This window comes from Zea mays, chromosome 8 (genome assembly GCF_902167145.1).
Source record: "Zea mays cultivar B73 chromosome 8, Zm-B73-REFERENCE-NAM-5.0, whole genome shotgun sequence".
NCBI lineage: Eukaryota > Viridiplantae > Streptophyta > Magnoliopsida > Poales > Poaceae > Zea > Zea mays.
This window is the reverse complement of record NC_050103.1, coordinates 175,605,208-175,676,756: the sequence shown is the minus strand read 5'-3', so window position 1 is coordinate 175,676,756 and position 71,549 is coordinate 175,605,208. Positions and strand designations below refer to the sequence as shown.

Here is a 71,549-nt window from a genome sequence, read left to right as displayed (position 1 = left end):
AAGGCCTAAGACTTGTCACATAAAATCTGGTCTGCCAGAACCGGGGCCCCACCCCAATTTCTTCTGACTTGTCCCTGAGCTCTGCAGCCGGCTGGAACTAGACAGGCACCGGGCAGTGTAGCAGGACTGTGGGAGTCGCCTGCATGGTCTTGGCTGCAACAACCCTCCGCAAGCTTCAGTTGAGGCCAAGATGCAGTAACTACTTCTAGGTCCTCCCTTTCTTAATTGGGCTCCCTCTCCCTTCCTGAAAGTTGAACTCATTAGTTGCCCTGTTTTCATTCCAATATACCCTCAACCCTAAGGTGACCGGTCATGTCAATGCGTACATCAAAACGTGCGGTGCCTGCAAGTGTCCAACGCATATCCACGGGTAAACAAAATGGACGCTGCTCCTTTGTTGCCGATGTCTGTGGTTGGGATCAGGTGAACTGCGAGTTCTTCATCTACATTCATCACAGAGCCACATTCTTCTGCTTGCTCGGTTGCATTGCATGGTGTCAAGAGCCTACTATGCCGCCCTTCTCTTCAGAGTTTTAGACATTTGCTAACGTCTTCAGAAAAATGTGTGCAGGTCGGAGCTCATGGGTCACCGAGGCCAACAGGAAGAGCGATTTGTCGCTGACAACGTCAAGACGTCCGTTGTATCCCCACGACGATGAGAAGATCAACCAGAGATTCCCAACTCACTTGTCCAGATGTGCAGACTGAAGCTTTTTATTATGAATCAATACGATACAAAACAGATCAAACATAGAGAAGATATATATTTAACGTGGAAAACCCCTACAAAGTGAAGGGAGAAAAAACACGGGCGCGGATTAGCAACGATATCATTTATTTTTCGGTTGGTTACAGATCGCAAGAGATTTATAATAAGGTGATTATCTCCTGCGGATTACAAGTGTATTTATAGAGACGAAATTCTAAGATGAGTAGGGAAAGATCTGTACCGCCGGAGGCGGAGCTCCCCACACTCGAGGCGTCCCTGGGCTATGGGCCGAAGGCCATTTCCCCATGGCCGGCTAGAGGAGGAATTTACCCAGGGTTGACGCCAACGACGGGTCAAGTAAAAATGGAGGTTCTGTGCGGTATGGTAGGCGAGGAAGATAAAGAGGAAGTCATAGTTCACCAAGTGTACGTCTTGGGGAGACCCCATCGTCGGGGACTTGGGGCTACGAACCAGGGGCACAACCTCCTCAGCGTTGCTGCCCGCCATGGATGCGATGGGGCGAGCAGGCAAATTTGAGGGAGGTGTAGCTTGTCACCATAGATGTGGCATCCGACGGTGTTTAGAAAAAAGACGCGACGTGGATGGCCTGGTTGGGCGTGTAGCTGCAGCGCTTTAATTAATAATATAAAATAAAACTGCTTTTTCGAAAAAGACAGATCTAAAACTGTTTTTTGGTAGCCAGAGCCTTACCAAACGTCCCCTTATTATATATCCGTGCGTGCCTGCGTGCGTGTACTTCCTAAGAAAAGAGCGTTTTTTTTCCGTTGAAAAGAGGCATTTGTTCCATTCGTTTAGAATAAGTTATCTTCCAAGCAATTAGTTCAGTCACATCGCAGAATGTCTGCTGTACAAAGCAATCTTGCCGGGTTTTGACGCGTTGCGCACAACGCATCGACCAAAGGTTCGTGCTTAATTACATAGGCAACACGGAGTTGTCATGATATGATTAGAACCTGCAGAGAGAGGCGGTCAAAATTCAGCCGACCCAGAATTGCTGCGAGAACAGAAGCTTTGTGCTTCGGTTCCAAAAGCTTGCAGAGACGACGCGGCAAAGAACACCTCGAGCTCTGAGACCTTTACAGTCTCTGACTCTCTGTATGCATGGCGCAAAAAGAATTGGACATTTGGACTCCCACACAAGGTGTCTGGGCACTGGCATCTGTCAGGCCTGGAACGGGTGCATACATACAGGTAAAAGCACCTTGCAGCTTGTCTGGGCACTGTGCAGCATAACATAACAACCTGTCTACCGGTCTACCCTAAGCAGCTAAGCTAATCGTTTTTAGGCTTTGCACTGTCACGCGCAACGGATCATCACGTATAATCATGTCAGTGCAGCGTGTCCCTCCCGAGTGCTCAAAAGGTTTGCAGACTCGCAGTGGCAAAGGATGGCTATTTTTCAAGTTTGGTACACTGTATTACGTTGGTCTTAAAAAAAACAGTGCTTGCAATTTAATTCGTACTACCTTCAGGCCTGCAATTCAGCGGGGCTGTAAAAGCTCGGAACGGCGAGTAGAGGTAGAGGCACCTAACCTATCTAGCTGACATCCCTTTTTCTAATTCAAATTAGCTTTCACCTGGGAAAAAAACCGATTCTAATAATGCACGGACTGCATAAGTTTAAACAATAATATAGAAACCCCGCCAAACAAGTCCAGTCACAAACTGCATAAATTTAAACAGATTGTATAATGCACGGAGGCCTCGATGCGAGCAGATGCGCGCATGCGCGCAGTTGCCAGCAATAATAGTTGCGACACCAAACTCCAATGGGACGAAGCTGAGGCTATCCGCACTCATACTACTCTAAATTTCTACTCTAAAAGGAATATTCTATCCTCGTCAGCAAGATTATCTACTCTATACCACAATCCTCCGCAGTCATATATACTCCATATCTCAACCATATATCAACTACAAAATATTATATCATTTTTTTAATTTTTTCCATACACACGCTGCTGCATGTGTATGCAGTTGCTCACGGACACAGACACACAGTGTATGCAGTTGCTTTCGTATGACCCTAGTTGTGACGTTCGTCCACCCATGCGCCAAAATAGAGTACCCCATACAGCAGATGGCTGCAGCACGCTGAGTAACTCTACGCCGGATAGGGTAGGGTATCGAGTCCGTCACTGCGGCTAGCCTGACACTTGGGGTCCAGGCGCCTCCTAATCCCTAGCTCCCTCCTTGATGTCATGTCACCCGCACACTTCCAAAAGGTCAAATCGCACCTTGCTCCATGTTTTGAGGGCACGCGTTCTCCCTCTTTTGGATTTAAAACAGAGCACTCGTACGTAGACGTAACAAGGTCAATCACCCCCCAAAAAAATTATTTATTTTACCTTTACAAGAGACTTATCCTATTTCATGCATGGTGAGGTTGTCTTAATTATGTGCAGTGCAGTCCGGCAGGGTGTGTGTTCTAGTGTCTTTTAGCAAGTAGTAAGGCCTTCAAAATTTCACCCCAATCTAATTCTAACATCGGCCAACCCCAACAATTTTGAAAACAAACTTGAACACTTTTGCTTCAGTCAAAGAACACGAAGCGCGCATGTCGTCCAGTTAACATGCAATGCAATGCAGACCAAGTGTGGTGGTGTGCAGGCCCCAGCCCCACACATATCAGCAGACATCTCGTAAGTAATTTATCGGTGAAAGTGATCGCCTCGTAAGCGGCCTTGCTCTTAATGGTGGCCTTGTAAATGTAACCCTACGCGTCCAAACAAAACCAGTAGTAGTAGCTTCCGTCATGAAAAGAGGAGAAGCATGCATGCCAAGGAAGGAACAGGTAATACAGAATAACCCACTGCAGCCATACAGATTAGAAAAAGAAAGAAACAGTCACTAATTCACAACACGGTGCTGCACTGCATTACATGTAGCCGCGACAGAAAGAGGATTTTAGATGCAAACGAAAGGCACACGCACATCATAGGGGCAGACACAGATAGGTCAGGTCATGGTCATCCTCTCTAGCTACAGGAATTCTGCTTTAAAGCATGCCAAAACTTCCTCCACTCCCTTCCAAGAACACAACACAACAACCACCACCTCTATCTGCCAAGACCAACCCAGACCAGAAAACACAGATCCAGCAAGGAAGCAAGAACAATGGCAAAACATATAGGCCCCCAAACCCATGCTGGCGGCCAACCACTCCAACAAGATGACTACATAGACATGGATCTGAGTCTGAGCTCACCACCAGCGGCCACCACCACCGCGAGCCTGTTCTGCTACAGCAGTGCCATGGCAGCCTCGCCGTCGCCGCAGCACCCGCGAGAGTTTGAGTTCCACATGTCGTCGTCGGCTCCACCAGACCCGTGGGAGGAGCCCGTGGCGTCCCCGGCAGACGAGCTCTTCTACAAGGGCAAGCTGCTGCCGCTCCATCTCCCACCGCGCATCCAGATGGTCCAGAAGCTGCTTCAGAGCGCCGCTGAGAAGGGCTTGCTCTCAGCGAGCACTGCTCCAGCAACGCCGTACCAGTCCTGCAACGTGTCAGCGGCGAGCTCGTGTTACGCCAGTGGCGAGCTCAGTGCTGCTGAGTACTGCTCATTCCATGAGTGCGTATCCACCGGTACTGACGCCGCCGAGGCGGCGGCGGCGGCGGCAGCCTCTGAGAAGAAGCCGTGGTCCAAGAAGCTCAGGTTCATCAGGCACCTCAACCTCGGCCTCAAGCTCAAGGCGTCGAAGGCTTATCTGAAAACGATATTTGCTACTACGACTAAAGGAGGGAATCCAGATGGCAAGAATGGCGTGCCTAGAGCAAACGAGCTGCCCGGTGCACAGCTCAGTGCCTGGAGGAGGAGGAAGAACCCGTGGTTTGGCCAAATCAGAAGCGAAAGGTACACGGCCGCCTCATCACCCATCAGCGACAACGCCACGGCAGGAGGCAAGTTTCAAGAGGACGAGTCATGTGGCCATAGAAGGTCCTTCTCCGGCGTCGTTGTCCGGTACTCGTCGTCAAACAAGACGTCCTCCGTTTCGTCGTCATCGTCGTGTTCTTCTTCGTCGAGTTCGTCGTCCTTCTTGATCCCAGGCTCAAACGACCGCAAGTTCAGAGATGGTGTTGGAGTTGGGCCAGTGCTCAGGAGGAGCAGCAGCGCGAGTTCAGAGATGGACTTGGACAATCCGATTCAGGGCGCGATAGCGTACTGCAAGAGGTCACAGCAGCTCGCCTCCGTCAGGAAGAGCGCAAGCGACGCAGGGTTCCGTTTCATGTCATCGTCAGCATCAAGAATAGCAGCAGAGTCCGAAGATGATGAGGGCGTATTTGAGATCACCCGAAATGGAATGGAAACGTAGATGTAAATTCCAAATAGTTCTGTACTCTTTTGATCTTGGGCTTTTCTGTAGATATGGTATGTGTCTGATATTATGGCCTTCAGAAATATCAATGTAAGCAATTTCTGTTCGAGGGCAAAGAGTTTTATATGCAACGATAAATATTGAAAAACTCCGTCGATTTTTATTTGCCTTCGAAATTGGGTTGTACCATTTGATATTTTATGTGATCAGTGTCATGGCAATATATACTTGAACTCGCAAAACTTGTTGGATGGAAATGGAATAAGAGCTCGATGGGGTCCTGGTATACATTTCAGGAAATATTAAAATTTTAATAGTACTACCTAAGTTTTCGAATATTTATTGCATGGTTCATTTTAAAATTAAAAGGCGACAAATAAAAGAACGGAGGAAGTAATAAATAAGCATCAAAATGTTACATTTGCACTTATTTGACTCGAACCTTATGTTTGCTAAAATAGTTTTCAGACGAAGTTATAATTTAACATAGCTTGATTATCCTGAAGTATCAGTTGAAATTGTGACAAACACATCTCTGCAATAACTTTGTTTGGCCTGTGATTTTGTGAGTAAGTTGGAAAAATGTAGTTTTATACTTTTATTACTTCGGTAACAAGAAAGCTGCAGAGCAATGGACAAAATCGGCTTTATTCCATATTGATCTTTCAACTGAGTAGATTTTGTTGAGTTTGTGATCCAAATTCTAAAAATGGCAGACAAGTTGACGAGCGTAACGGAGGCCCTTCCGTACGGATCGTTCCCTACTCACATTAGGGTTTTGCCTCTATAAATTCACTTGTAATCCGCTGTAGATCGTCACCTCATTTGTAAATCTTTGCGATTTGTAATCATCCGAAAAAATAGTGATATTGTTGCTGGCTGGCGTCGATAGTTTTTCACCTTTCGTTTTGGAGAGGTTTTCCACGATAAATCTGTGTCTTCTCTGTGTTTGATCTAATTTGTGTCGTATTAATTCATAACAGTTTTCCTTGTTTTAAAGCACCCAGCAATGCTGAAACTGCAACAACATATCAGATATAATATATCAGCACAGGCATCACGGATTGTCATTAAAGAACACTGCTTGTCAGAGTCTATCCAAAGTCAAAACAAAAGAAACACAATCAAGGGAATACCGATGAAACAAAAGAAACACAATCAAGGGAGTTCCTTAACTTCAAAGCAGAACATATACGGATGAAATGGCCAAGTGAAGTCAGGGAATCCTTAAACTAAGAGAGCATGTTGATAAAAGGCAGGGCAAGATTAAAGCAAAAGGTAAGCACAGCTACCCACGACATTGATGATGTTGAGCAGTGTTAGGACTGAGAGAAACATAATAGGGCCTAGTGTACACCTGCCTACATCTCAAGCGCCAATATTTAGCTAATGTTTGCATTGTTTGTAAGCCAAATCTCATGCATCTTTGCATGACTCATCAAGCCGCCTCCTTCACCTTTCTAGTCCTGCGAGAATTTTGAATCTGTTAAGATGGATGTGCCAACTTTTACTACTCCCTTCTCTTCTTCTTTTCCCTTTCTGAGAGAAGTTGCATATCCCTCTAATTAATTAGTAAGCAAAGTAACTAGTGAAAGGCCAAATTAGTCTTTTATCCCATCAGTGCTACCTGCACCGAAGTATACCAGGACATGTCCATCCCAGTGAACATTTCAAATTCGACAAGGTGAAATATCATAAACAGCATCACCACGGCTTCAGCAAATATATCTGCATATGCTGTTGCTGACGTGATGAGTAGCCAGTAGCCCAGTACACTTCAGTGTTGCATTGCATTGACTAGTTGTGCAGAAAGTTCTTTGTTCAACATTAAGACTGAACAGGTTCCCGAATATAAACAGGAAGCAAAATAACAAAAAAAAACACAAGTACATCCACAATGAACTCCCTTTCAAAAAAAAATCCACAATGAACTGGTAATCCTTACTATCAACCGGTTTCCAGCCATGATCACTAAAAACTCACTAACTAGAAACTAAACTCTTGATTTAGCCAAACAGGTTATTTGCAATATCACATTAATTGGAAAAAAATATCTTTGGATTTTATGACCTAACGGCCTAGATGATTAGGTTAAACAAAAAGGATCCATGTCTGACCAGGCCAACATGTCAGAGTCTAAGAGATGTTTTGACCTGTGTCCAAAATACTTGTGTATCATATCTGAAATCGCCTTTCAAATTCACATCTGACGATGTCGAAGATCAGAAACATGCGACACCTGTTCCAGTCTTATCATTTCCCAAGTGCACATGTCAATTTTATTGTTCTCCTGCTTGGGAAGCTCCCACCATCGCTTTCATCTATTTGAGTCTGATTGATTCCTGTAAGGCGTTCACTAGACCGAATCTTCCTGCGAAGCGTTTCCTTAGCGCCGAAGAGTGATTTTTCTCAGGCATTCGATGACCAGTCCTGGTTGAAAAATTATCTGCTGACTAATTTGTCCTCAGACAGTTTTGTGCTGTTGTGCATATTAATCGTCTGGACATACTCATACGGCATTCAGAAAAAAAAAACTTCACATGGTATATTCAGAAAAAAAATGCTCTTGTTTCTTCATGTTTCTTTGGCCTCCTTGACTCTTGCAGTTCGTTTTCTGATTTGTGCAGGCTCAGTACAAAGATGATATCAAGTATGAAGAGGTTAGTACGACTACAATTCTCTTGGGTGGTTCATCAGTTTCTAACAAGGATTCTTTTTTTGATTCCAGCGGTGTAGTATGCCAGTTTTTTTTTTGAATATCACCGGGGGGGGATAGGATCCCCACCTGAATTGCATTGCTTATTGCGGCCAAATCGCCTAGTTGATAGTACAGCAAGGGGGGATATGGATTACATAGATTACATCGAAATGGTAACGCTACGTTACATGTAAAACGCGACACCAGGCAGCCACGATCTGGTGGTCCTCACGCCGCAGCCTGGACCTCCAAAAACCGGCTTCAGAGCGGCACAACAGCATGGTAGCCGCAAGTGGGGATCTTTCCCCACGGAACACCACAGCATTTCTGCGCTTCCAAAGCTGCCAGCAACAGAGGAGGATAAACATGTTGTAGTGTTTCGCAGGGATAGCGGACGGCCGAAGCAGGCTCAGCAGAACGTTGCTGCAGTCTGAGGCAATCGTAATTCCCAGAGCACCCCAGAAACTGGAAGCGAAGCCGCAGTGGAGGAAGATGTGCGCTGTGTCTTCGGGGGCTCGACCACAGACCTCACACATGGTATCTTGGACAATTTGTTTCCTGGCTAGGTTAACGCGGCACTGGATGCGACCGTTGTTGACAAGCCAACCAAAGAAACAGACCCGAGGTGGGGCCTGGTTGCGCCAAACAAAAACAGCCTCAGCACTGCGCATCCCCTCGCCACAGCGCATGACACGGTAGAGGCTCCCTGTGTGTAGATTACCTCCAGCGCCAGCAATGGGGAAGTGACGCACATCCGGCGCCTCAGACAGCAACACGTCGTCGAGGACCAACTGTAGTGCATCGCGCTCCGCGACAGCTTGCGAGGTCAGGCGTGGCACGAGGTGTGCAGCAAGGCCAGCTTCCAAGACATCACGCACACTGACCTCGGGGTTCTTGGCGTGACTGAAGAGGGATGGGAATTTGGTGGACAGGTCATCTTCCCCGTGCCAGACATCAAACCAGAAAGTCGTCGACCGCCCATCTTTGATCGAGCACGTAGTGATCGCTCTGTAGAGGGGGAGCAGGGCGCGCAGAGTCATCCAGTGATTACCAGACAGGTCACCGGTCAATGTAGCCAGGCAGACGCGTCCCCTGGCCCAGCTAGCCCAGGACGAGCCCACAGCGGTGAAGAGCCTATGGAGCAATTTGAGGAGGAGGCAGGTGTTCCTCGTCATCAGATCGGTGACGCCCAGTCCCCCTTCATCCTTATCCAAGCAGACTTTATCCCAGGCCACCAATCATTTTGCACCTGCGCAACTGTCCTTCCCAGACCACAAGAAAGAGCGGCGTTTGCTGTCCACTTTCTTCACGAATCCTGGTAACAGTTGGAGGGAACTCATGATGTAGACAAGCTGACTGTCCAGGACCGAGTTAATCAGCACCAGGCGGCCCATTGGATTGAGGAGAGCGGCTTGCCACCCCGACAAATATTTATCAGTTTTTGCCATGTAAGGAACAAGGGTTGGAAGCTTAATTTTTGTAAGGGAGAGAGGGAGACCTAGATATGTTTGTGGGAAACCTTCACGTCTGCATCCGAGCAAAGACACACAATTCTGAACAGCAGACTCTCCCATGTGAATTGGAACCAGTACACTTTTCTGAAAATTTATGCACAGACCGGTCGCCGAGCTGAAGCTGTCCAGTAGCTGTTTCAAGGCACGCACGCTGACCGGATCCCCTTCCATCACAATCATAGTGTCGTCCGCGTATTGCAGCACAGCACAGGGTTCCGCTGGCGTAAGTGGGTGTTTCACCTGGCCGTCCCGTTTGATGAGGGTTTGCAGGACGTCCGCAACCAGCAAGAAAAGATACGGAGACAGCGGGTCGCCCTGCCGGAGGCCCCTGCCGCAGCTCCACCACGGTCCTGGGCAACCATTGAGCAGTACCGAAGTCAATGATGTATGGAGTAGCTGATCAATCCAATCTTGCCAGCGTTCGCTGAATCCACGAGCGCGCAGAACACAGCGCAGAGCATCCCAGTGGACGGAGTCGAATGCCTTAGCGAAGTCCAGCTTAAGCGCGATGGCAGGGGCCCTCCTCTTGTGACAGCACTGGATGAGCTCGAGTGCGTACACGAAATTTTCAGAGATTGACCTGCCCTTGAGGAAACCAGCTTGATCTGGCGAAATAAAGTTGTGAATCTCACGTTGCAGCCGGGAGGTGAGTATTTTGGAGATGATCTTCACGCTGCAATTTTGAAGGCAGATAGGGCGGTAATCACTGACAGCCAGCGGCGTTGTTTTTTTTGGCAAAAGGACAACAAAGGCGCGGTTGATTCTGCTCAGCTGAATATTCCCAGTGTAGAATTCTGCAAGCAGCTGTAGAATTTGGGGGCAGACCGTGTCCCAGGCGGCGAGGTAGAAGCTGGGACCAAAACCATCGGGCCCCGGCGCGCTGTTTTATTCATCATACGCACAGCATTTTTGGCCTCAGACTGTAGGAACGGAGCGTCCAACACAGAACTGGCACGGGGACAGTCGCTGTAGAGTGTGTTCAAGCTGAAATCCCATCTGACGCGGTGTTTGCAACTCATGAGATCCCTGAAGTAGTCTGTGACAGCAGCACTCTTGCTGGCGTGGCTGGACAGATCACAGCCTCCGACAGAGATGGTTGTAATCTGATTTTGGCGCATTCGGTGCGTCGCAATGGCATGGTGGAAGGCAGTGTTCGCGTCCCCCTCGACAATCGCACGGTGCTTGCTTCTCTGTTTCCAGAAAGTTGCTTTTGTTTTGATGGCTAAAACCAGGCGCTCTCGGCAAACTGTTCTGACCTGCAGTTCAGGGGGGGACAGACGCCTGTGCTCCTCCAGGCAGTCGAGAAGAAGGATTAGAAACCTGCAGTTTGGGATTAGGGAGGGGGGTATTTTGTGCTGCCTAGCCCAGCGCTTAGCAGCAGCGCGCACGCGCTTGAGTTTACCTGCGAGCCGGCCAGCCGCGTCGGGACAGGGTGTCTCCTGGTGCCATGCAGGGAGGACCTCAGGGAGGAAGAGTGGATGGTGCAGCCAGGCGTTTTCAAACCTGAAAATTCGAGATTTTGGGATGGAGGTAGACATGGAGACTAGCAGAGGTTTGTGGTCGGACGCAAGCCTGGGAAGGGTGGTGAGGGAGGTGGAGGGGAAGGAAGAGGTGTGGTCGTTGTTGACAAAGGCTCGATCAAGCCGAGCCAGAGTGGGAGCCGATCGCATGTTCGACCAAGTGAAGAGGCAGTCCTGAAGCTGGAGTTCGACCACACCGAGGCAGTCTAGAGTGTTATTGAACAGGGAGCAAAGGTGATTATCCAGGTGGCCCTGGTTCTTGTCGGCAGCGCCTCGCAGCAAGTTGAAGTCGCCGACCAACAGCCAGGGACCTGAGATGCTGGGGAGGAGGTCTGCAAGTTCAGCAAGGAAGGCTGGGGAGTCTTGGTGGTTGGACGGAGCGTAGACGTTTGTGATGGTGAGGGCTGTGTTTGTGAGGGGGGAGCTGAGCGTGGTGGTAAGGGAGTAAGGGCGTGAAATGCTGGACGCAAGGCTGAACACGGCGCTGTCCCAGGCGGTCAGCGTTGATGCAGAAGAAGCAGGGAAGTCTAGTTGGTAGGAAGGAGCGCGCTTTGAAACAGTTTAGTTCGCAAAGTTTGGATTCCTGAAGACAAGCAACAGAGGGAGAGGCAAGGGAGATAGCATTACGAACGATAGTGCATTTATCCGGATCGCCTAACCCACGGACGTTCCAAGACAGCACAGTACAACTTTTACAAACTGGACTCATGACTGAACCGACCAGACACCAATTGGGCACACGATTACAACAGTGAAAGGGAAATGTGCCCTTGGGCCATTTCTATGTATTTTGGTGATTGAGTGCCAACACATGTGCTTAATTGGGAACTTATGTACATGGATGAACAAGGTGAAAATCATGAAGTAAAGGTATGTTTCTAAGCCTTAGTACATTGGTTTTAAGTACTAAAATATTTGTCTAAGTGTTAGAAACAGAAAGAAGAAGAATAGAGAAAAGGAGAAGGGACTTGGCTGTGTGCTGCCAAGACCCAGCTCGGTCTGGAGCACCGGACTGTCCGGTGTGCACCGGACAGTGTCCGGTGCGCCAGGCTGGCACGACTCGAACTTGCCGCTCTCGGGAAATTGGCCGGCGGCGTACGGCTAAAATTCACCGGACTGTCCGGTGTGCACCGGACTGTCCGGTGAGCCAACGGTCGGCCAGGGCCAACGGTCGGCCGCGCAATCCGCGCGGGACACGTGGCCGAGCCAACGGTCGGAAGACGGCACCGGACTTTCCGGTGTGCACCGGACATGTCCGGTGCGCCAACAGCGCCAGATCTGCCAACGGTCTGCAACGGTCGTCTTCGCCGTTTAAGGAAACAAATCGGGCACCGGACAGTGTCCGGTGTGCACCGGACTGTCCGGTGCCCCCGACGACAGAAGGCAAGGATGGCCTTCCGGATTTGCTCTCAACGGCTCCTAGCTGCCTTGGGGCTATAAAAGGAGCCCCTAGGCGCATGGAGGAAACACACAAGCAACCTTTGAGCATTCTTGATCATCCACACTAAGTCTCTGCGCATTCGTTTGTGTTTCTAAGTGATTCGAGCTCTGTTCTAAGTGAGAACTCTGAGATAGTCTTGTGAGCTCGATTCTTGGCCGTGTGTGTGCGCTTTTGCTGTGGATTTGTGTGTGTTGCTTCCCTCCCTTACTCTGTGTTTCATTTGTGATCATATACTTGTAAGGGCAAGAGACTCCAATTTGTGGAGATTCCTTGCAAACGGGATAGTGAAAGGAAAACAAAACACCGTGGTATTCAAGTGGGTCTTTGGACCGCTTGAGAGGGGTTGATTGCAACCCTCGTCCGTTGGGACGCCACAACATGGAGTAGGCAAGCGTTGGTCTTGGCCGAACCACGGGATAAAACCACTGTGTCACTCTGTGCTTGATTCTCTTGTGGTACTGTGTTTTGTTGAGACTTCACCTTAGCCACTTGGCAATAATCGTGCTAACACTTAACAAGTTTTTGTGGCTTAAGTTTGAAGTTTTTACAGGATCACCTATTCACCCCCCCTCTAGGTGCTCTCAATTGGTATCGGAGCCGTTCTCTTCAAGAAAGGGACTAACCGCCCGAAGAGATGGATCCTAAGGGGAAGGGAATTGTGATCAACGACAAGGAGAAGGAGTCCTTCGTCAACGAGCCAAGGGATGACAAGTCCAATGACTCAGGCTCGGGCCACAAGCGAAGAGATGGGAAGAAGAAGAAGACAAGACGCATCAAGGAGATCGTCTACTACGACAGCGATGAGTCCTCTTCTTCCCAAAAGGACGACGACTACGACAAACAAAGAAAACCGGTTAATTCGAACTTTTCTTTTGATTACTCTCGTATTCCGCAAAGTTCACATTCTCATTTGCTCTCCATTCCACTCGGCAAGCCCCCACACTTTGATGGAGAGGACTACGGATTTTGGAGCCACAAAATGCGTAGTCACCTATTCTCTCTCCATCCTAGTATATGGGAGATTGTAGAGAGTGGAATGCATTTTGATAGTTCGGATAGTCCCATGTTCATTAATGAACAAATTCATAAGAATGCACAAGCTACTACTGTTCTTCTAGCTTCCTTGTGCAGGAATGAATACCATAAGGTGAGCGGCTTGGATAACGCCAAGCAAATCTGGGACACCCTCAAGATTTCTCATGAGGGGAACGACGTCACCTTACTCACCAAGATGGAGTTGGTGGAGGGCGAGCTTGGACGGTTCGCAATGATAAGGGGCGAGGAGCCAACGCAAACATACAATCGGCTCAAGACCCTTATCAACAAGATAAGAAGCTACGGGAGCACGCGATGGACGGACCACGACGTCGTCCGCCTAATGCTAAGGTCATTTACCGTTCTTGATCCTCACTTGGTGAACAATATACGTGAAAATCCCAGGTACACCAAGATGTCGCCCGAAGAAGTTCTTGGGAAATTTGTTAGCGGGCGAATGATGATCAAGGAGGCGAGATATGTGGACGACGCCTTGAATGGTCCGATCAACGAGCCGCAACCTCTCGCTCTCAAGGCAACACGAAGCAAGGAGGCGCTACCTAGCAAGGTGGCACAAATTGAGGCGGCTGGACTCAACGATGAAGAAATGGCCCTCATTATCAAGAGATTCAAGACGGTGCTAAAGGGTCGCAATGGACAGCCGAGCAAGACTAAGACCAAGGGGAAGCGATCATGCTTCAAATGCGGTAAGCTTGGTCATTTTATTGCTAACTGTCCTGATAATGATAGTGACCAGGAAAAGGGGAACAAGAGGGAAAAGAAGAAGCATTACAAGAAGGCAAAGGGCGAGGCGCATCTAGGCAAGGAGTGGGACTCGGATTGCTCCTCGTCCGACTCCGACAATGAAGGACTCGCCGCCACTGCCTTCAACAAATCGGCTCTCTTCCCCAACGAGCGTCTCACATGTCTTATGGCAAGGGAGAAGAAGGTGAGTACTCAAGACTCCACTTATGCTTCTTCTAGTGATAGTGAGTCTAGTGATGATGACATAGATTATTCATGCTTGTTCAAGGGCTTAGATAGATCTAAGATAGATAAAATCAATGAATTGATTGATGCATTGAATGAAAAGGATAGGCTTTTAGAAAAGCAGGAGGATTTATTGTATGATGAACATGATAAATTTGTAGAGGCACAAAAATCATATGCTTTAGAAGTAAAAAGAAATGAAATGCTTTCTTATGAACTATCTACTTGTCATGAAACCATTTCTACTTTACAAGGTGTTAACAATGATTTAAATGCTAAGTTAGAAGTAGCAAATAAATCTAATTCTTGTGTAGAACATGTTAAGATTTGCACTAGGTGTAAGGATTTCGATGTTGATGCCTGTAGTGAACATCTAGTTTTAATTTCCAAATTAAATAAGGAAGTGGCTAGTCTTAATGCTCAACTTAAGACTAGCAAGAATGAAGTTGATAAAATAAAATTTGCAAGGGATGCCTATACGGTTGGTAGACACCCCTCAATTAAGGATGGTCTTGGCTTCAAGAGAGAGGCCAAGAACTTAACAAGCCATAAGGCTCCCATCTTCGTCAAGGAGAAAGGGAAGGCCCCTATGGCTAGTAATGCTAAAAAGAACCATGCTTTTATGTATTATGATAGGAGAAATGCTAGAAATGCTTATAATGATTTTGATTCACATGTTTATGATTCTCATGCCATGTTTGCCTCTAGTTCTTCTTATAAGCATGATAGGGATATGCCTAGGAGAAATATTGCTCATGTGCCTAGAAAGAATGTTATTCATGCTCCTAGGAAAGTAGTGAATGAACCTTCTATAATTTATTGTGCTTTAAACACTTCCTTTGCTATTTGTAGAAAGGATAGGAAAATAGTTGCTAGGAAGTTAGGGGCAGAATGCAAGGGAGACAGGACTTGCATTTGGGTCCCTAAGGACATTTGTGCTAACCTTGCAGGACCCAACATGAGTTGGGTACCTAAGACCCAAGCCTAAATTTGCCTTGCAGGTTTATGCATCCGGGGGTTCAAGCTGGATTATTGACAGCGGATGCACAAACCATATGACGGGGGAGAAGAAGATGTTCACCTCCTACGTCAAAAATAAGGATTCCCAAGATTCAATTATATTCGGTGATGGGAATCAAGGCAAGGTAAAAGGGCTAGGTAAAATTGCAATTTCTAATGAGCATTCTATATCAAATGTATTCTTAGTGGAGAGTCTTGGATATAATTTGCTATCTGTCAGTCAATTATGTCAAATGGGATATAATTGTTTATTTACAAATGTAGATGTGTCTGTCTTTAGAAGAAGTGATGGTTCACTAGCTTTTAAGGGTGTATTAGACGGCAAACTTTATTTAGTTGATTTTGCAAAAGAAGAGGCCGGTCTAGATGCATGCTTAATGGCTAAGACTTGCATGGGCTGGCTGTGGCATCGCCGCTTAGCACATGTGGGGATGAAGAACCTCCACAAGCTTCTAAAGGGAGAACACGTGATAGGTTTGACTAACGTGCATTTCGAAAAAGATAGACCTTGTGCAGCTTGTCAAGCAGGTAAACAAGTGGGAGGAGCGCATCACAGCAAGAATGTGATGACCACTTCAAGACCTCTGGAGCTGCTGCATATGGATCTCTTCGGACCCGTCGCCTATCTAAGCATAGGGGGAAGTAAGTATGGTCTAGTTATTGTTGATGACTTTTCCCGCTTCACTTGGGTGTTCTTTTTGCAGGATAAGTCTGAAACCCAAGGGACCCTCAAGCGCTTCCTCAGGAGGGCTCAAAATGAGTTTGAGCTCAAAGTGAAAAAGATAAGAAGCGACAACGGGTCCGAGTTCAAGAACCTTCAAGTGGAGGAGTTCCTTGAAGAGGAAGGGATCAAGCACGAGTTCTCCGCTCCCTACACACCACAGCAAAATGGTGTGGTAGAGAGGAAGAACAGGACGCTCATCGACATGGCGAGGACGATGCTAGGAGAGTTCAAGACCCCCGAGTGCTTTTGGACGGAAGCCGTGAACACAGCGTGCCACGCCATCAACAGGGTCTACCTTCATCGCCTCCTCAAGAAGACGTCGTATGAGCTACTAACCGGTAACAAACCCAATGTATCGTACTTTCGTGTATTTGGGAGTAAATGCTACATTCTAGTAAAGAAGGGTAGAAATTCTAAGTTTGCTCCCAAAGCTGTAGAAGGGTTTTTATTAGGTTATGACTCAAATACAAAGGCGTATAGAGTCTTCAACAAATCATCGGGTTTGGTTGAAGTCTCTAGCGACGTTGTATTTGATGAGACTAATGGCTCTCCAAGAGAGCAAGTTGTTGATTGTGATGATGTAGATGAAGAAGATGTTCCGACGGCCGCTATACGGACCATGGCGATTGGAGAAGTACGGCCACAGGAACAAGATGAACGAGATCAACCTTCTTCCTCAACTATGGTGCATCCCCCAACCAAAGATGACGAACAGGTACCTCAAGTGGAGGCGCTTGATCAAGGGGGAGCACAAGATAATCAAGTGATGGAGGAAGAAGTGCAACCGGCACCTCCAACCCAAGTTCGAGCGATGATTCAAAGGGATCATCCCGTCGACCAAATTCTGGGTGACATTAGCAAGGGAGTAACTACTCGATCTCGATTAGTTAATTTTTGTGAGCATTACTCCTTTGTCTCTTCTATTGAGCCTTTCAGGGTAGAAGAGGCCTTGCTAGATCCGGACTGGGTGTTGGCCATGCAAGAGGAGTTAAACAATTTCAAGCGCAATGAAGTTTGGACACTGGTGCCTCGTCCGAAGCAAAATGTTGTGGGAACCAAGTGGGTGTTCCGCAACAAACAGGACGAGCACGGGGTGGTGACGAGAAACAAGGCTCGACTTGTGGCAAAAGGTTATGCCCAAGTCGCAGGTTTGGATTTCGAGGAGACTTTTGCTCCTGTGGCTAGGCTAGAATCAATTCGTATCTTGCTAGCATATGCCGCTCACCATTCTTTCAGGTTGTTTCAAATGGATGTGAAGAGCGCCTTCCTCAACGGGCCAATCAAGGAGGAGGTGTACGTGGAGCAACCCCCTGGCTTCGAGGATGAACGGTACCCCGACCATGTGTGTAAGCTCTCTAAGGCGCTCTATGGACTTAAGCAAGCCCCAAGAGCATGGTATGAATGCCTTAGAGATTTCTTAATTGCTAATGCTTTCAAGGTTGGGAAAGCCGATCCAACTCTTTTTACTAAGACTTGTAATGGTGATTTGTTTGTGTGCCAAATTTATGTCGATGACATAATATTTGGTTCTACTAACCAAAAGTCTTGTGAAGAGTTTAGCAGGGTGATGACGCAGAAATTCGAGATGTCGATGATGGGCGAGTTGAACTACTTCCTTGGGTTCCAAGTGAAGCAACTCAAGGACGGCACCTTCATCTCCCAAACGAAGTACACGCAAGATCTGCTAAAGCGGTTTGGGATGAAGGACGCCAAGCCCGCAAAGACTCCGATGGGGACTGACGGACACACCGACCTCAACAAAGGAGGTAAGTCCGTTGATCAAAAAGCATACCGGTCAATGATAGGTTCTTTGCTTTACTTATGTGCTAGTAGACCGGATATTATGCTTAGCGTATGCATGTGTGCTAGATTTCAATCCGATCCTAAGGAGTGTCACTTAGTGGCGGTGAAGCGAATTCTTAGATATTTGGTTGCTACGCCTTGCTTCGGGCTCTGGTATCCAAAGGGGTCTACCTTTGACTTAGTTGGATACTCAGACTCCGACTATGCTGGATGTAAGGTCGATAGGAAGAGTACATCGGGGACGTGCCAATTCTTAGGAAGGTCCCTGGTGTCTTGGAACTCTAAGAAACAAACTTCCGTTGCCCTATCCACCGCTGAGGCCGAGTACGTTGCCGCAGGTCAGTGTTGCGCGCAACTACTTTGGATGAGGCAAACTCTCCGGGACTTTGGCTACAATCTGAGCAAAGTCCCACTCCTATGTGATAATGAGAGTGCTATCCGCATGGCGGAAAATCCTGTTGAACACAGTCGCACAAAGCACATAGACATCCGGCATCACTTTTTGAGAGACCACCAGCAAAAGGGAGATATCGAAGTGTTTCATGTTAGCACCGAGAACCAGCTAGCCGATATCTTCACTAAGCCTCTAGATGAGAAGACCTTTTGCAGGTTGCGTAGTGAGCTAAATGTCTTAGATTCGCGGAACCTGGATTGAATTGTAGCATACATGTAGTTATGCTTTTGATCATGTTCCTTTGTGCATTATGTTGCTTATTATGGTGCTCAAGTTGTACAAACACTCCCTGGACCTCACAAGTCCGCTGCAAAGTGATGCACATGTGTAGGGGGAGATGTGTTACAACTTGACCCTTTGAGACTAACCATGTGCTTGAGTTTGATAATTTAGTCTCGAAGGAGGATTGAAAGGGAAAAGGTGGACTTGGACCATGAAAGACTTCCACTGCACTCCGATGAGAGGGTAACTAATTCCAAGTTCATCTCATGAAATCTTATTGCCATTTGCTCTTAATTGAAGACTTTGGTGAGGCAATGGGGTTAACGGGCCAAGATTGATTCCGTTTTGGTGCTTGATGCCAAAGGGGGAGAAAATAAAGGCCAAAGTGATAAATGGATCAGCTACCACTTGAGAGATTTTGAAAATAGTAGAATAGAGTTTTTGTTTTGTCAAAAGCTTTTATTGTCTCTTATTGTCTCTATTTTCAAAAGTTGGCTTCTTGTGGGGAGAAGTGTTGATTATGGGAAAAAGGGGGAGTTTTTGAAATCTTTGATCAATCTCTTTTGGAATGACTCTCTTTATACTTCAACATGTGTGTTTGACTTAGAGATAGAGATTTGAGTTTGATTTGCAAAAACAAACCAAGTGGTGGCAAAGGATGATCCATATATGCCAAAATTGAATAAAACCAATTTGAGTTTTTATTTAAAGTGATTTTGCACTTGTTCTAGTTGCTTTATGTTGTGTTGGCATAAATCACCAAAAAGGGGGAGATTGAAAGGGAAATGTGCCCTTGGGCCATTTCTATGTATTTTGGTGATTGAGTGCCAACACATGTGCTTAATTGGGAACTTATGTACATGGATGAACAAGGTGAAAATCATGAAGTAAAGGTATGTTTCTAAGCCTTAGTACATTGGTTTTAAGTACTAAAATATTTGTCTAAGTGTTAGAAACAGAAAGAAGAAGAATAGAGAAAAGGAGAAGGGACTTGGCTGTGTGCTGCCAAGACCCAGCTCGGTCTGGAGCACCGGACTGTCCGGTGTGCACCGGACAGTGTCCGGTGCGCCAGGCTGGCACGACTCGAACTTGCCGCTCTCGGGAAATTGGCCGGCGGCGTACGGCTAAAATTCACCGGACTGTCCGGTGTGCACCGGACTGTCCGGTGAGCCAACGGTCGGCCAGGGCCAACGGTCGGCCGCGCAATCCGCGCGGGACACGTGGCCGAGCCAACGGTCGGAAGACGGCACCGGACTTTCCGGTGTGCACCGGACATGTCCGGTGCGCCAACAGCGCCAGATCTGCCAACGGTCTGCAACGGTCGTCTTCGCCGTTTAAGGAAACAAATCGGGCACCGGACAGTGTCCGGTGTGCACCGGACTGTCCGGTGCCCCCGACGACAGAAGGCAAGGATGGCCTTCCGGATTTGCTCTCAACGGCTCCTAGCTGCCTTGGGGCTATAAAAGGAGCCCCTAGGCGCATGGAGGAAACACACAAGCAACCTTTGAGCATTCTTGATCATCCACACTAAGTCTCTGCGCATTCGTTTGTGTTTCTAAGTGATTCGAGCTCTGTTCTAAGTGAGAACTCTGAGATAGTCTTGTGAGCTCGATTCTTGGCCGTGTGTGTGCGCTTTTGCTGTGGATTTGTGTGTGTTGCTTCCCTCCCTTACTCTGTGTTTCATTTGTGATCATATACTTGTAAGGGCAAGAGACTCCAATTTGTGGAGATTCCTTGCAAACGGGATAGTGAAAGGAAAACAAAACACCGTGGTATTCAAGTGGGTCTTTGGACCGCTTGAGAGGGGTTGATTGCAACCCTCGTCCGTTGGGACGCCACAACGTGGAGTAGGCAAGCGTTGGTCTTGGCCGAACCACGGGATAAAACCACTGTGTCACTCTGTGCTTGATTCTCTTGTGGTACTGTGTTTTGTTGAGACTTCACCTTAGCCACTTGGCAATAATCGTGCTAACACTTAACAAGTTTTTGTGGCTTAAGTTTGAAGTTTTTACAGGATCACCTATTCACCCCCCCTCTAGGTGCTCTCAAACAGGAGAGGGGCACACACCACACTGACATACGGCGAACAGAGACACATACAACCTGATAGCAGACTTAGGCGGGCTACAAAGGGACACAACAGACCAGGGACTGACAAAAGACCGACAACAGCTTCGACGGGAGAGGAGCCCGCAACAGACGACCAGGGGGGGAGCAGCAACATCCAAAGCCATGCATCGCAAAGCTCTGAAGGAGTCGCTCGAGTCCTGCTCTGCTGCCGTGAAACTGGAGACAAAAAAGCACTGCCTTCTGTCCAGGACGAGCTTCCCCATCCCGGTGCCTACCCTCCGCAAGTTGGTCAGGGCTGCGGGGCTGGGCTGCATTGCTGAGATCTCCATTGGAGTGGTGCCTCCTGTTCCGGAATGTATGCCAGTTTTTCCTAACAGATTTCTCGCCATTTTGTCTGGGCAGGACTTCTTCGTGAATTCACGCGGAAACAGGCTCTTCACTTGCATGTGGACACCGAGGAAATCGGAGTGCAAAGTTTTGATCTTTATCTGCCATGGTAGCGACATCTCCTTACACTCACTTCCTCCCTTGATTGGCTATGGTTTGTTTGAGAACTAACGAGCCGATCTTTCTTCCGTGGCTCAATTTTGCTAGGATACGGAGCCGAGTGCAGCATATCCATGGGAGGTAAACCTTCAAGTTTCACTTCCATGTTCTTTCCATCAGTGATGAACTCATGGCATCGATGCATACTCACAAACTTCCATAAAAAAAATACAGACACAGTCGCTCGATTAGTACACCGTGGATACGCTGTTCACGGAATCAACCACGAGGGCCACGGCAAATCTTCAGGCTCGAAAGGCTACCTATCGAGCTTCGGCGACGTCGTCAGAGACTGCTCGGACAATTTCAAGAGTGTCTGTGGTGAGAACGAAGCTGTGAATTCCAGTGGCTATATATGTACGCAAACCATAGCCCAGCAAGGGATCTCTCCATTTTTTTTAGTTGTTAACCATGACCACCGCATTTCCAAAGAGAAGCAGGAGAACAGGCTGAAGAAGAGGTTCCTCTACGGCTTCTCCATGAGAGGAACCGTGGTGCTTCAGCTCCACAGGAAGGATCCTCTCTACTGGGACGGTGCCGTGCTGCTTGCCCCAATGTGCAAGGTCCGATCGTTAACGCACTGAAGATGATCAGCACCGTCGCGCCTAGCTGGAGAGTCATCCCTGCCACAGACATGATCGACAAAGTCTGCAAAGACCCTCAGCTCAAGAAAGAGGTAATGAAGAGAGAGAAAAAAACATGTTGCAAGCATACACTTTTGACATGTTGAATTGAACACATATCCAGTGCCTGAATCCGTTCGTGTGCAGATCCGTTCCAACCCGTACATGTACAGGGGAAACCTCGCACTGCAAACGGGCCGCGAACTCCTCTCCGTCAGCCTAGACACCGAGAAGAACCTGCACGAGGTGAGCTCTTCGCCGTCTGTTAGGACAGGCCACCACATGCAGCATTGATAGCGTGAACCTTGCCGTTGGATCGTTGATCATGGGACATCTACAGTAACATTTAATTCTCACGGCTGATTGATTGGCTGGCTGGCAGGTCTCGTTGCCGTTCTTGGTCCTGCACGGCACGGACGACGTCGTGGCTGATCCTTCCGGGAGCAGGCTGCTGCACGAGAGGGCGTCCAGCAGGGACAAGACACTGAAGCTGTATCCCGGGATGTGGCACGTGCTCATGGGCGAACGTCCGGAGGACGTCGAGCGTGTTTTCGCCGACGTGATCTCGTGGCTTGAGGACAGGGTCGGCGTGTCACAGTGTAACACCCCGGGATGCACAAACACCCCGGAATGCTACTGAACTACACTTCTAACATCTATATAAAATTTTGGCAGCATTTCCTTTGCAAAATTGCATAAATAAGGGGGGGACAACAGTGTATAAACATATATCATGACAAAAACATACCAAGTATTATTAATCGGCTAGCAAAGGGAAGTTAAACATACGATATGAACTGAATTAACCAGTGCGCACGACTAGCAAAAAAATAAACTTCTTTTGACAACAAGTTTCTAATTAAATCATGGCTACGCCTGGGCAGCGCTATTATGAGAGTGAAAGTGGACGTGCTGCTACTCCCCTCATTCCCAACATGTATCAAGTACCTGCATTGAGTAATGCAAGAGTGAGATGACACATCTCAGCAAGTAAAATAATATCAAACTGTTTAACCACATAAGAATATTGTTTTACCACCACTTGATTTCACAACCTTCTTATTACAAAGGTGCAGCACGTATACAACGTACAACACTCCTAGCTACCACACCTCGCAGGTAGAAACCACAATAGTAACATAGTAATGTCACTCTTCATATATATACCTCATGAGTGCAAATGTCTGCAAATGCAAGGATGACTTCTGCCTTCATACCTCTAAGGATATGAAGCCGCATCGTACCCCTCCTCGGGCAACGTACGATGCTAAAAATGTACCGGTACAGTCGGACCATAAGATCACGACATAACTTCAGAATGCAAGATGGATGATGCAATGTGCATGACATGCCTACAACACTTCATATAACGTGATTCAAAAAAAATACTTCAACTCCATCCATGATGGGAATCAACCACATATATCATTACCAAATCATGATCATCCACAATATTAGACAATTGAGAATTAACACTTTCGAACAAATAAACTTCATCATAGAATTCAATGATTATCATATTTAAAACTTATGCATACTCAATGACAGGGAATAGGATGCAAACCAAACGATAGCAACCACCACTGTATTTACTTGCCTTTACCGGAAGTTTGGGCAAATCCCTAAGTACGATCCGGAAGTCCACCACCTGTTTTTGACACACAACTTAGTGCACCAATTTCACATAACCAGGCTCATAAACGACGCCGCACCTACGCACAAACTCAAACCCCGCCGCGGGTTACATCTCTCCCCACACCCACCAAACTGCAGCGGCGCTGCTTAATAATTTCATAACTTCAAAATTATGACAGCATTGGTAACAAACAAAAACTCCATAGGCATCTACATAAAATTCCCCACAAGTTTTGTATACAATTTATAATTAAATTCCAACATCTAATTAGCCCAAAACAGTTCACAAGATGAACCCTGTAATCTGGTTTTTTTCTCTTTTGGACAGCGACATACCCGGATTCAAACAGCGATATCTTTTAAAATATAATTCCAATTCAAGCGCATAAGTACTCATTGGAAAGATAAGACAAAGCCATACATGATTATCATACTGGTTAGCACTAATTAACCACGAAAAATTCCCAGAAATTGCTAATACTACTGCTGTTCACCCACCTGAAAAATCTGTTTTTTTTTACAGCAACATACCCGGATTCAAACAGCGATATCTTTTAAAATATAATTCCAAATCAAGCACATAAGTACTCATTGGAAAGATAAGACAAAGCCCTACATGATTATAATACTGGTTAATACTAATTACCCACGAAAAATTTCCAGAAACTGCTAATACTACTGCTGTTCACCAACCTGAAAAAACTGTTTTTTTGGACAGCAACATACCCGGATTCAAACAACGATATCTCCTAAATTATAACTCCGAATCGAGCGCATAAGTACTCGTTGGAAAGGTATGACAAAGCTCTACATGATTATCCCACTGATTCCCACTAATTACCCCACGAAAATTCCCAGAAATCCCTAGAACTACTGCTGTTCACCCACTCACAAAATTCCTGGACAGCACCTCTACCGATTCGCAAAGATAAACACATAATCCAATTGATTGCAGCACAAAAACAACAAAAGTTAATCACAAATTCACCTTAGGTTCCTCCCTTCCTCCTTCCTTCTTCCTCCCTCCAAACTCCAAATGATATCGCAGCCACACGACGGAGAACCACACGGGAGGGCTGCACCTTGGAGAAATGGGGGGGGGGGGGGCGGCTAGGGTTTTGGGTGGTGAGGGCTGCAAAGGTTTGAGGAGGAAGAAGATGGGAGAGGGGGGCGTCCAAGAGAAAGGGGAGGGGAAGGGGCGGCTGCAACAACCCAAGGGGGAAAAGGGGGGGCGGCTAGGGTTAGGGGAGGGTTAGTGGGCCGGATTGCGATTCGTGGCCCAACTCGCTTGCACGACAGCTCCCGACCAACCACTCTACTGCTATACTGGTGAATGTTTTCCACAAATTCTAAATCCCCAAAGCGTGACACCCGAATAAGAGAAAAAACAAACAAAAAGAATAACCTTCAACTTCTCTTCTTTGCAAACCGGGTATCACACTCTACCCCCCTTAAAAAGAATTCGACCTCGAATTCCGACGCTTCTATCGGAACGACAAGGAAAGATCAGCGACAACAAAAACTCACCCCATAACGAAAAGTTCGGGGTACTTCTGCCGCATCAGCTCCTCGAGCTTCAATGATTCTAGGATACGCAGCAGACGACACTCTAGAGTCAGGTCTTGCTACATGGGAATCGACTCTAGCTCGATTATTGATATGGATTCCGCAAATACTTTCTCAACATAGAGACATGGAATACATGGTGTACTCTGATCATAGACTCCGACAATCGCATGTGCTAAGCCAAGCTGCCAACTCGGGCTAAGATAATAGACAGTCCTATATAACCCGGACAAAGTTTTCCTGACACCAAATCAACATTGACACATGCAAGTACTTCAATGAATATATATAATGAAAGCAATACATACTGTGCTCCAATAGCCTAAACCAAACCTATCCAAACAAGAGTAACTTCAAAAGATCAATTTAATGCTTGCATATTTCTAGACATCAGCACAACGGTTAATTGTTTTGCTCATAAACTCACAAAATATGCATCCAACAGTAGTAAACTAGGACTTTATGGAAAGCTTACAAAGTCCACTATACCCTTGGTATTATCATCACCACAAGATTTGACACTTAGAAAGGACAAACAATGCGAAACGTAAATTTTGTCCAGACTTGGACAGAATTCAACTACTCACTTAAAAAAATCCATAATTGGAGTCTCAGTCATCCAATTTAGGCGCTCCTAGACTTTTTTGAAAGCCAGTAAAATTGTCTATATTTCATTTATAAACATATCAGGTTAATTCAATGCATATCAAGGTCAAAAGACATAAGAAAGGCTTTGCTGTCCAAATTTGGACAGATTCAAAGATTCCACTTAAAACAGTTGTAGCTTAACTTATAGGTCACCAAAAAGGGTGATCCAATATTTGTTGGAAATCTTAAGGAAAGTACTCCACTTCTTTATAATTTATAAGAACTGATTCAAAGTTTAACTTGGGCAAACAAGGTCAGTTTCAAAATCTGTACAGAATCTGGACAGATTCCAAGACTAGACTTGAGAAAATCATAACTCCCAAACTACTAGACCTATGGTCATGAAATTTTACACAAGTAAGATGAAGAAGTTGGCTACAACTTTTATATACAACACCTCTACAGAAAACATGGTTTAATTCATTGAACTAGTTGCATAACCAAAACTGGTCATGTAGTCCCAAACAGCAAGCAATAGATTTATTCAGGTTCTATACTCTTCTAAGATTAAGCGTTCATCGAAGTACTAATAACTTTAGGTTCTTCATTACGAGACACTCAGAGCCAACATAAAGATAGAAGCCATATGCTAACTTTTTAAATCATTTTAAGCCTTATCTCACATCATGGAAGCAAGAATCGATTTAAGCATACTACGCCTGCCCATATATCCATCCAAGCATATTCTATACATTATATCATTCCATCGAAGAACACTTTTTTTAATTATACTATGCATATATATCCATCCAATAACTCACCCAATCTGCATCTAACAAAATTTTGCAAATACAAACTCATTGGAAAGGTTATAACATTCCCTAAAACTTTTATTATAATGAGTGTCTCAGAATTGGTTTCCAAACCGATAAAACAATGCAACTGCTTTGTTGCAAAACTGATAGGATAGAAATATTGGACAACTAAAATTCAAAATCCTATAACTCCTGCTATACTCAACTTAAAACTACAACGAACATGCGTTGGAAAAGTTTGGAAATTGTCCACGACTTTTGCAATAAAGTTGCACCCAAATTTATCTTTATAACCCTCAACTCTGCATGACCTACAGCTAAACTCAACCTGAGATACTGCACATCAGAGATTCGACTTATATCCGGACAACCACCTCTCCCAATCTATTTAATAGGCAATTACAAGTAAATACCCATTAAAAGGTACTTAGAAAAACTAAAAGTTTTTCTTAAAGAGAATTCCCAAATTTGGGCTCTGAAACTATCAGAACACGGTCGATTTATTGGTGGTTTTAACGACACCTAAAGTTCAGACACAACGGTGTAACAACTTCAGAGTAGCCTAACTCCAATTATATGCAATGAAAATTACAAACCAATAATCTTTGGAAAGATCATGAAATTACTAAAACTTTCATAATCCAACAAAAAACCAAAATTTACCGTCTTCAATGTCTATACTTCCGTACAAAATTAAGGCTGCTATAGGAAACCCATAACTCTCCAATGTTTAGACCAAACTGGGTGATTGAGCATCCTATGCAAAGATGAAGAAGCCTACTACAAAACATTCTAGATAAGTGAAGCCTGATTCAGCCTCTAACTAATTTAAAATGACTCCCAAAACCAAACAACACCTTACCCATAATAAAAAAAACAATATAAAATAAAACCCAAGGCATTGGCAGGTGCGATCAACACTAGGATTTTCCACTACCAAATGGGGATGCAACTCCCCAAAGCCTTTAAGCAACACTTTACCTAATAGGTTAGAACACTAAGCACAACAATCAACGAATTAAACAACCTCGTTTGTTAATGCCACTAAGGTCAAACATCCATGTATCGACAATGTATGAAACACCTGACATACCCGTCTCTAGCACTCTAAGACATGGTTGTTATTACACTAGAATCCAACTATTAGAGCTCTCCACAACTATTCTGTTGACGTGAAGCAAATGGTGCTCATGTCATGTAACGTCTTTTCCTCCTCTCAAAAGAGATAAAATTTGCAATACTCATAAAGCAATGGAGGAATAACAACAAGAAAAACTAATGTACTTCTTGACACAGACTCATGCAAAAGCTTCATAAATATTACTTTCAATACTAAAATAGCAACACGATACTATGCTCATCAGGAGTAATTGGATGTCAATAAGACAATCCACATAACCAAACTACCTTGATTAACCTCACATACAACAAACCTACTATTACTGCACTTGAACAATTTGTACCTCGTGATATCACAGGATGCATTCAAAGTAGTAGACATACATGATCTATCAAACCATCATTCATATAAGAAAAATCTCAATCCGATGCAACAACCCCATCATTAAAGAGATAGATGACTAACAAACATAAGCAACTCCCAGTTAAGCATTGACTTCGTTTAAGATAAAGCGGTCCAAATAATGATTCAACAAGCATGCATAGAGAAACTGATCATAAAAAAAATCAAACTACCATACAATGTTGGCAAATAAAAAAAATAAAATGGGTTGTCAATATCGTCCACATGACTAGCCTGCAACAACTAAAAATTATGCATAGCCTTTATGGCTATTGAAACAAACCATAGAAGGAAAACATGCACGACATAAAATCCACTTGAAACCACCCTATTTATTGTTAAAAAAATAAGGTTGCACATAATAAGAAAACATATCAGGTAATCATGGTTGGACTTATCAATCTACGTCATCTTACAAATTCACTTGAGTTCTACCAGTCTCAAGATTTCATAGACATTACAATGTTGCCTTTGCTCTATAGAGACAAACCAATTTTATACTAAGATCAAGTTAGCAAGTAGCCACACTAGCCAAAAAAGTGAGGCGCAAAGCATTGCACCCATGGAAATATTACATTGATAAGTTGGGTTGTAACCCAACAGTCAATCAAACTCAACAACACCATAAAACTACATTATATAGTGTTTTCACACTACACCAAGTCGGATTAGACCCACTATAGACAAGCTCAATAAACAATCGGTCCTACAAGTACTAGAACCCAAGAATCCTTTTGGAAAAAAACATCCACAGTCAAGCATATAGAAATATATGATAGTAATAGCTCAGAGATTTGAAAACATTGCATAAAAAAAACATCATGACAATATGTATATAAAACAAGTACAGTAGTAGCTTCACTTGCATAATATCTTCAATAACAACCACATCAAGAAACCAATATTAAATAGAAATAACATATCATATCAAGCATTACGTCATTAATGACGTACCCCATCAAACCATAAAGGAATTTGGAGTAAGGAAGTTCTAGTCATCTATACAATAAAATACTAATATGAAAGATATACGAACCCATACCCTTCCTATATGTGCAAGTGTGTCAAATTTATCTTCAAATTGCGTAGAATCTAAAGCCTATCCTCTAATACCAACTGTAACACCCCGGGATGCACAAACACCCCGGAATGCTACTGAACTACACTTCTGACATCTATATAAAATTTTGGCAGCATCTCCTTTGCAAAATTGCATAAATAAGGGGGGGACAACAGTGTATAAACATATATCATGACAAAAACATACCAAGTATTATTAATCGGCTAGCAAAGGGAAGTTAAACATACGATATGAACTGAATTAACCAGTGCGCACGACTAGCAAAAAAATAAACTTCTTTTGACAACAAGTTTCTAATTAAATCATGGCTACGCCTGGGCAGCGCTATTATGAGAGTGAAAGTGGACGTGCTGCTACTCCCCTCATTCCCAACATGTATCAAGTACCTGCATTGAGTAATGCAAGAGTGAGATGACACATCTCAGCAAGTAAAATAATATCAAACTGTTTAACCACATAAGAATATTGTTTTACCACCACTTGATTTCACAACCTTCTTATTACAAAGGTGCAGCACGTATACAACGTACAACACTCCTAGCTACCACACCTCGCAGGTAGAAACCACAATAGTAACATAGTAATGTCACTCTTCATATATATACCTCATGAGTGCAAATGTCTGCAAATGCAAGGATGACTTCTGCCTTCATACCTCTAAGGATATGAAGCCGCATCGTACCCCTCCTCGGGCAACGTACGATGCTAAAAATGTACCGGTACAGTCGGACCATAAGATCACGACATAACTTCAGAATGCAAGATGGATGATGCAATGTGCATGACATGCCTACAACACTTCATATAACGTGATTCAAAAAAAATACTTCAACTCCATCCATGATGGGAATCAACCACATATATCATTACCAAATCATGATCATCCACAATATTAGACAATTGAGAATTAACACTTTCGAACAAATAAACTTCATCATAGAATTCAATGATTATCATATTTAAAACTTATGCATACTCAATGACAGGGAATAGGATGCAAACCAAACGATAGCAACCACCACTGTATTTACTTGACTTTACCGGAAGTTTGGGCAAATCCCTAAGTACGATCCGGAAGTCCACCACCTGTTTTTGACACACAACTTAGTGCACCAATTTCACATAACCAGGCTCATAAACGACGTCGCACCTACGCACAAACTCAAACCCCGCCGCGGGTTACATCTCTCCCCACACCCACCAAACTGCAGCGGCGCTGCTTAATAATTTCATAACTTCAAAATTATGACAGCATTGGTAACAAACAAAAACTCCAGAGGCATCTACATAAAATTCCCCACAAGTTTTGTATACAATTTATAATTAAATTCCAACATCTAATTAGCCCAAAACAGTTCACAAGATGAACCCTGTAATCTGGTTTTTTTCTCTTTTGGACAGCGACATACCCGGATTCAAACAGCGATATCTTTTAAAATATAATTCCAATTCAAGCGCATAAGTACTCATTGGAAAGATAAGACAAAGCCATACATGATTATCATACTGGTTAGCACTAATTAACCACGAAAAATTCCCAGAAATTGCTAATACTACTGCTGTTCACCCACCTGAAAAATCTGTTTTTTTTTACAGCAACATACCCGGATTCAAACAGCGATATCTTTTAAAATATAATTCCAAATCAAGCACATAAGTACTCATTGGAAAGATAAGACAAAGCCCTACATGATTATAATACTGGTTAATACTAATTACCCACGAAAAATTTCCAGAAACTGCTAATACTACTGCTGTTCACCCACCTGAAAAAACTGTTTTTTTGGACAGCAACATACCCGGATTCAAACAACGATATCTCCTAAATTATAACTCCGAATCGAGCGCATAAGTACTCGTTGGAAAGGTATGACAAAGCTCTACATGATTATCCCACTGATTCCCACTAATTACCCCACGAAAATTCCCAGAAATCCCTAGAACTACTGCTGTTCACCCACTCACAAAATTCCTGGACAGCACCTCTACCGATTCGCAAAGATAAACACATAATCCAATTGATTGCAGCACAAAAACAACAAAAGTTAATCACAAATTCACCTTAGGTTCCTCCCTTCTTCCTTCCTTCTTCCTCCCTCCAAACTCCAAATGATATCGCAGCCACACGACAGAGAACCACACGGGAGGGCTGCACCTTGGAGAAATGGGGGGCGGCTAGGGTTTTGGGTGGTGAGGGCTGCAAAGGTTTGAGGAGGAAGAAGATGGGAGAGGGGGGGCGTCCAAGAGAAAGGGGAGGGGAAGGGGCGGCTGCAACAACCCAAGGGGGAAAAGGGGGGGCGGCTAGGGTTAGGGGAGGGTTAGTGGGCCGGATTGCGATTCGCGGCCCAACTCGCTTGCACGACAGCTCCCGACCAACCACTCTACTGCTATACTGGTGAATGTTTTCCACAAATTCTAAATCCCCAAAGCGTGACACCCGAATAAGAGAAAAAACAAACAAAAAGAATAACCTTCAACTTCTCTTCTTTGCAAACCGGGTATCACACACAGCTACCGTCCCCGGCGGCACCACAAATCCTCATGGGCTAGTAGAGATGTAGAATAGGACACAGGTTGTAAATAGTTGATACACAAATAAATACTTAGTGATGGTTTGGTACATTCACATTTCCCATGCCCTCTTCGATTAGTAATACATAAATTTAGACAAAAAATTATGTAGTAGTGGTAGTAGAAGAAATGCAGGGGACTCAATTAGTAATTTGGATCATGGCCTTCTTGAGACCACGGATGACGGTGGAGAACTTGATGAAGCTTGTTGATCTTCTCCTGCCCCTTGCCCCTTTCCTCTCACTCTCAGCGATGATGTGGTCCTGCACATTGATGTATCCCACGATCTGGAAGACGCCTCCTCGTCGACGGTGACCCTTACACAAGATCTGGTAGGCATCTTGTGACCGGGGCGCAGGGTCGGGCTCACCGGCTGACCGGCGCTGGCGGTCGCCTACTCGTCCGACTACCCGAGGATTGGTGTTAGTTGGGAGTACGGCCTTCAGGGACTGGAGCTGGACGACTGGGCGACCTGTGGATGGCAGTCGTGGACAGCGCCACTCGGCGGGGGTCGGCCGAAGGCGCGCGCGGCAGAGTTGAACCGGGCGGCGACCGGCGAGCAACAGCACGGTGAGTCGGTGACGCACTGGTGGAGTGGTGGCCTGGTGGGCGACGGGAGCGAGAGGGGCGATAAAGCGACAGAGGCGTCAGTTCCTAATCTGCTTGGGCTGGTTGGACTGGAAGTTGTTGGGCTGAGTTCTGATAAAGGAGATGAAACCGATAACTGGGCCAATAAAAACTGTGCTTTACCTAGACTAGTTGGGCCACGACTAGAGCCTAGTGGGCTAGTGGCTCTGGACCTGGGTCCGCTCCAGCTGTTGCGGTTAGATATAAGTGTTTAGAACTATGTCACCACGGATCACCAGATCCGCTCTCTTCCCTCCCGTCAGCAGTAGAGGCGCGAGAAGCTGTAGAAGACCCGTCTCCCTTCCCATAAACACGACAGAGGAAACACACGAGACATTGGATATAGGGTTGGGCCTCTGGCCTCTTTCTGATCTCTATTCCATATGAGGGGTACAGGTTCTATATATAGAGACGTGATCGCCCTCAGGGGCATATTCGGTATTTGCCCACATAACCCTTCATTAGGGTTTCTCAACACTCCCCCTTGGGTGAATACCACGACCAACACATGCCTCATTAAAACTCCCAAAAAACCCAATGGGAAAATATGGAGAAAGAGCGCATGGTGACGCATATTACATTTGCACTTTGTTGCCTCGTTAAAAACCTCATGTGAGAAACTTTAGAAAAACTCACTAAGGAAAAAAGAGTACAACAGCTGTCATCAGGACAGATTTCGATCTTCTGGATTTGGATTCCATCGAATCTTCTACAATGGATAACTTTTGAAATGTGCTCCCCCTGATCTTTGCAAAATTGTCTCAACATGACAAAACACCTTCTTCTGGAAGTACATGCATAAAGAGACTTAGCAAACGAATTGCATACTATTGCAATGATTATATCAGGAATTTCACCTCTACTCACTTCTAGGATATAAGAGGTAAGTGCACATATCAATATAAATAAGTCACTTTGATTGATGGTGTTCGATCGACTGGATCTTTATATTTGATAGAAACTTCCATAAAGGCTCACATATTGATCATCAAGCTGACGCCTTCAGGGCATAGAATATGACATTTATTGTCTCAAGATTGTGATCAATATAAGCATTCGCTCCCCCTGACGAAGACATCTGTCAAAGTCGTTATCCCTCATAACTCAAGCATATTCTTCAAGATATATATCTCATTGTTCATCTGGAATAACGAGAATGGACGAGGTTGGGGTGCTATCATTTTCTATCTTACACCATAATTTATACATAGTTGTGCAAAGCAAATAACATGTCCTTCAATAGGACTTAGGGGATAATATAGTTGCAATAGTACATATTCTAAATATGACACATCGCTCGAGGCGTTCATCCATTGCAACATCTATGATGGTGTAACAAAAGTCCATCAAAGATCGTAATCCATCAGGGATTTTTCATCGATCAAATACATCGTTATAGTCTGTCATTCTAGCACAATGGGGATATTTTGCCAGTAACACCTAAACCTTATAGGTTTCTGCCATCAGGGCTTTAGAGGATACCGTAATTCCACATCTAGTGGAAATTACCATGAGTAAAAACTCATGGAATGCACATGTGCTTATTCGGTGAACTTCAAGTCCTTTGGTATCTCATCTTATTCCTTTTCGGGTCTGTATGGGTCTTTATCCTTTTATAGGGATTATCAAACTTTGGTGTTTAACACAGACTTTATTTCTTCTGGAAGGTTCCAGCTGGGAACTATAATCTCAACTATGAGATATTCTCTCTACACTGGAGAGTGGTCATTCATCAGGAATGTATTATCCGGTATGAGATTTATATGTTGCATATTTATAATTCAAAGATATGAGTCCTCCTAGGATCTCATGACGGATCTTCAGAATCCTATTAACTGCATATTATAATTCATGCCATTTGCTAGATATATTACATAGTGGAACTGTGTTTATTCAACACATATGTGGGAGGGGTCTCTCACAAGACCACTTGAACCATCGCATTCACCACACATAATTTCAATAGTGCCCATAAATATCCGAACTTCAAGCTCGTGACTTTCATTTTGCGATTATTGGTTCAGCCTCGATTGCATTTATCAATGACCCGATAAGAGAGCTTAAAGCACTCATGCCTAGGACTTTGTTTTGGATCCCTTTGCAATCTATAGAGGCAAGATAGGTGTCGACACATTTGTCTCCCACATTTAATAATGATCTCCGTTATTTCCCAAAACGAAAGATTCATTGTTCCGTATTCCCAGCACAATGATATTGCGCGCATTGCTAGGAATTTCATCATCAAGATGAACCTCTTCGTGAGGCAAATCACCATCAGGGTGAATTAATCGGAGGAGAGTTATCACAGACCACGTGAATCTGCAATCAGAACATATGCTTTGACTAAGGCCGATGGATCATATCCGCAGGCGTCCCCGCAGAATAGATCAAATGCCAATAAGTCAAATGTGGATATGATATTAATCCCGGGTATATCCACATCTACATTAGGTAGAAGCATTCAAACCAATATGGTTAATCCTCAACGATTTCTGGCAAACTCCATATACACAGGAGTACACACCGAACGACAGGTTCAGTTTGGCTTTTGTGCGTTTAATAGAATATTGAGGCATTACATTATATGGGCATTCCTCCCCCTAATGCCGAGATGTTCTAAAAGCATACAGATAAAATCCCCAACCACAATCATCCAGTTGTGGCCAATGTATGCTATTGTGGTGATTTATTTGGGAAATCTTACACACATTACAGATCAGGGTTTTATGCAGTGAGCTATGGACTTAGATTAATGTAGTGGCATGAATACTACATATTTTTTTCTTCAACATGAAGGGTTAGTCTCAACATCCAGTGAGACACGCAACAACAAGTTGCTTCGTGGTTACAATTCTGCAAACTTATTGTTATTATTACCAAATGCACAGTCAATCATTAAGATTTAGACTAACATGCACAACACTATTTTATCCATAAGGCTTCTTCAGGGGCTCATGAATACCATTCGTCGTTTGGAGCCATTAGTTGACTTCAGATCAACAAGTAAATTGACCATCAGGGTCTAACGCTCACAAAGATATTCACTGGTTGCATTGTGCTTTGAGGCACATAGGAAAATATGTGTTTATATTGGTAGTAAAGTGCACGACATCAGGCCAATGCTGCCAAGCAAAGATTTTTATATGCAGAGATGTATAGTACAGCTCGTTTTTATCACTGCCCATGGTTTACCCAATTACTCATACCGCTCTGAAATTGGGTATCGATTAATGCAACATTTTTAGGTATTATACTTTTGAGAGAGAACTTATAACAATAGATAATAATTTGTGGTGTTGCCAGCAGGGCAAACATTTCTCCCCATATTATATACCAACTTGTTCTATAAAGGATTATTTCGATCTCTTCATTGTTCAGCAAAAAGAGAAGCTTTGGAATAGAACAGACAAGGCCAAGAATTCATTTTTATGTGGTAAAATCACCATATAACTAGCTTTTGATGAAGCAAATGATGATAACTGCTTGGCAAGAATGAAACAAGACTGGTATCCGCCTAGGATCCATCTTCAACAACAGATAGTATTGCTCTCATACGAAGAAATCATCAGGGGTAGAGAGAATACAACAGGTCTCTACTAGATCTTCATATTTCTATCACAAATTATCATCACTGACAGTATTGCGGTCGAGAATTGTGGCTCTTCCAACGCCAAGAACCAAGGACAAATTAATGCCTAATGTAGCTTCAAGCTCTGTGGTGATGTGGGATTCTATGGCTATTTTTGTACTCTTCTTACTTCTGGTAGATCAGATATAGATTATGGTAAGCATGCCAAGGGGTGGAATACAATGTAGTTCTGCTATATAAACCCCAGATATATGTCTATTTAGAATCGACCTTTACCATTTGGTTTATAGTATATACCATACCAGTCAAAGGACTATCCCAAGTCAATTCAGCGGCTATAAGTATTTAAATTCTGAGAGATGTATGCAACACAAGCATAGAGGTCCTAGATAGGCCGAGTAAAGTGGTTCGACGAGAACACACAATGTTTTTTCACACCAACGTTGTGAAAAAAATTCTCAGAATTACCTTTCGATGTACTCGCAACTTCGTGTTGCTAAGGTACTAGCCATTTATCTCAAAGTTTGCTTCATGCCGTTCAGCGACAAATAGCAATGTGCCAACATCTGATTGAGCAATGTATGACTGAGACTCTAGCATTTATTCATCTGACAAGGTCTTATTGCTTACTAATAAAATCCCAATTTGTGATATCTTCTATGCCAAAAAAAGGCTTTCATGCATTAATATTGAATTTCTTCAAGTTACATCGGGTAAAACTTTATGCACGAGGAGAGAGCAGAGATTTAACTTATCTGTGTTTCATTGTATTTCGATTTAATTTCCCAGATTTAATATAGTTGTTATGGCCACTTGGCGATATATATAAATATACGATGCCACACAACACAATCAAACAAAATATAAAGCTAAACAAAATTGTTTACGAAGGTTGCGCATAATGTGACTTTAGGGCTTGAACGACCCACCACAATCCACGCGAGTACAAGCTCTATTGTATCTGGCGTCAATGCGTGTGTGGCCATCTGGGCTACAACACGCAACAAGCCTCCATAACAAGCGCAACAGGCGTAGTTGTGGCTCGGTAATCGGTGTACACGATAAACCCACAAAACATGCGCAACAGGAGCAATTGTGGCTCAATGATTGCGACACATGGATAGTGCCTACAGGGCCTGCGAAAAATGTGTGACTCGGCTATGGCGGTCCGACTCAACGGGAGTGGTCCGATTAAGCAAGAGCGTGACATAGCAATCACATGACACGGCCAAGTTCGTACGACACAAATACTGTGTCGTGTTGCCAGGGCGCAACCAATGCTTAGCCAATGCCAAAACTCAACCGATTAATAACGCAATCACATTGGTGCGTCCGAGTACCCACTATACAATTTAATCGCTCGATGTGAGTCTAAAATCTCAACTCATCATAAATATTTAGAGCGATACAAAAATACACAGCATAACCCTCATATGCATTTTAATTATTTTCTGCTAATTATCTACTATGGAAAATAAAGCAGAAAAATAGTACTATAATTAATGCATAAGCATAAGCAGATCAGGTGCATGGAGTCATTTTCACATAAATACACAGCATAATCTATTTTGGTTTTCATGCATATCAACGTGTCATTATTTATTCTACTTGTTATTTGTAACAAGAAATAAATAGAATAAATAACATGGAGCTTGCATACCAATTAAATTATACAAAAGTTAATTAATTCAACGTGAATTTATGAAAAAAAATTAAGTCCATTAAACAACTTGATTTGTTTCATCTGAGCACTATAGCTTTGACTGACTCCTTTTTTACGGTTAAAAGTGAGCATGGGGCACAACAAAGCAACACGGCACTTTACATGATGGCATGCAAAAAGTTTGCATGCACACAACCCCTTTAACCAAGTATTGCAGTTCTTTTTTTTTAATACCTTGCTTCCAAGTACGAGTGCCGCACATGCATAGCGTTCAACTGCGAGCCAATTTAACCGGGAGCACAGCGCTCAACTGCCAGCCGAATTGACCGGGGAGCACATGGAGCGGGCGACCACATCACGCGATCATGCAAGGCCCATTCCTGGCCGGAGACCGCGCTCCACGTTACGCATGTTGCATGGGTACGCGAACCGTTACTATTTTTTCTCCTGGAAAAACAGATTGGTGGTTGCGTCGTACAGATTGTGGCCGCGTCGTACAGGTTCCATGCGTGGTGGTTCCTCGCCGATTGGTTGGAATGGAAACTCATGCAGATTCAGCCTCTGATTCGCTTCCGGCGGCCAGGAGCTTATCTCCCCATCGTGACCAGCAGAGTCGCCACCATTTTTATCACCGCGAACTGTGTATTCAATCTATACAGAAAGACATACTATTGTATTGCGTAGGAGAGGAATCGAAGACTGTCGCGTAGGACAGTTCGGCTAGGCCGGAGACCTGCCGGATTGACGGAGAGTTGATGCAGATCCAATCTCGCAGCAACGTCGAGGTAGAGCGTGCTGATAACGTGTTTAGAACTATGTCACCACGGATCACCAGATCCGCTCCCTTCCCTCCCGTCAGCAGTAGAGGCGCGAGAAGCTGTAGAAGACCCGTCTCCCTTCCCATAAACACGACAGAGGAAACACACGAGACACTGGATATAGGGTTGGGCCTCTGGCCTCTTTCTGATCTCTATTCCATATGAGGGGTACAGGTTCTATATATAGAGACGTGATCGCCCTCAGGGGCATATTCGGTATTTGCCCACATAACCCTTCATTAGGGTTTCTCAACAATAAGGTTGTGTTTGGTAAGGAGAAGATGATACTGTTTATAGAATGAAATTTATCATAGAATATGAGATTAGGTATCTGCTTGAAATATCATAAGAAAATTTATATGTTGTTTTTTATGTGCTATGACTGAGTTTCAAAATAGAAATATAGGGTATATTTGGTTTGGTTTTTTTTACTTTGATTTTGGCTCTAAAAGCCAAACCAAATAACTGGATTTAGAAAATAGTTTTTTTTCTAAAAAACAAAACTAAAATTATCTTTGGACCTGCTTATAACGGGTTTTGGATAAAACCGTGAAAATATATATGGAAGATTTTTTTGTCGGCTTTTAGTGGTTTCAACCAAATGTTTTTTAGTTTTTTAACAGTTCAGAGCACAACAACTTTCCACAACCCAACTAAATAGACCCTATAGTATATTGGAACTGTTTTTATCCTATATCCTTTGAATCTGAGATAAACGTGTACGTGAAAAGTGGTGCGATATCAAATTCCAAATCAAATAATTTAGTCCATTAAGTAGATTCTAACTCCTATAAAGCAAAAGGATCTAAACAGCCCCTAAAAATTTAGGCTTTGTATAGCTAAATGTCTTCCATGGAATATGTTTTGAATAAAGTCTTCACAGACAAGATTAACAATTTTGTCTGTTTATATATATATGTTGCGCATTTCATCAGCCTCCCATCTAAAACCATAATACCCTCATCTAGATATAGATATTGGAGCACATGATTGGGAATTGGAATTAGATTTTCAATTTTTTTGTTTAGTTGCGCATAGAATTGACATTTAAAATCAGAGACCCAATTCTCTGGATTTGGACTATAACTATAAACTCAGGTTTCTAATACAGAGCATTACCCATCGTTATTGCGTGGAATTAAACCACACAATTACAAACTCCAACTCACTGACATCCACACAATAGAATTGGAATTAAATCTCATTTCAATACTATGACTGATTTGGTATTGAATACAGTTCAACTCCTTACCCTCCAATATCGACATCCAAAAGGGGCTTAAGGTTTTACTAGTATCTCATTGTGTTTTTTGAATCTTTAGAAGCAGGAAACTAGGGAAGTGTGATTTTCTTGGTACTCATGTATATACTCATGATATTGGGACTAATCAGACTGTTCACTTGGTTTAAATCTGTATCGATATCTACTATTTTTAAAGTGATTTGTCTTTATTGATTGTAGCTGCTGCAGTCTAAACAGTTATCTTTCAATATTTTTATTTTTTTCCAAATCATAGAACAAAAGTACATACTCATGTTAAATTATACTCCCTCCGTTTCGTTTTAGTTGTCGCTGGATAGTGCAAAATTAAACTATCCAGCGACAACTAAAAAAACGGAGGGAGAGTATTTTTTTTTAGAAAACTAGATGAATCATCATCAAGTCGGGAACTTCAAAATCGATTTCACCGTAAAATGCTGAAGCAGTAAAGCTACGTTCAATATAGGCTTATATTGTACTCCCTCCGTTTCTTTTTATTAGTCGCTGGATAGTGCAAAATTGCACTATCCAGCGACTAATAAAAAGAAACGGAGGGAGTATAGGCCATGAGCACGGGTCCTACTTCTCTAGTTCTCTGGAAAAGGTGCAGAATGAACCAGCAGCCTAGAGCATGATGCGCGCGCGCTACCAACGTCCAACAGCAGTATCCGCAGTCGCTGGTGGAAGGAAAAAGGTGCGGGCAGGTTTGCACGATTTGCTTCAGTCTGACGGAAAGGCGTTGGCCTTACCGGGAGAGCGACATGCCAGTCTTTTTCACGCAAATCATCATGTAAAGTTGTCGCTCTCGCCCCGGTTTAGCTTGTAATATAAGCCCGCAGGTTTTCAGATCCTAGAACGAGGAGAGTACTGATTATCCGCATATATTTGTCAACACTCAACAATACGGAAGTATCATTAAACGTTAGAGCAACTCTAAGGCTGAGTCCAGTGAACAGCCTCCCTCTCGCTCCTGCTGCTCCAGTGCACAGGCTGCAGCAGTCTACAGCCTCAGGCTATAGCCACGTCAGCTTTTCTATTCCAGAATTAAATAAATGAGAAACGATTCACTCACCAGCTTTTCCTCGTCTTCCTTCGTCCACTCTAGCCTCTTTGGACGCTTTTCCTTCGGCACGGGATTTTCCTCAGCTTGGTTTTCAGATCCAACAGATAAAGGTGCAACTGGAGGAGGTGCTCCATACGTAGGTGGAGCATATGGATGAGGTGCTCCATACGGAGGTGGAGCATATGGAGCATAAGGAGGTACTCCATACGGAGGTGGAGCATATGGAGGAGGGGCGTATGGAGGTATCTGGAAAGAAGCTTGACTTCCGTCCGCAGCAGGTGGGGGAGGGGCATACGGACGTACCGGGAATGAGGCTTGAATTCTGGCTTGGGAAGTTGGAGGTTGACCATATGAAGACGATGGATATTGATACAAATGATAGGGATAAGGGTATAGTGGTGGACGCGCAGCCGGAAATAGTGCACGGGGGAGTGAGGCTGAAACATCGAAGCGACGATGTAGTGAAGAAGACTCATCTAACGGAAGGGTTGTAGGTGACCCATCGGACTGCAAGAGATCCGTAAAGGTGTTCAAATCTAGGGACCAACCCGACATTGTGTGACGAAAGGGAAGTTTGGAAGAGAAAAATGAGATAGAATGGTGTGTGGAATGAGCTCCACCCGGGTAGGGGTATATATAGAGGGATTGGGGATGAAATTTGTGATTTTTTGCAATTTTTTTCGAATTTTTTGGACTCCAAACGGTCAAAAACGGCTAGTTGCAACGGCTAGCACACGTGGACCAATCAGATCGCGACACGTGGACCAATCAGATCGCGCCACGTAGCTCTCGACCGCGCTCTCGCCCCGCCTCCCTCTCGCCCGCCTCTCGCCCGGGCGGGCGCTCCAGCGCGGGCGAGAGCGAGGCGATACCGCCCGTTCTCGCCGGGCGCGAGCGCCATCGCCCGATGCCGGCCTCTCGCCCGCGCGCGGGCGGCAGCGGCCTCTTCTCGCCCGCGCTGCCGTCCGCCTAAGAACTTATCTAAAAATACTAACCAAAATTTACTGATTTAACTACTCTCTAAAATATATTTTACAGAAAAAATATAGACTAATTCAACAGACTTGTTAAACCTACGTATTGAAGAGTGAAGCAGGTTATCCAAAAATAGAGAATGAAGTTGTAAGGATAGATAATTACTAAATTTGAAAAGTAATTTATAAAAAGATATTTTTTCTAATATTAACTTTAGAATCATATACCTATTTTTTTAGAGTTGCTCTCGTTAAAAAACGTATGACATCGCATTGTCGCTGACTCGCTGTTCGCCCGATGACTGTGAGCATATTTTTTTTGTTTGAACAGGTCCGATATCTCATAAAGCAAAATCTGGGAGCAGGAGTATTTGTAACACGAACACGATTGCATAGTTAACCATGAAAAAAGCAAATCATCGGAGGACCAATTTGCAAGGAACGAAGAAACAAAAGAAAAAAATGCAACCTTGCACTGTTCCGCTCGTTTCTTCTTCACCCCCTGTCCACCTCGGTACCCGTACCTCCCACACTAGCCCACAGTCCCACACCATACCAGGTCACCATACCCGCCTCCGCCGCCTGGCCGCGCTCTCCCGCCATGAAGCAGCTCCACAAGTCTTCCCCCACCCAAGCGCCATCGCCGGCGCACGCACCGGCTCCCAAGGCAGCCAAGCCGGCGCGCCCTGGCCCGCGCTCCTGGATCGGGTATATCCTCCGCGAGCAGCGCCTCCTCTTCGTCCTCCTCGGCGCGCTCATCGCCACCACCTTCTTCCTCATCCGTCCCTACTTCTCGCTCTCCCCGTCCTCCCACCTCCCCGACGTCCGCCCGCTCTTCTCCTTCGCCGCCCGCTCCGCTGTCCCGCCCGGCTTCCGCCCGCCCCCGCGCCGCGTCGTCGTCACAGGCGGGGCAGGGTTCGTCGGCAGCCACCTCGTCGACCGGCTCCTAGAGCAGGGGGACAGCGTGATCGTGGTCGACAACTTCTTCACCGGCAGGAAGGAGAACGTCGCGCACCACCTCCGGAACCCCCGGTTCGAGCTGCTCCGCCACGATGTAGTCGAACCAATCCTCCTCGAGGTCGACCGGATCTACCACCTCGCATGCCCCGCGTCGCCCGTTCATTACAAGTATAACCCAATCAAGACGATCATATCCTTCACGACTGGATCTCATCGGTTGATTTTGCTTACATTGAAAGCGACTTGTTCACCTGTTTTCATTTTTTTTTTGGGTGGGTGGCGGGCTGGTTAGTGTCAGATATGAAATTGAGCAAAATTGGGATAATATTTTGGTAGGCTATCCCAGCAATCTTACTTATCTTATATTTTAAACTGTACTTAGTGCAGTCTACAGTATAAAATATTTTTTTTCAAGGCTATATGCACGATCTGCTGGTCACACCCTAGATGCGAGCACCCAGAATGCAGCACCTATGTTCTCAAACTGTTTTTTTCTTTCTTAAAGCAGCCAAAAAAGTTAAGCGAATATGGCTAAAGATCCGTTTAGATAAAGATCATTTGCTTGTTCTGGTTTAATTGAATACAGTTAGAGGTAAATTGGTAAAGGATGTTTTGCTGTAGATTCTTGAAATAGTTATTTCTGTTTCTCAGTATATCACTTCTGTTATATGCACGTATATGAGTTGAAAGGTTGTCTGCAATTTTTGCAGCCTGTGTCCATTCAATATCCATATAAGGGCTTGTTCGGTTATACCCCAATCCATATGGATTGAGGGGGATTGAAGGGGTTTCAATCCCTAGTAAGTCAAAATTCCCTCCAATCCGTATCAATCCCCTCCAATCCGTATGGATTGAAAATAACCGAACAAGCCCTAAATGTTTTGAGTTTCTTTTGTCTAAAATTTGGACTTCTTAACACTTTGTACAAGACAAATGTCATGGGAACTTTGAATATGTTGGGTCTGGCAAAGCGAGTTGGTGCAAGGTTTTTGTTGACTAGCACAAGTGAAGTTTATGGTGATCCACTTGAGCATCCACAGAAGGAGTCATACTGGGGACACGTTAATCCTATTGGTAATTAATGATATGCTCTCCTAGCTATTAAGCCTATTAATTCTATTTTATGCGTCACATTTCAACTTCTGAAATTCAATTTCTTATCCTTTTCAGGTGTTAGGAGCTGTTATGATGAGGGGAAGAGAACAGCTGAGACTTCAACTATGGACTATCATCGTGGTGCTGGTGTTGAGGTAATACACTAGTCTTTGTGGTCAAATGTGGCATCTTGTGATTGGACTTTTTTTATATAGGCTATTGAAGTCTTTATTTTTTTTCCCATTTGCTTAAGTGGCAACTGAGGAAACTCGGTGAAACACAACCTAAACTTCTTAATGTATCATAACTGATCTTATTAATTACCGAAAAGATATGCAATGACATAGTTTTGTTATGGATGAATTATTGTGGGAAGCTAGCAGCCTTGAACATTATGATACTGCTATCTTGGATTTATTCCAATTACAGTTATATAAATTATACTGCTTCATGAGACAAGTTATGACTATTATGATTCATTATTTACATTACTATGTTGTATATACAGGCTTGTTCAATTAATCTTCTGGTGGGATAAAAAACAAAATAATGCAGCTCTTTATTAGCCTTAGATTTTGTTATCTCTCCTTGAATATGTTTTCCTAACTTGAATAGTTAACAGGTGCGTATTGCCCGCATTTTCAATACATATGGTCCTCGTATGTGTCTCGATGATGGCCGTGTGGTCAGCAATTTTGTTGCACAGGTTCGTTTGCTACATATTATGGACTCTATTTTTCTTAGTTGTGATCCTATTATGCATGTAAGCAGCCATATGATTGTCCTTGAAGGCACTACGAAGACAACCAATGACGGTTTATGGTGATGGAAAACAAACTCGAAGTTTCCAATATGTTTCTGATCTGGTAAGCACTGAACAGTCTTATTATACATTTTCGTGTGTGGACTGTGATCCTTACATGCGGATCTTCTGTGTTGTTGTTCCCTACTGCAATTTCACTGGGCAACAGTCTCTTCTGCAGTTGCATATCTTAAGAATTAATACGAAATGTACATAACTTTATTACACTTCTTTTTACCATAATATTTTTTTTACTATTCAGTCCCTGATTCATTGTGATAGATTGTTAGCGCCAGTTTTCTAGAGGCACCAGGGAATTAGCTATTCATATTGTTATCACTTATATTATAATTTGGAGAGAATGTTCTGTGACAAATCTTATTGGGCTTTGTTTGTACATGTGAGATGAATGCTCACCCATGGCTTCACATACCTTTGCATGCCTCTTATTTAAGTTGTTTTTGTAATCTTGCTCCATATGTTCTTAGGTTGCTGGATTGATGGCTCTAATGGAGAGTGATCACATTGGTCCTTTCAACTTGGGAAACCCAGGAGAGTTTACCATGTTGGAGCTAGCACAGGTTTGTAGACAATTTGTTAAAAAAAACTTAAAGTGCACAATTGACAATAGCACCTTCCCCAGGTTGTGAAGGAAACAATTGACCCAATGGCAACCATTGAATTCAAACCCAACACAGCTGATGATCCCCATATGAGAAAGCCGGATATCACCAAGGCTAAGCAACTGCTACATTGGGAGCCAAACGTCTCTCTCAGAGAAGGCCTTCCGCTAATGGTCAAAGACTTCCGTCAAAGGATCTCGGATGAGTAATCGAGGCAATCCTACGATACTGGTGACCGGTTTGATTCTGAACTATGCTGCAAATACAGTCAGAAGCTCTTTATCGATTGGAGCCATGCAGTACAGTGTACTGTGTACACAGAGACTGTAGAATCACCCAGGCCCCATTTGGAATGTGGGGATCCATACAATTTCCACTGGATAGTACTGTTTCTGTGAAATAACTGAAAAGTTCATGGGAAGTTCGTGTTAATCTTTTTTTTTTATATCTTGGTGGGGCAGAACAGAAGCAGTCAAATATTTTTTTGTGCATATGTGAAATTCCAGAGTTGTGGGTGGTGAGAGATAGGATACAATGCTGTATGTATTTCAGGAACTTCTGTAACACGAGAACATTCATCATGTGAAAAAATGTAACTGAATGTGTTGGCCAGCTCGCTCTTGCTGTACATTCAACTGACAGTCCACAAATTCCCCATTCTCAAGTGAAAAATAACAGTCTCGTATACAGTATCTGAGCAGTTTTCTGGATACATTTGTCATCAGAAGTTGACTTCCAAAAACATCGAAGCTTTGCAACACAGTAGGTGTTTCTGCAAATTCTGCAGCCTTCTACTTGAGATGCACACTGAAACTCAGCACTCTGCTCAGGCTGACATTATTCCCACCCGTTTCTGGTACACCACCAGCAGCTCTGACAACGGCAAAGCCGGAGGCGCCACTGTACCGCCCCGTCCCTCCGACGACCGCGACGTGAGACTCCTCCTGGTCGTCGCGGCGGACGCCGAAGAAGCTGATGCTGTCGCCCGCGCCGTCGCCGGCGAACGAGGCCTTCACGGCCACCATATGGCTGCCGTTGTCAGCCACGCCGGTGACGAGGACGCCCTGCAGCCTCCCATCCAGAGGCAGCCCGAACTCCTTGCTGCCGCGGAGCCGCTCGTCGACCACGGTGACCGCGGCAGGCCGGAGCGCGTCCGGCCTCGTCAAGGCGCGCAGCCAGCGGCTGCCGATTGGCCCCTCGTCCGTGAAGACCGGGCGCCGCGTGGAAGGAGCTGTGGGTTTGGGCGACGCGACGCCGGTGCCGGTGGTGTACAGCGTGATCGTTTGGGCGGAGCTGCGGGACGGCGGCGACGGCGAGGAACCGCGGCGTGCCGGACGGGCGCTGGCTGCCGTGCTCGTCACCGCGAGCAGGAGCGCGAGAGCGGCGGCGCAGGCTTGCTTGAGGATGCGAGTGCGAGATTGCGCGTGCATCTTCGGGCCCGGCCGGGGCCGTGCGTGTGTGTTTTTGCGTCTGGTTGGAGCGTGTTTAAGTGGTGCCTGAAAGGATTTTTGGTTTAGGTGGCGAAGAGGGCAGGCAGATGTAGGATCAGAGGGAGTTGGTTTATGCGCCCCAAACTACTCCACTAGGATTTACGAGTATATTGGATTGGTAGAAAAAAAAACTTTCAGGATCTGCTCTACAATGTGTCTGTGTGTATCAAAAGGTTTCGGATAACGTAATCAGATGAGAGCATCTTCAAAAGACGCTAAGGCTATCTCCAGCAACCTACTTATCTCTATAATAGTTTAAATTCCGCTCTGCGAACATTACAGCATACAGTGCAAAACAATACTTTTGAATAACTTTGGATAGACTGCTACAAACGGTCTAAACGACTTATCAAACTAAAATTTAGATATTCAACAGCAAAATAGCTCTTTAACGAACTACCCATCTAACTCTACCTCATCAAACTAACCAACTCTTTAAATTAACTCTCTCACTAGCCAGACTTAGCTAGTGATATGTGATGTGTACTATACAGGTTCTTATTTATTTTGGGCATAATTTCTATACGATTTTTTCTGTCCAGAATTTGCATTAATCTTTGTTCAATGTCCTTCACAGATATTGGCAATCCGAGTACAAGTGGAAGAGATTGATGTCGATGAAGAAAGTCTGGCTTATTTAGGCAGACATCTTTGAGGTAGATTTTTGTATTGTTCTTTGGTATTTGCCACGTATTCCATGGATAGTTTTCAAAAATGAGTTCGAATACGCAAGTCCTTGGAAGTTGGCATATATGTCATTGATCTGATATGTGATGTGTATGATTTTCATTACTCACACAACTGATCTCACTCTAATGTTCGATATCACAAGCTAATTTCTCCTTCACTCCCTTCATAGCTAGTGAGCAGTGAGAAATGATGGTGACAAATCTTTTTCTGTTTTCAGACAAGCTATTCAGTTACTATCGAGCTTTCATTCCTAGCTGATTATTGTTCCTGCAAGCTTATATTTCTGAACCCATTATCTCTAAATCAGGCTGATCTCGAGGAAGTTATCGGTCTCTACTTGGAAGCCTAATCCTCGGCTCGTCTGCTCCAGGAGCAACAAGACAAATACATCACCTAGATTTCTCTAATATTTACTGCACGCTAGTTTATTTTTAAACTAAAACATGACAAATAAGAAATGAAGTAATTCACAGGCCCATGGTCTATTTAATCTTCGAGAGCACATAAGGGGGATTTTTTTTGGTGCCTGCTTATAGCTTCGGTTAATCTATATAGTGTATCTATATAGTGTAGAGAGCACTCAAACTCACAAGAGATCAAACACTATGCAATGCGTGAGAGAGAATGCTAAAAAACAAAGGGTTGCAAATGGCCAATAGAGGGAGCTCACCGCTGTGCACCAACTATTTATACACATCTTTTCAAAAACTAGCTGTAAGGATTCTTTGCTTGGAATTAAAATCAATCCTATTTGGAAAGCAAAAACTGAACAAAGTGTCGTTTCTTTGCTTGAACTTTGTTGCACAACAAAATCATAACTGCTGACAATTTGCAAAAAAGGGGATGACCCTGCAATCATAATTGTTCTTTTTGTACTTTGTCTTTGGAGACAGTGACACATCTTTGTAAGGATTGCCCCTTCGCTGAGGAAGTGTGGAGCATGATTTTGTCTTGGGCTGATCTGCGGTTCCTTGTTGGTATTTCAAAGACGGGAACGCTTAGCGAATGCTCGTTTAGACTGAGGATGCTCTGTAGCAAACATTCAAGAAAAAGTTTCAATAACCTTCTAATTTATTTCTGGTGGAGCTTATGGTTGGAGAGAAACAACAGAATCTTCAAGTGTCAACAGAGAACGACAGAGCAAGTGGTGCAGATGGTGAAAGATCTTGTGGGTAGATGTCTGGCCTGCTAGTAGTGTCCGGGGGCCTGGTCAGGGGGTAGATTTTTTTCTCTTTTTTTGGTGTCAGTGTTCTAGTTAGGTCTTGATTGGCTAGTTGTTTTGGTGTTGGCGTCAGCTTTGATGCCAGTTTTTGTACAGTGTTTTCTCTTTTCGTCTAATATATTGGAATGACAATTCTTTTGCCTTTCCCTTTAAAAAAACTAGCTGTTACACTGCATTTTGGAGCAGACGGGGGCAATCCAAACAGTTCACACTCAAAGTCAGGACTGTCCGCATTTGAATTCTAACGACCAAAAACCAAAAAATGAGAAAGAATTGCGGACTATCCGACATAACTGTCTGCCGTTCAAGAATTTGGGCAACAATAAAAATATAAATGGACTGTTCGGCCTTCAAACCTGGACTGTCCGTTGTTCAAAAACAGGGGCCTGCTAGTCTCTGCATGCATGTGCAGACCGTCGGCCTCAGCCCGTGGACTGTCCACCGTTGGAACTTCTAGAAGACAAGTTTCTGCAATAATTTTGTCCGATTGGCCGGCATACAGACCTGAAACAGTCCGCTGTTTAAAATTCAGAAACCTCTTTTCAAAAGTTCTCCAACAAAGATAACTTTGAGAAATTCAAACCACATGACCTCACGCAAAAGAATCTATCTATATGAGCAATATAGTCACTAGATTTTACAAACAATGATGTTTTGACCTCTCTTGATAGTACGGCTATCTAGTCTATAAAACCAATCATTCTTTCATCCTCTAATCATCTTGTGACCTGTAAGAATGACAAACCTATCGTTATACCTTTATCTTGGTAGAGTCACACGTCACAAGAGGATACTTCCAGGCATTTCCATTAGAGCGCCACCCTTACACACAGTTTATCCTATTCATTCATTTGTTCACAAAAGCATTAGTCCATAGATCACATCATCAATTACCAACATCACAAAAGAGACTGGGTGGCGTCGTGGCGAGGCACAGGGGACGATGTGGCGGTGACATGGAGCCGACTGGTGTGGCGAGGATACGACAGAGGAGTGGCGAGACGCTTCGGTGAGGAGGAGGTCGGCGTGCGAAGAGAGGAATTGAACGACTGTCAAAGAGTGGAAGCGGGCGAGCGAACGAACGCGAAGGACCTTACCTTAGAGTAGAGCAAAAAAAGGGAATAGAAGTTAGGAAGACTACTAACGTAGGGCGGCGGGTGAGCTCAACCTCGAACCAAACAAGCAACGGATTGAGCAACTAGCGCTAGGCGCATCCTCTTGCTCCTTAACGACCGAGGGATGAAATCTTTCGACGACTAGGGAGGCCCGATACCGATTCCTGTGGATCACTATAGAATCTTCTGGAAGCAAGCTAGGCTACCTTCTGGCTAGCTCTGCCATCTTAGAAAAATTCCTTCGCGCTTAGCTTAGTAAGCTAGCTTGGTAAGCTAAGCAAGCCTGGTTCTCCGGGCACTATGGTAGGACGTGGATCGATCATGACGAACCTTGTATCGGGATGCGTGGAGGCAAAGGGTGATGGCAGGAGTCGATGTGGCAGGGAGGTGGATCATCTTCCGTGACGGAGAGGCATCGGGATGATGGGGAGGTGGGCCACCGATCAGGAGGCATAGGGACGTTCAGGAAAGAGAGCGTGAGAGAGGAAAACGTACAGGAGAGTGAATCAGAGGAAGTCACAACGTCGAGCTCGACGCTAAGATATATACACCGCGCCGAGATCAAGCTAAGATATACGGTGTTGAGCTCAACGTCAAGATCCACGACACCGAGCTCGCTGCTACATCAACACAAGTCACCACCGCGGCCTACACCACGCCAAATCAATAGCTCAGCGCCATGAGTCTAGTGCAAAGATGCGTTACCTAGGCGTCGACGTGTGTTGCGATCGTGATCGGCACCATTTCATCTTAGATGATAGCATATGCATTGACTTTATTTGAGACTATGTTTGGTTGTTTGAATGTGGGAGTCACAACCTGCGTGGGTGGGATGTAAAATAAACAATTTTGATGCTATTAACATGCATCCACACATACGCTCAAAATTATCGTATATAGCTGGCTAGAACGGCGCCAGCTTGCGTATGAACGAGCAGCGATCCAGCAGTCTGTGTGTGAAGATGAAGACTAAGCTCAAAAAAAACATGAATGAATTAATATCTAAATAACTTATGGTTCAAAGAACAAGAAATGTATATAATTATCTCTGTCGTCGGACTTGTATCATGAGACTAGAATAAAAAAATGGTTACGCACGTAGAAAGTAAAGGTTAGAGAAAGACAGACTCGGTGGACCTTATAAGTCTAGAGGGGGGGGAGGGGATGACTGCGCTTGTTCCGGGAACGTTCTTATGGACCAAAAAAACACACACACATTTTCCCCGTCTTCTTCCGCTTCTGTTCCTCAAAACACAGCTCCTGCACGTTCGGTCTGGTTCCATTTGGCCATCGCTTTCCGAATTTCCTGCGGCAACGCAAAGCATATGCGGCGGAGGAGCCTTCTGTTCTATCAAACATTGAGGCCGGCGAAGCAGCGCTCGCTGTGACTGTCATCTAGGGGAAAATATCTTATGCAATCATTTATATTGGTGTAAGCGTGCAATCAAGCGGTTTGGTGCATCTAATCTAGATCTAATGATGACTGTTATTTTACATTTAACTCCTTCCACCTGAAACATAGTACATATTTTACTTTTAACCCCTTTCATATGAAACCGTTGGATCTAGATTGGATGCTCTGAATGGTTTGATTGCACGCTTGCACCAAATGAGTGATTGCATAAGATATGTCCTCGTCATCTAGTACATTGTACAGATGGCTTCCGGCGCCGCGGGGTTGCACTCACGCCCCACCGTGTACGGTGTACCGGGCATGATGGCCACCGACACGTCCGTTTGCACTTCCCAGACACCGTCGAACGCATGTAGTACAATGCGAAAAGCTGTGCCGTGGCAATGGGCAACGGCATCACGCGTTTACTCCGGTGCAGTGCGCCGATCGGACAGACTGACTGATCGCCACGACAACGACGACGAGCCGACCCTGAGAGGGCCGGCGCGAGCGTGATTGGGGTGGGGAGAGAACGGGCCGGAAATGACGCACGCGCTGACACCAATTCGCCGGCAACGCGCGCATCGCAGCACAGCAGTAGGTTCGTCATGCTGGGCTGGGCCCGTTGAAGTTGGACCCCCATGCACCAAGATTCCTCGTACTGGGTGCATTGCACCTTGCCGCTCTCCACTCCATCGCCGTCGGACTGGACTGCCACGGTCTCGGGAGGGTTTTTGTTCGGACGTCGCGGCGCCCGATGCTCGAGGACGAAACCGAAACCGAAACCGAAACCTAAACCGGACGGGGACTGCGACCGTAGCGGGGGCGCCTCGAAATATCTCGCCCGATGCTCTTTCTCTTTTGCTATACTTTCCTTTGCCCTTTGGACACAATAGAGGTGCCCTCTGCCCTTTTACGTGGCGTACATGCACAGCAGGTGCCAATTCCCTCTGCCGGTCTGCCTTACCGCGGTACGCACGCACGCACTTTGGTGAAGGTGGTGGGGGCGTGTGAATGGAATCTGCTGGGCTGTTCGGTCGTACACAGCGCTGGGAATATGGGCCGGTCTTTTCGAGCCAGCACGAGCACGACCTAAAAATATGAGCTTAAACCACGGTCCGGCACGAAATAATTTGCGTCGGGCTAGCACGGTCCGAAGACGAGCTTGGGCCGGGCCTCAATTTCCGACCCGTCGGGACCCTGGCACGGCCCGCATAGATGGGCCGGGCTTGGGTCATAATTAAGCCTAATATGTTTAATTTCTTTAATTTAGTAAGATATCGACTTTATATTGTTGTTATATTTGAAGTTTATGTGGTCAAACGATTCTAGAATTGTTTAATATCTTTAATTTAGTAAGCTATGAACTTTATATGATTGCAATATTTTGATTTTATGTGGTCAAATATATGGGCCGGGCTTGAGCCGGCACGGTCAAGGAAGGCACGACGTGGTTTAGGGCCGGACTGAACCACTGTTTTTACACTTCGGGCTGGCACGACACGGCCCAAAAATCTTTTGAGCTTTGTTTGCTCGAACTCGTTTGGCACGAAGCACGATGAGCATGCACTGGACTGACCTAGCCCGGCCCAATTGACAGCACTAGTCGTACAGCGCGGCCGGTGTGGTGTGTGGGTGAGTCGTCCAATTATATGCACGGACGCAATTTGTCCGACCAATGGCGAGGCGCCACGCGCGTGCGCGGGAGATCTCAGGATCAAGGGCCGATGACACAGAGTGGGCGCGAACAAAAAGCCGCGCCACCCGGCCGCGGTTCCCATGTTCCAGGAGCGGACGAGACGAAGCTCCGTTCGCCATTTTTTTTTTTTTTTTTGTCCGGGGCAGGCAGGCTCTGTACCCCGCTCAACGGTAGTACCGTAGTACTAATGACTGACTGTATGAGCAGCGAGCGCGCATCAGAGACAAACGTCCTTTCCTGTGGGCTGTGGCTGGCCATACCGTGTACGACACCAATCCTTATTCTGGCCCTGTTTGCAACGTACAATACTACTATTTTAAAGACAAACTTTGTCAAATGTTACGCTTGATAAATTGGTTCTTAGCCGTGTATTTTTTCGGCACAAAATACTCCGCAATTAAGAATCATAAAAAAACAACAATAAAATATTCTTTTTAGAGAAACAACCTCAACCCATGGTCCTATTATTTTCACCATTTTTAGCTGAATTTACATGTTTTTGTGATCGGTTCGGTGAGATTCAAACTCACAACCTCTTTTTCGCGCGTAACCTTGTCTATCACTATATCACTTGTGTCTATGTTGTGTTTTCCTTCCTCGTTTATTATAACAAACCGATAGCAAATTAATTATTTGAGGCACTAAATGAATTCAAATGAAAATATTGTCAACTGTAAAGCTGCATAGCTTTTCAAGATCTACAACTTTCATATTGATAGTTTCTACATCCGAGGTCGTTTATAAAATTTGAATTTCAAAATTGAAAACTTCAAACATATTTCTCTATGACAAGAATGTTTCAAATTTTTTTTTAAAAAAATTGTCGACTATAAAGTTTCATAGCATTTCAATACCTACAACTTTTATTTTGGTAGTTTTTCCTTCCGAGGTCGTTTCAAACATTCAAATTTTAAAATTCAACCAAAGTTTTGCATGACAATATGATTTCAAACCAAAATGTTGTCAACCACAAAATTTCATTGCTTTTTAACACCTACAACTTTTCATTTTGGTGGTTTTTTTCTTTTGATATCGTTTCGAAAATTTGAATTTTAAAATTTTAAAATTCAGACGTAGTTTTTGTTGATAAGATGACTTCAAATCAAAAGGTTCCCAACTATAAAGTTCTATAACTTCTCAAAAAGTTTATTTTTGGTTGTTTGGTCATTTATTCGTCACACATGTTGGTTCTAACATTATTCACAAATATTATACATCTCTCCTGTAGTATTTATCATATGAAGAAATGACCAAAATATAAATAGTACATCTTGATGAATTATATAAATTTGTAGTTGAATTTTTTTTCATTGATTTAATTTACTCCTTCAAAATGTGATTTTTAAATTGTCTTTCCCTAGGGTTAAAAATAAAACACTCGACAAAGACACTTTTTGCCGAGTGTTTTTTTTGTTTGGCACTCGACAAAGAATGTCGAGTGCCCGAAAAAACACTCGGCAAAGACACTTTTTGCCGAGTGTTTTTTGTTTGGCACTCGGCAAAGAATGCCGAGTGCCCGAAAAAACACTCGGCAAATCATTTGGCACTCTGCAAAGAGCCAGATTTCGATAGTGATAGATATTATCATATTGTATTGGAGTATGTTATTTGGATGAAATACAGGAAAAACATACAAAACTAACTCGATCTTACATAGTAAGAGAGAAACAAAGAGTTTAGAGCCGATTCTTTCCCCTTTTTCCCTGTGCTTTCCTTCTAAAAGTTAGTTGTAAACTACAAAAGGAAAGGTTTCTACATTATTTCTTTACTGCAAAAGGGTAATACCTTCAATAATCAACCACAATCACCAAACAATATAGGTTGCCACCTACACTTGAATATGATGTTGGATCAAACAATTCCGCGTGCAGAAGCTCTAGCGGGCTAGATGCTGACATGAATGCTTTTATAGGATGCATATTTGCAACTTTTTTGTCGACTTGGCATGAAATTCAAAGCTTGTCTTTCTCAGACAGAACATCCTTCAGACCTCTAACCGTTTCTTTCTTAAATAGTTTCTTGAGCGTACCCAGTCAAACACGAGCTAGCCTTCTATGCCCAAACCACCCAAGTGAAGTTTTGGTGAATAGACATGTCTTTAAGTTTGCATCATCCGAATGAAGTCCACTAAATATAGATTGTTGCAGTGACCCGGTTATCATCCTTTCTAGATACAACATTCCCGTTCTCCTTGAATAGGCATTGGTAGCCATTACCACACAATTGACCAACATATAGTAAGTTCAAACTAAGTGATGCAACCAAGAGGACATTTGATATTGAGTTACTATTGGAGATTGCCACTTTGCTCAACCATTTTACTTTGCTCCTTCAATTATCCCCAAAGGTTATCTTCTCTTAATCATCCATTTCTTTATTGAGTAAGGTAAACATTCGAGGGTCATTGGTCAAATGTTGGGTACATCCACTATCAATTATCTAATGACATCAATATCGCGAGTTGAATATTTTCTAATCAAATAGTGAGCATTGAAGTTAATGGCCCTGAGTGTTTAGGTAATGGTTGGGGTTGGTGGTGTGGCTTTGCATTTGTGGGCAAGTGTCCCTATTTTCCACTCTAAAAGCGCTTATTTTGGCTTAGGGCCTTTGTTTTGTGGTTGTTCTTTCTTTTCTATAAAAAGTTGGCAGCCCATACCACTCCTATCCAATTTCAAAACCATGTTTATAAGCAACTCACTAGAAGGTATTTGCGCTTTGTGAACTTTTGTGTGCCAAGCTAGGTGACTATTTTCTTTTTTTAGCCTTTTGTTGCGCGGCCGACGCGATAGGCTGGGGGAGGGGCAGCATGGAAGAAGAAACAATTTCGAGGAAATAAAGAAATGAAATAATGTACTGATATGTTTGTGTATTGAGTGGGAATGACGGTCAAATTTTTCCTAATTTTACCGAACTTAAGTTGGTGGAGCACGTCTCGAGAAACCCCACAAAAAATGGATCTGAACCGTTTCACTAGCTTTTTATGGAGTAAACTTGTTTTTATACTGAAGCCGATGGAGCTGTCAGCTCAAATTTGCTAAATTTACAGCGATGTACTACTATAAAGTTATATAAACGGTTCTGTTATCCCAGGAATCAGGGGGGGGAAAGGACTTCCCCCATTTTTTCGTTTTCAAAAATCAGACAGAACAGGTAGTTTTTTTCCCGTCGCGCACGCTCAAAATTAACTTCGTCGCCTAGTGTGAAGCAATCTGCAGTGCGGAGATCCGACGGTCCTGAAGTGGACGCCGTCCGTGATCGGCTGAAAGGAACGGCGGAGGATGGCAACAGAGTTTCACCAAAAACGAAAAAGGAAGCAGGGTAAGGCGAGGCGCCGTGGCCCCCGAAACAATCCCCTCCCCGGCCTCTCGGCGAATCGCGAGGCGGCACCCACGTGCGCGGCTCGCCCCCACTCCCTGACATGCGCCGATCGCGCCCACATGTCCCTCTCCCCCCGCGCCGCTATTTCTACCTCCCCGCCGGCGCTACTCGTCGCGCTCCCCACCGGTAGCACGTCCGCCTCTTCATCCATCCATCTATCCATCCGCGTCCCCGGGATCACCGAGCTCTCCAGTAGGTCTAGAAGATACCACACGTACGTCCGGCGGCTTCCGTCAGAGAAGCTAGCTAGCGCTTCGTCTCCGACCCGGCCGTATAGACGACGACACACAGCGGGGCCCGGCCGGCCGGTCTCTCTCGGCGTAGGCGGCGACCATGGACGACGACGACGCCGCCTCCTCGTCACCGGCGGCTTCGTACGTCAGACTGGTAATAAGTGCATGCGCGGCAGCGCGGGCGGACCTACGATCTGCCGCCGCCGCGCTCGTTGAGATACATACGAGTATACGACCCGATGGCCTTGTGTTGGACTGGAAAATGCAAATGCATGCATGCATGGTGAATGATGGATGCAAGGGGTTTGATGTCCAGGTGCAGCATCTGATCGAGAAGTGCATCTGCTACAAGCTGAACAAGGAGGAGTGCATGGAGACGTTGGAGAAGCACGCCAAAGTGATGCCCGTCATCACATCCACAGGTAGGCCGTAGGCGGCACTCTTGCAAGCAAGCGATTAATCGAGATTATTTCAAGAGTAGTTAAGTTGTCGTCCACGCCAAATTAAAGCTACTACTAGTCGACTCGATCGTATCGATCTCATTGACCTCTTCTTGGCATTATTATACTATACATGCTGCTATAGCAGTGTGGAAGGAGCTGGAGAAGGAGAACAGGGAGTTCTTCGAGACGTACAAGAAGTATCTGGGACAAGAGTCGGCGCTGCAGAAGAATCCATCCGATGGACAGGAACAGCCTTCGTCTGCTTCCAAGAGCTCAGACGACGACGACGATTAGACAGATCTGTCGCGCTCGCTCACATGCATGGCCTTGCAGGTACATATATATCGAGAGCGTCGCCAGTGTAATTATGTGTGTTATAAGTACGCAGGCAGGGGAGCTAGCCTGCATGGTCATGTGTATCATGAGTAGATATATAGATTATTGATTAAATCTCGTAGCACTTCCAGAGGATCGAAGATTCTCGATCTAGCTACAGGCAGTGCCGTACCGCAGGTGTATCAATCAAGCAGGGTGTAGGTGTTGTGTTGTGTTGCATGCATATCATGTGGGCTCTCCGCACGTACGTGGCGGGCTAATGTCCGTCAAGCTAGGACGTGTACTCCCGTGCGTGTTCGTGTGAAAGACACTGCTGGTTACTGTCAGAAGAAAGAGGCCGTTCCTGTCCCGGTGCATGGTGGTCGATAGATGGCCTCGCCGTACGTGCTCTCTGGCGATCGATCGAACAGACAGGCGGGCCACGGGGATGACTATCTTCAGCACACTCATCGTACTCCTTTATCTCACTCTGTATTTTGAACTCCTCTCTTTAAACAGTGTATCTTTATCGCGCACTGGCTATTTTAAACTCCTCTATGCAAAACCAAGTCGTCGGTCTCTCTCTGTCTCTGGCCGGCGACGGCGACAGGAGGAGTGGAGGATAGTGCTCTCGACTCGACGAGCGACGACTACGCTAGCTAGATGGTGTATTTAGCATGTAGGCAACGTCTTCTGCGATCAGCATGGGCAACTATAGCTAGGCGAGAAGAGAAGCAACGGATGCGAGAGCTGGCGGGTGGCGCTCGCATCGTTGGCTGCTGCGGGTTTGCCATGCCATGCTTCTCATGCTAGCTAGCTAAGAGACAGAGTCGATCACTTTTCTGTATTGGAGCAGGACATGGGCAACTACTACTGCTGCCCTGTATTTCCAACAGCAGCCTGCAGGGGACGACGACACTAGCTACCCACGCATGTGTACAAACAAACCGATCGACTCGGGTGTAGTAGGTCACCAACTCCGGTAGAATGAATGGGTCGGTGGGTTGGCCGGATCTGCGTCTTGTCTTATAGCACGTGCGTGCATCAACTGTTCAACCCGGCCCTCTGATGAAAGAAAAACAAAAAAATGTTCAGTGCATCTGCAGAATCTTAAGATTATCATCGCCCGGCTCACTTTAGGCCCAGGCGGACAGTAGCCCTGGCAGACTTTAAGCTTTGTTTGTGTACTCTAATATTCACTCCAATTCATGTGTATTGAGATAGATTAGAGTGCAATTCAGCTTAATACATGTGGATTCAGCTAAATACTAGAGAAGCCAAATAGGATCGGCTCTTTTCATTCCCGTCTAAAGCATTCAGCTACTTAAGTGTCCATGCCAGATATCGGCCCAGCCTGCTAAGGTTCGAATACTTGGGCCATGGTCCAGCACTAGGAAACAGGTAGATATGAGATAATGACAAGTTGAAAATTTTTAAGTCAACTAAAATATCAGTAACTAAAATATAGTTTTAATTTTTATAAATCCAGAGACTAAAATATAATAAAATGAACACATCCAAAGTCAGGTTGCCTTTCTAAAAAATCATGGTGGTTGGAAACGTTGGGCCGATAGTGGACTATGGCCACGGGCCTCATTCAAGGGTCCACCATTGGTCGGAGAATAATGGTTTCACCAGGTATAATCTCGGTCATTGGTCAGATAAGGGCTTGTTCGCTTTGGAGTGGATTGAGGGGGATTGGAGGGGATTAAATCCCCTCCTATACAAATTTTGTATAGGAGGGGATTTAATCCCCTCCAATCCCCCTCAATCCACTCCAAAGCGAACAAGCCCTAATGGAGTATTGCATGCGCGAGGGGGCGTTTGGCTGCAACCACAGTCCCTTCCCTCCCCTCTCCCTATAGCTGATTTGGTGACCCCCTCTCCCAAGTCCCAATAGCTGATATGGTGACCACGGGAAATAGAGTAGTTTAAGAAGAAAATGAAATAATTTCTCTCTCAATCTTCACTAATCGTCTGTGATTCCTTTGTCACCAAATCACCCGCCTATAGTGTCCTACCGAATGGAGCAGCGGCAGCCCCAGGCCCCAGCAGTCCCTACCTGGCTCTCTAAACGAGGCCCCCCTCAATATGGTGTCACCACTATAATCCATTTTGGTAGGCTCTTGCATCACTTGCTTTAGCTCTAGCTCTTAAGGAGCACCCCATCTAGTTGAAAACATAGCTTCTCCTATTTTAGGGGAGAGGAAATGACAAAAGAGAGTCGGATAAGCCCTTTTGTATGATCGGTAGGTATGAGAAATGATATTTTCGGTTGTATTGGGTTATAAGGGGAGAGTTTAGAGGGAACCACTACGAGAAAAAGGAAGAGTAGGGGGTGGAATCTGGGTGACATGATGCAAAAATGGGATGAGAGGGAAATTTAGAGAGGATAGTTGTAGTTAGTCTTAGCTAGGGGTGGTAATGAATCACGATCTAAACGTTTCTTCACAATTTATTTGAGCCCTTAATTAATTTTAGTTAAAAATGAATAGAAATAGAGTCTGATCGTAATTTAATCCGATGCTTAAATTTTATAGTGTAAAATTTAGAGGTCATTACCACCCCTAGCCTCAGCGGGTTATGGTTGTCAGGGCGCCGCGAGCAATGGTAGCATGCCATTACTGAAGGTGTGGACTGTAGAGGTTATGCTGTCTTCGGCGGATCGTGTAAAATTGAGGAGGCGGAAGTATAGATGATGCTGTTTGATAATGTTTGTATGATAAAGTTTAAGATAAAATATAAAATATGGTACTAATAACTCTATTCTCGAATATTTATCGTTTGTTAGTTTTTTTAAACTAAACCGTGATAAATAAAAAAGAATAGAGTGAGTATTAAATAGGAGTCCGCTCAAGATGGCCTTACTAGGGGTTCAGGCTTCTCCTTGGGCCCTAGCGTGCAGCGGCTATGTAGATTGCACGAGATGAGAGAGCACGTTGTTGCACGCTCGTCGGGTATCTTCCTAGAGCAGAGCTTAGAGCAAGTTTAATAAAAGTAAGGCTAATAATATAGTCCACTGCAGGTTTAATAGTGATTTTTAGAGATGGATATATTAGACGTCATCTACAAAATGATTAATGGAGACCCTCATCCTAATACGACCGTCTATGCTAATAAATGGTTTTAGAGGTAGTGTATGTTTGATATAGCTAACTTCGTAGCTTCTTTACAGGTTTAAGCAGATGTTGTGCTAAACAAGATGCTTTTATAGCATATTATCAATTTTGCTGCTTCTTGAAATCAACTAAAAACAGGCAATAGTAGAGGTGTTATTCATCAGCTTCTTAAATTAGATTAGCAGTTTCTTCAACGAGCACCAATCGTGCCAAACAAGAGGCCATATATAGATGCTTTAGAACATGCACCTCCGTAAATGATTTTCGGCTATGGATATTTTTAGCTCTTCCATTTATTGTCTCCGTTAATGTTTGTCACTGTCTCATAAATTTATCTTTAGTAGTGATGTGTTAATCCAAATCATCCCTATGCTAAGTTATCTGAACACATGCTGCTTGCACTTTAAACTGGACGAATCAATCGTTCATTATTTTATTCATCTTCTTGCGTTTGGTTAACTCATTCTACATATCTATTAACCTTCTCCATAGTTTATTTCGGTGTGTTCTGACCTATATATATTGAACATGCTGGTAAATTATGACAGCCTTACAACCGAAACCTGCATGCTCTGGAACTATTGCGGGCATCATCATATTACCACTCGCTAAAAAAACAATAAGGACTTGTCCGTTATCATCATATTAGAATTACATAGAACTGCAGAATCTAACATGTCTTTTCTTTTCCATGCATGGAAAGGATTGGGTCGTTAACCCAAAAAGGTAACAATGGAACAGTATACGGGGATGAGCAGAAACAAAGAGCGCTAACGAAGCACCACCATGAAAGAAGGAGATTTATGTGCAGTCTAAACAACGCGGAACGAAGGCTCAATAACTACAGCGAGCAATCTAACATGGCGAGCGTCTTATGTACACCACCCTGCCCGGCGGCGCCTAGCACCAACACGCCCCGGCACTTGGCGCAGTTCTCCAACGGCGTGAGGTTGAGGTCCAGGCAGATCCCGCCGGCGACGTCGCAGGCGGCCTTGTCGAGCGGCGGGCGCAACTTGTTAGACGCCTCGGCGTCGGCGTCGGCGTCGGCGCGGTGCCGGCGCATGTGGCCGCCGAGCGCCTGGCCGATGGCGAACTCCAGCCCGCAGACGGGGCACGCGTGCACCCTCGGCTTGGGCGTCGGCGGCGGCTGCGGCGGCTGCTGGCGCCCGAGGCAGAGCCCCGCGTGATCAGCGACGACTGGCTGCTGCTGATGTTGGAGCACCCTCGGGCGCTTGTGGCTGGCGCGGTGGCCGCCGAGCGCCTGGAACGTGGGGAACTGCCGGCTGCACGTCTTGCACTGGAACACGCGGCCCGTGGGGAGCGGCGGCATCCCGTGGTGGGCGCGCCGCAGGTGCAGGAGATGCTGCCGCTGCGCCTGCGCGAGGAGCCCGAGCAGGCGCAGGCGGGCCGTGTCCGCGACGCCGGCCGCGGCCGCCTCCGCTTCCCACGCCGCCCTGTCCCTCTTGGCCGCCATCATCGGCTGCTCCTGGATATATAGCTAGCTCTAGCTGGTTATTAGTAACCCCCAAGACCAGGCGGCGGCGGAAGCAGCGACCGGGCAACGTCGTGCGGCGATTGCGTAAGGACATGGGCCGGGGGCGCCGCGCGGGGGCTCGTATATATAGCGGCGCGCACGTACAGTACAGGCAGCGGATGGCGGCGGCGTTCCAGCTCGGTCGGGGTCGGTTTCAGACCGGCCGCCTGCCCTGCACGTCTTATACCCGGTGTGATGAACTGGTGATGGTTCGTCTTGGACGAGCCGATCTCTGTTTCGGTCTGTTTCTAGTCGTGGATGTGTGCAGTGTTCCGAGCGCTGTACTATCGTCGAGACACCCACACCCTCGTGTATGTGTCGATCAAGCTGTACCTATGCCCCGGCTCGTACGTACTGGTACTGACTGACGCTCCTGCTCTTCTAGAGAGGCAGAGGCTGCGACTGCGAGCGAGGCGATAGGGTGACGTGCGTGCTTGTATTGCACTACACGACGGTTGATCTTTAGCGACCCTTATTTGTTACCAACTGTTGGTTGCTAAAAGTTATGGACCGATGGTTGGTCGCTAAATCCGTTTGTAGCAACAGTCTGTTGGTCGCTAAAAGTCTAGAAATTTAACAACTTATGATTGGTCGCTATAGACCTCGTTGGAGACCAACGGTTGGTCGCTATAGAGAAGGGGTCGCTATCAAATCTTATAGCCTAATTAATCTGTAGATGTTACTGACTAAAAATTAATTAAAACATTGGTCGCTAAATTATAGAAAAGAAAAAAAGATTTGTATAAAAGCAAAAAAAGAATTATAGAAAAGAAAAAAATATAAAAATAATATTTCTAAGGTTTGAACCTTAGATCTATATCTATACTATACTGAAAGCACCAGTTTCAACGATCGTCCTGCGTCAACAATTTTTAAAAAAACCCCTTTATTTCTTTGAAAACAACCCGCACTCCAACAGGTACAGTCTCTGCTGGTAAACCTAACATCGTCGCCACCCGCTCGCCTAAGGCGCATAGCCCACATCCCTCCCACCATGACCGCCCCTCGCGCCGCCATCGCCCACATCCCTCCCACCGTGCCTGCCTCCTACCAGGCCCAACACAAGAAGGGACTGCCGCCTGCATCACCATGCCGCCGACAAGGTAATCTTCCCGGTCCGGCCCGCACTCTCCACTGCGCCTGTTGTTGTGCCTACGCCGCCGACATTGCAGGCACCATCTACCTCGCCTACTGCTCGTGCGCGCCGGACTTCTCCGTCGCTTCTGTCTCCATCCGTGGCCTCACCGTCACCACCCTAGCTCGTCCCTCCTCCCACTCCCTCTCCCCTGCTGGTTGATGTCGTCCTGTGCATGGACAACTGGCGCAATGGGAAGGCCGACTTCGATACTGCGACGATGGGGACGCCACAGTGTCCTACTCCGGCGAGCGGCACACAGGCCTGTGGCCAACGTTTTGCCAGCCGCCGAGGAACCTAACGACATTCTCGGTTGCAATGGCCGCCTAGGGTTTGCGGCTCAGGGAGGCACAGGCTGCGCGGATCGCTAGGCCGCTTGCACCATGACGCTGCAGGTAGAGGCCAGTATGCCGCAACATGTTGAAGGCCATTTTCTTTATTCTGTAAATTACATGCATTTTGGCAAACCCAAAGGTTGGTATGGTGTCCCCAGTTGTGAGACAATAAATCTAGAAGAATCTACGAGAAAAAAATTACTCAAACTATTTGAAGAATATCCTGATCTACTTCATGAGCTGGTAACAATTTTTCAGTTATGTGGCTGGCCACTGATCTCGCTATATATATGTAGTAAATACCTATTGCCAAGTTTAGCTTTATTTTGGTCTGGCATACCATAGCTGAATGCCACTCAAGCTATTAAGCATTGAATAAAAAAGAATATGTATTTCATCCATTCTCATCCTAATTTTTTCTTGGAGTGGGTTACAGAGTTATCTCCATCTGTTCTGAAATCAGAAGGACTTTCTTTACCGTGCTATTCAGAAGTCAGGTGAGTTTGTTCTCTGACACTATCCATTATGGATTCAACTGCGGTTTCCACTATGTGGATGTCGTAAATGTCACTCCTGTGGATTGGCTGTCTCATCAACAGTGGGTTGCTGATCGGGAGTGCTTTTCATGTTTCTATGATGTGCACTTGTTTGTTGTCAGTTGTCAGTGCAGACCTAACCACTTTGCTTGCTTAAACCATACAAACCTTCTCTGTTCATGCCATATGGACAGAAAAATTGTTAACACAAATTATTTTTTGAGTGTATGCATCTGTATTTCTAGAAAACATTAATATAACTCAAGACTTCTACAATACTGTTAACTGCAGTTTATATCAATTTGCAAAATGTGGCAGGAACATAGTTTGATTGATATTTTGTATGCATCTGTTTTTGATAGTTTAATTGCATGCAAAGCACCATGCTATGGAATGATTATAATTTGAGTTTGCTTGTTTATACTTTATATTGTATTTGCCTCTGTAGTTGCTCCTTTAAATACTGCGATTTGTACCTTTTTATGACAAACCTTCACTAAAAGTTTGCTACTTTGAAGGCGTATGGACCTGAATCTGATATTGATGTCCTCTGTATTGGCCCTTATATTGCATCACTGCAAGTAAGTGTGAATTTTGAAATTTGTTTTTCTGACAAATTTTGAAATTTACTTGGAATGTGTTCATGTGTTGATCGCAGCACCATTTTTTTGTTGTCCTGTGACAAATGCTCGAAGGGCGGCCAGAGGTATCAGAATTGCATTCAATTGAAGGAGCTAAGGTTCCATTGATGCGTTTTAAATTCAATGGGATTTTAGTTGACTTTCCTTATGTTCAACTCCCAGTGATCAATGCTGCAGAGGTAAACATCCGGTTTTCCATTTGTGTTTGTGTACTAGATTATATATTAAATGAGTTATGTTATGTTTGTTGATTATGTATAATTTGTATTCTACTTCTCTCAGAACATCCTTTTTGTCTGCTCACCCTGTAACACTGTGCTTTCATCTTTGCAATGATGTACCTTATAAGCTATTACTTCCTACAGCTTTTGGTAGCATGTGGTGAGTGCCTAATTCTTAAGATCAAGCAATTTCAGTCCAGCACCTTTTTTATCGAACGAGCATGGGAACTGCACATCTTTATATAAATTAGGAAAAGAAACAAAAGGGTTTACAAAGCAGAGAACCTGCTAAAAATAAGCAAGACCAAGGAGAGAGAGATATCAATAGAGCCGGCCACATTCAAGGCCCTAGCTAAGTCTAAGGATCCCAGACCCTTAGCACCAGCCATAACCCAACACACTGATTCGTCTAGGAAGCTCCTCTGAAGCCTTCCCAATGAAGGGGAATCCCCATTAAAGACCACCCTTTTACGATGAAGCCATAAACACCACGCCCCTAGGATGATGACACTGTTAAGACCCTTTTTTTCAAAGCAGCCTCCATATTTGCCCGGGGCGGGGGTGGCTTGACTCGGTTTATCCCTTTACTATACCCCACTCTTGTGGTAGCCTCTATCACTGGGTCTACCCATTGGTTGGCTTGTAGAAAAGAGATGTTGTACATGATATATGGTGCTTATTTTAAGTTCTCACAGGCTTTACACTGTGCAGGCTATGCATGCATTTGATCCCCATGTGCTAGAGAATGTGGATGGGCCAAGCTGGAGATGTCTATCTGGACTCCATGCTAATAGACAAATCATTCAATTAGTTCCTAATATGAAGGTCCGACAATCACCTTACTAGATTTATTCAAGTATTCTATCCTTCATTTATTTTGTTTTAGTCTGAGTCTTTTTTTGTATTTGACTATTTGAGACATAATGTTGTCTCCCATTATAACACTTTTGTTCGTTATGTGCATTCTGCATTCTATATTTCTCAGTTTGGTCTCGTTTAATGTGTTTTGTCAATGCCAAATCAGATGTCCTTTTTATTAGCACTGTTGAAGTCTGTTGCACTTTTTATGACTTCAAGCTTTCTTGCTACCACTCTTCCTATTTTAATTTCCCCTTTTTATGGTGTATCCATGCAGAAATTTCAATATCTATTGCGGTGCCTCAAACTATGGGCAAGAAAAAGAGGACTTGATTGCCATGTAGGTGATTTGTCTACAGTCAATTATGTTTCTACAACTATGCTGTTATTGATTGCCTGATGGTATTTCAGCTACTTGGCTTCTTTGCTGGAATTCATTTGGCTATTCTTGCTGCATATGTTTGCCGCAGACATCCAAATGCTAGTATAAATACTCTGCTGTCTTTGTTCTTTGATATTTTTGTTCACTGGCCGTGGCCTCTTCCAGTGAGTTTGCTTGATCCGCCAGTTCTTTGTGGGGGTCCTGATGGGTGCTCTCTCATGCCCATAATGTTGCCCTGTATTCCACCAGAATTTTGCTCCTCTAGTACAACAGAAAGTACTTTCAGCAAAATCAAAGAAGAACTTCGGCGTGGTTATGCTCTTAGCAAGGTATAGTTATTCTTACTATGTTTCCACTATCACACCATGACATCATGCTGGAATTTAATATACAAATTGCTAGAATGCATATGTTGCAGAGCAGAGAGACCTGACTTGTCATATTATCATATGCTTTTCAATACCTTCCCCCTTTTCTCTTTTGCTGAATTGTTGTATTACATATTTGTCAATTGTGATTGCAAGTTAATTCCTTTGTAACATCTTCTAGTGGAGGTAGATAAGGCATCAAAACTGTATTTTTATTTGCAAATGTAGCAACAATATACTAATTTGATGTACTTTTTTCTAGGGTGTTCTGGACAAAGAAAGCTTGTACTTTAAAACAGGAGGATACAAGAAGCTGGAATGGTTGTCTGAAGGCTTTTGAACTGCTTGAAGCATTAGTGTAGCTTTTTTGCTTTTGTGACTGATCAGCTCTGGAGCAGCTAGAGTGATGTAGTTGTGGGCTTTTGAACAATAGCTGGAGTGATATTAAACATTAGTGATGTAGTTGTGGGCTTTTGAACTGCTTCAAGCTGGAGTGATGTCGCTGTGGTGCTTTTGTGACTGATCATCTCTGGAGCTTTTGTGAATGATCTAGCTAGCTATCTGTAAATGATCTAGTTGTGAATTATATTATAATTGTGATGCTTTTGTGAATATATAATTGTGCTTCTTTTGTGTTTATGTGATGGATCAATGACTGTGGTATACTGATTAACTATGTATGTCTTTATGATTTGTGTATAAAAATTTGTGATTTGTGGTGCTTAATTAAATGTATATTATTATTAATAACAACTGTAAAAAGGGCGACTTTCTGTTGGTTGCTAAATGTATAGTATGACGACTTACGGTTGGTTGCTAAATCTATAGTACAGCAACCCACAGTTGGTCGCTAAATATACAATATTAGCAACGGGTGGTCGGTCGCTAAAAAGATGTCGGTCGCTAAAGCCTTTAGCGACGGCACTTACAGCGACCATCCTTATGGGTCGCTAAAAGCTTTTAGCGACCAACCGTAGGTCGCTGAAGGCCGTTTTAGCAACCAACCGTAGGTCGCTGTAAGTGAACCGTCGTGTAGTGTTGTACGTGCAGTGGTGGGTGGCGACTTGGATGCGTTCGTGGGCTGGCCGGGTTCGCTCGCCATGTTTTACTTGTGCCGCGGCGGATGCTCTAGAGCCGGCACGCCTTTCACACCTCACTACAATCCTCCATCGATGGCCGGCCTCGGTTGGTGACCTGGTGACTCCCTCCAACCGGGGTACAAAGAAACAATAATAAAAAAATCGCGTTGACCTCCGGCCACCGCGCGAACCTGACGGCTGCGAGCTAGTTCGGTCTGCGAAGTGCTTGCTACTCATAACCATAGTCGTCAGGTAGAATTGCAGCCCTGGTCTTTTGCCGTCTTGGAGGTAAAACTCGCGAGCGATTTGACCGATCATATATTTTTTGGCAAAGAAGAAATTGATCAGAATATAATAAGGGGGTGTTTGGTTTCTAGGGACTAATGTTTAGTCCCTAGATTTTATTCCATTTTAGTTCCAAAATTACCAAATATAGAAACTAAAACTTTATTTTAGTTTCTATATTTAGCGATTTATACACTAAAAAGGAATAAAATGAAGGGACTAAACATTAGTCCCTAGAAACCAAACAGCCCCTAATAGTGTACAAAGGAAGCAGGGAAATTAAGGCTCTCTCGCCACCTGTCCGCAATTTCCCCCATCGCACACCTGGACACTTGGACAGACTTTTTTTTTTCCTCTTTCTAGCATGTGATCGGAACACGTGCGTATTGAGGTTGATTTCGGTAGCTCCTCCTATTGAAGCATGCATCATGATTCAGGCTGTGCCATGTCGCTCTAGCTAGTCAGCACACGCCATGTACGTACTATCATCACGTCTTGAAATCCGGTGCCCCCCAATAAAAGCTGAGCTTTGGTACGCGCGCACAGAACCACCCCGCCCGCAAGACTCATGCTGCTGTGATCTTCCGCACGGCACACGAATAATAATCTATATATATAATCACGAGTGCGATCTTGGACTCGGGCTTTACTACGACGACGACTCGGCTCAGCAACGCGATCGAGGCCAACAATAGTTCAGCACCCAACTCTCACGTACGCTAGCTGCAGGTAATTTGGACATGTCAGGGGGGGGGGGGGGGGGGGGGGGGGGGGGGGGGGGGGTCGTCATGCCGTCATGCATGCGTCGATCATATCGTCGCTTGCTAGCTGTGACTGTGAGCACTGGGTGGTGGGTGCACCGTGCACGATCGCTCACTAGTGCCAAAAAAGTCAGCTCCGTATATTTTAATCGCGCGACTTCTCGGAACCCTGTTGAACTGTTAGCGGTCCACATGTCCGGTTGCTTGCATATCGTCGGCGCTTTGTACACTTGTACTGTCAGGCTGCTGGTATAGCACGTATGCTTTTTGTTAACGTATGGAGCTGCAGCTAGCTGCGTACTGGTGCTTGCAGTTAGTAAAAGGAGACGTACACGTGTACACATGCTCTGCAGACAGCGACCTGTTCCGGCCGATCGATCCCACAGGCCGCGCACAGAGTGATCCAGTATGTAGAACAAGAAGGGAGCTTCATTAATCAGGCCCCCCATGCGCATGGAAGTCAAGAGCTAGCGCATGCAGGTGGAAAGCACATCCATCCGGTGATTATATTTGGACAGTCAACAGCATATGCGTATACCGATGATGAGCTACCTACTAGCTGATGACTCCTGAGAGACCTGCGCTGCGACTAGAGATGGCAACCGGCGCGTACCCGCTGGGTACTATGTTCCCAAACCCGTACCCGCGAAATTAAAATATACCCGCTAAGAAACTCATGCCTGCAGCCGGGTACAAGTTTTTGCCCGTACCCGTGCCCACCCGGGTACCGGGTACCCGCGGGCTACCTGTGCCCGACAAGAAAGCTAATGGGCTGGTCTGCCAACCATGTTTACTAGATTGGGCTCATTCGGATGCTAGTCAATCGTTCCTGCACTGAGGCTCTAGATTTCATAGATAGCTAATGGGCTGGGCTGCCAACCATGTTTACTAGGCCATAAAATGAACTTTTGGTTTGTTTAATAATATTATGTCGGGTTTTAGAAACCCATGAGTTTGCGGGTATGGATACTAGGATCCCATACCCGTACCCGCGTACCCGCTGGGTTTAGCTTATCACCCATTAAGAAACCCGTGGGTTTGGATATTAGCCCTTACCCGTGCCCTAATAGGGTAAAAACCCACCGGGTTTCGGGTTTTGGGTACCCATTGCCATCTCTAGCTGCGACCTTTAATTCTAAACACAACCCATGCATGAAAACCCATTCTCTATTTCAGACTAGGATGTGTACTACATATTGAAAGCCAAGAAGGAACCAGACAGCCTGCCGTTTGGATTTGAAAACACGTGATCAAAACACGTGCATATATATATATATATATATATATATATATATATATATATATATATATATATATATATATATATATATATATATATATATATATATATATATATATATATATATATATATATATATATATATATATATATATATATATATATATATATAACAACCATAGTGTTGAGCACCGTTTTGAGCCTGAGGTCGGACGGTCCGCGGTCCGGACAGTCCGCGCCTGTGGGCCGGACGGTCCGCGCATGCGCAGAGCAGTTTAGGGTTCCGAGTTTTGTGCTATGTTTGTTGGCTAGATTTGCAGAATTAGCTCGGAATCCAGTCGTGTAAAGGGTCCAGCCCCCCTCCTCTATAAAAAGAGAGGTCTACTATTTCGCATTTTATCCTAGGAGTAGTTCTAGTTTAGTTTAGGTTTAGCCCCTCGATCTCCAAATTCTCCGCCTCTCCTCAACTCTACGTCGATTAGAGGAGTCTAGGTCGGCCTGCCGAGCCTAGACATCACCTAGAATCTCTCCTCCCCGACGGGGTCCCTCCCGGGAGCGAGATTCAGGCCGCCGACGACGACTCCCGCCGCCTCTGCGTACGCGCGGACCGTCCGGCCGTCAGGCAGAGAAGCCCTAGCCTCGCACCAGGCCGCGTCCGGCCGTCAGGCAGAGAAGCCCTAGCCTCGCACCAGGCCGCGGACCGTCCGGTCCCTGCACGCGGACCGTCCGCGCCTGTGCAGAGAGCACTGCCGCCTCGCACCAGGTCGCGGACTGTCCGGCCCCTGCGTGCGGACCGTCTGCCCCTGTGCAGAAGGCACCGCCACGGTTCTTGTCGAGTGTTTGGCGCTCCGAAAAAGCGTCAACATACTTTTTGGCGACTCCGCTGGGGAACACAAATATAGACGCATCAAATCAGCCCTCAATGGCCAGTTCAAGGGATAGCTCTGATATTTCCCCAAGCAACATCATAGAGCCAACTTGGGAAACCTTGCCGGCTGACAAACAACTTCAGTTTGAGGAGCACAAGGAGCGTATGATCCAGGAGGCAAAAGCGAAATTCTTGGCCAACTTCAAAGTGGACAGGAACAACAAGGTCGTCCGACATTGGGCGACGGATCCGGCTTCGCTCCAACCCACACCAGATATTCCCAATGTAAGTAATACCAACGAGCTACAATCTCTTAGAAATTATATAGAAGAGCAACGTGAACAAATAAAGAACATCATAGGGGGTATGCAAAGCGATTTCAAGAGACTAGTACGTGCATTTGATAAATCTAATATCGCAAATTTTCCTTCGCACGAGGTTGAGTTAGGGGGTAACACGCGTAATACATTGGCTACAGGTTGTCACGACCAGTCACAACCCCTTTATGGGATGCCGATGGACACAAACCCTGAGCAACCGCAAATCGGCAGCAAATCAGCCGATCTGCACATGCCCGGACCGTCCGCACGTGAGCGCGGACCGTCCGGGCCAGCAACAATCGGGCCCATTTTGTAATGAGTTACCTAGACATGCACCCGAGCCACCACATATGTCACAGAACCCAAACTACCCAGTCGGACGGTCCGCATACAACGACGGACGGTCCGCATACAACCACGGACGGTCCGGGTACATACCCGGACAGTCCGTGCATGAATCTTCTGAGGAGGATTATTACCTAGATCCTCACCCGTCCCAGCAACACTTCCCATCACACTATGCAATGCACCAGCCCATTAGTTCAAGATCCAGAGCCCAGGAAAGCTTTCTGGCCCCACCTAGAAGGCCGGAAAGAAACGATCAAACCTATGAGCCATATAGGGCAAATGGAAATGCACCACACAGCTCAAACCAATGGGGGGAAGAGACAACATACTAACATCCAGCCAACCCCACCTATGTTTGACCAGAGAGCCGGTGGTCTCGCACCGGCTGCCATTGATATAGTAAGGGAAGAAATAGCCGGAGCTGAGAGCACCTAGAGGGGGGGGTGAATAGGTGATCCTGTAAAACTTCAATACTTAAGCCACAAAAAACTTGTTAAGTGTTAGCACAAGTATGGCCAAGTGGCTAGAGAGGAGTCAAAACACAATAACCACAAGAAAGCAATCACAGAGTTGACACGGTGGTT

At 44.9% G+C, this 71,549-nt stretch overlaps 5 protein-coding genes and 1 pseudogene across 8 annotated transcripts; 5 read left to right on the top strand and 1 right to left on the bottom strand.

The window, feature by feature from the left end:
- Window positions 1–3,781: 3,781 nt before the first annotated feature.
- On the top strand, window positions 3,782–5,156 carry LOC100273942 (uncharacterized). The gene has a single exon (NM_001367344.1). The coding sequence runs from the start codon at window positions 3,848–3,850 to the stop codon at window positions 5,039–5,041; it is 1,194 nt and encodes a 397-aa protein (NP_001354273.1). The 5' UTR covers window positions 3,782–3,847; the 3' UTR covers window positions 5,042–5,156.
- A 15,541-nt stretch (window positions 5,157–20,697) lies between these two features.
- On the top strand, window positions 20,698–21,665 carry LOC109941956 (caffeoylshikimate esterase-like). The gene is made up of 4 exons (XM_020543239.1): window positions 20,698–21,031; window positions 21,130–21,162; window positions 21,256–21,402; window positions 21,514–21,665. The coding sequence occupies exons 1-4, from the start codon at window positions 20,698–20,700 to the stop codon at window positions 21,663–21,665; spliced, it is 666 nt and encodes a 221-aa protein (XP_020398828.1).
- Window positions 21,666–42,007: 20,342 nt separating this feature from the next.
- Window positions 42,008–45,568, top strand: LOC103636518 (UDP-glucuronic acid decarboxylase 1-like). Its single transcript, NM_001301477.1, has 7 exons — window positions 42,008–42,627; window positions 43,364–43,511; window positions 43,608–43,687; window positions 44,155–44,238; window positions 44,324–44,398; window positions 44,823–44,915; window positions 44,978–45,568. The coding sequence occupies exons 1-7, from the start codon at window positions 42,079–42,081 to the stop codon at window positions 45,164–45,166; spliced, it is 1,218 nt and encodes a 405-aa protein (NP_001288406.1). The 5' UTR covers window positions 42,008–42,078; the 3' UTR covers window positions 45,167–45,568.
- A 10,484-nt stretch (window positions 45,569–56,052) lies between these two features.
- On the top strand, window positions 56,053–57,073 carry LOC103636516 (plant-specific domain TIGR01589 family protein expressed). 4 transcript variants are annotated; one of them, XM_008658859.3, is made up of 3 exons: window positions 56,053–56,331; window positions 56,494–56,599; window positions 56,766–57,073. In XM_008658859.3, exons 1-3 carry the CDS (start codon window positions 56,278–56,280, stop codon window positions 56,912–56,914), a joined length of 309 nt encoding a protein of 102 aa, XP_008657081.1. In that variant the 5' UTR covers window positions 56,053–56,277; the 3' UTR covers window positions 56,915–57,073. The 4 variants fall into 4 exon arrangements, with proteins under 4 accessions (XP_008657081.1, XP_008657080.1, XP_035817831.1 ...); XM_008658858.3 differs by having other exon boundaries at window positions 56,763–57,073; XM_035961938.1 differs by having other exon boundaries at window positions 56,053–56,599.
- A 3,590-nt stretch (window positions 57,074–60,663) lies between these two features.
- LOC103637541 (zinc finger protein ZAT12) lies at window positions 60,664–61,752 on the bottom strand. Its single transcript, XM_008659705.4, has one exon. The coding sequence runs from the start codon at window positions 61,529–61,531 to the stop codon at window positions 60,896–60,898; it is 636 nt and encodes a 211-aa protein (XP_008657927.2). The 5' UTR covers window positions 61,532–61,752; the 3' UTR covers window positions 60,664–60,895.
- Window positions 61,753–63,106: 1,354 nt separating this feature from the next.
- Window positions 63,107–66,084, top strand: LOC103637540 (nuclear poly(A) polymerase 3-like; annotated as a pseudogene).
- The last annotated feature ends 5,465 nt before the right edge of the window (window positions 66,085–71,549 follow it).

Excerpts from the sequence above, each read along its gene's own strand:
- LOC109941956 (XM_020543239.1), top strand. The coding sequence starts at position 20,698 with ATGCATCGCAAAGCTCTGAAGGAGTCGCTCGAGTCCTGCTCTGCTGCC. Across the intron at positions 21,032-21,129 it reads TTTGATCTTTATCTGCCATG|GATACGGAGCCGAGTGCAGC; the intron begins GTAGCGACATCT and ends CAATTTTGCTAG. Across the intron at positions 21,163-21,255 it reads GTGCAGCATATCCATGGGAG|ACACAGTCGCTCGATTAGTA; the intron begins GTAAACCTTCAA and ends AAAAAAATACAG.
- LOC103636516 (XM_035961937.1), top strand. The coding sequence starts at position 56,278 with ATGGACGACGACGACGCCGCCTCCTCGTCACCGGCGGCTTCGTACGTC. Across the intron at positions 56,600-56,762 it reads GCCCGTCATCACATCCACAG|CAGTGTGGAAGGAGCTGGAG; the intron begins GTAGGCCGTAGG and ends ATGCTGCTATAG.
- LOC100273942 (NM_001367344.1), top strand. The coding sequence starts at position 3,848 with ATGGCAAAACATATAGGCCCCCAAACCCATGCTGGCGGCCAACCACTC.
- LOC103637541 (XM_008659705.4), bottom strand. The coding sequence starts at position 61,531 with ATGATGGCGGCCAAGAGGGACAGGGCGGCGTGGGAAGCGGAGGCGGCC.
- LOC103636518 (NM_001301477.1), top strand. The coding sequence starts at position 42,079 with ATGAAGCAGCTCCACAAGTCTTCCCCCACCCAAGCGCCATCGCCGGCG. Across the intron at positions 42,628-43,363 it reads ATAACCCAATCAAGACGATC|AAGACAAATGTCATGGGAAC; the intron begins ATATCCTTCACG and ends AACACTTTGTAC. Across the intron at positions 43,512-43,607 it reads GGGACACGTTAATCCTATTG|GTGTTAGGAGCTGTTATGAT; the intron begins GTAATTAATGAT and ends TATCCTTTTCAG.